The sequence below is a fragment of the Lonchura striata genome, chromosome 1 (assembly GCF_046129695.1).
Source record: "Lonchura striata isolate bLonStr1 chromosome 1, bLonStr1.mat, whole genome shotgun sequence".
Lineage (NCBI taxonomy): Eukaryota > Metazoa > Chordata > Aves > Passeriformes > Estrildidae > Lonchura > Lonchura striata.
In genome coordinates this window covers 12,489,810-12,542,013 of record NC_134603.1, presented here as the reverse complement: position 1 = coordinate 12,542,013, position 52,204 = coordinate 12,489,810, and the positions used below count along the sequence as shown (strand labels likewise).

General features: G+C 44.9%; 1 protein-coding gene across 1 annotated transcript; it reads right to left on the bottom strand.

Annotated features, from left to right (window-relative positions):
• Positions 1–1,577: 1,577 nt before the first annotated feature.
• FBXO32 (F-box protein 32) lies at positions 1,578–25,596 on the bottom strand. Its single transcript, XM_021546406.3, has 9 exons — positions 25,341–25,596; positions 22,078–22,190; positions 20,336–20,385; positions 19,586–19,678; positions 12,687–12,780; positions 11,707–11,891; positions 8,588–8,770; positions 7,244–7,387; positions 1,578–6,582 (listed from the first exon to the last, which is right to left on the bottom strand). The coding sequence occupies exons 1-9, from the start codon at positions 25,454–25,456 to the stop codon at positions 6,493–6,495; spliced, it is 1,068 nt and encodes a 355-aa protein (XP_021402081.1). The 5' UTR covers positions 25,457–25,596; the 3' UTR covers positions 1,578–6,492.
• Positions 25,597–52,204: the final 26,608 nt, after the last annotated feature.

Genomic DNA, 52,204 nt, shown 5'->3' with positions numbered 1-52,204 from the left:
GCAACTTTGAGAGCTCTGGAATGGACCTGGCACCTTAGCTGCAAACCTGTGTATGCTGCTGCCTGTATTAAAGGTCTGTTCTGACCAGAACTGAAATTATCCATGGAAAACATACTAAAAAGACATTTTTTTGTTTTCAACTAAAAAGTACAGTATATTATGCATCAAGAGTGATGATGATTGAACTGGTGTCCTTTCAGCTTAGGGAAAGGCCTTTGAACCCACATGAGTTATTTATAGAGCCTTTTGGAAAACAGCTCTTTCCAATTTCTGCAATTTTGATCACAGGAACAGCTTTGGTTTTGTCAAAAATAAAGCAATCCCCTACATGGTTCACTGGGGTTCACCCCTGTAAAGCAGAGGAGCAGAAATGATGATTAGGGAAAGGTGGGGCAAAGCTGAGTCATAATTTTAATATTCCTTGTGTAAGAGGTTTTCAAAATGCTTTTTGGCCAAACTGTACTTCGTAATTAGGCTCTAAGACAGACAGTGAGGGCACTCTAAGGAAGTATACAGGGTGACTTGTTACCATTGATCAAGGCAGACCTTCAATCATGTTTCAGGATGCCTCTCCCGCTATCCCTGACTTAACTTAAAAGGGTGGAGGAGGTAGCAGCAATAACATTAAAATGGGGCCTAACATACTCCTAAAAAGGTCTAGTATTCCCATTAAAGGATTTAGTCTTTGCACATTCAGTCTATTAAAATAGTAGAGCTTGCTATTTTTAAAAAAGTTTGAATAAGAAATGTCTTAACAACAGCTTTCTCTTGTTTAAAAGGCTTTGTGATCTTGTCCCATACTGTGTTTCCAGGGACTTGTGTCTTGGGGGCTGCAACCCTCTAACCACAGATCCGAGTCACAGCATAACTACAGAGACCTAGGAAACCTCTCAAACATACCTTATATGACAGTGCAAATGAGATTGAAAACAAAACATCTGCATTTTGTGCTTGTTTCCATAGCTGGCATAGCTTTCATGAGGCAAGTAATCCTGTTTTATCATGATCTGTTCCAACCAGAAGCACATTTTTTTGCCTTCTCAACTGCTTTTCCCCAATTTATTAGGAGTCACTTCAGTGGACTCTTACTCATTCCCTCTGAGCAGGAACCTGGGTCAGACTGTTTACAGTCCTGACACTAACAAGATGCAATTGTTCCCCACTCCCAAAAAAAAGATTAAAAAAAAAATCACTCAGATTAAAAGGATTTAAAAAGATTTCAAAATAATCACTCAGGCAATATGACCAGAAAAAACACAGTTTTTGTAAGCCATAAGTTGGAGCTGAAGGTCTCAGATCAGTGTGAGCACTGTTGTTCTCTTTTGGGGCAGCAATCACTCCTGTGCTGTGGGCACGTACAGATTCAAGAGCACAAGGGTCCCTGTGAGCACAGGTTCTGTTGGAAGCCAGGGCTCATTTCCTTTTGAGATACGATGAAGCAATAGCTCTATCTGGGATGTTCTACTGAGACAATGAGCCAAGTTCTGGATGTTCCTGCAGAACAGTCTTTGCTTACAGTCATCAGGAGCTCAAGGCTGATAAGGTCACCACCTTGGAAGCAATGAGACAACCAGCTCTGTGGTTCACATTGTTTGAACATTTATTGCAATTCAGTGTCAAAAATGTTTTACAAAAATACTGTCTGCACAGAACAGCTATAAAAATCAGTTGAACATGCAAGGAAAGAGGAAAAAAGTGTGCAAATTTATAATGGAAGGATTTTAACCACACAATAATATTAAACAGAAGTCTTATATAAGGGATGCCTTTCATTTAATATCTCTAGTTACAACTTCAAGGAAAAATAAAACAGGACACACGCTCTCTTCCATATGAAATTATAATTACTATAGATTAGTTCCTAAATATGAGCATATTTTCTATTTCAAATTAAAATGTTTGCTTGGTAGCTGACACGTTAGCATTCTGTGCAGCACAGGATGGCTAAGGAAAAGCAAATTCCACCCTCAGCTGCCCTCCCAGGAGGAGAAGCAGCAACACTTGGTCAATAAAGAAGGAATTTCTCTGGTGTCAAGACTATCTATATACTTGAGACTGCATGTGTCAAGGACAAGATGGATTTCTTCTCCTAGGGCCAGATCCTGCAAAGTTGATTTGCTACCAACAGAATCACTGGAGGAAGACACTGGATAGAAATTAGGTGCTGGTAAAGACTCAGAGCCCAGCAGCCACAGATTGAGAGCTGTGTGAATGGCTGACCATGGCTTCAGAGCTGAGAAAGCAGCACAAGCAGAACACCAGAGTCCCAAACCTTGAAGGATGGAGTGAGTCTATACCAGCCTGATCAGTCATCAGCTCCACAGGGCCTGTGCTTGTGCAAACAGGCCAGCTACAAAGAGGGGCATTTCAATTTAAAGCTTTAAAGTCTTTTTTGGCAAGGTGCTGATCTACAGGGAAGATGTGCAACATGTTTGTAAGACAACCGCAGAGGACAACGCTGGTTTGCTGTACCAAGCAGGAGATCAGTGTGAAAAGCACATCTGATTTGTTTGCTACACAATGGGATTGGAAATGTTCCTGCCCTAAATGAAATTCCAGCAACAAAGGGCCAAGGAATTTTCTGGGCAGGAAAAGCTGGTTTAGTACCTGTGTATGTTATAGAAGGTGACAGCTTCCCAAAACTAATTGAAGTCAAACAGAAATGGGAATACAAACGGTTTAAAACCTGGGCAAAGAAAAACAATATAAAATATATTCCCATATACAGAAAGTGGCAGGGTGCAATTAAATGTTTACATACAAAGCAATGTCTTCAGAGCAATACACATTTTCCTAATCACTTTACATAATTAAGGATCTAGCAATTCCCACAGTTAAAAAAAAACCCATTAAACATAAGAGGAGGTACACACACGTTATGATCAAACTTCAGCATACCATAGTTAATATAAATGGCTTAAGGTATGTACAGCTGAAATCGTGCCTCTTGAAATGGCTACTACATCAAAAAAACTGGCCTCTTCTAGAAAGCTGAAACAGAGATCTCCAGGATCTCTCCCTTCCTAAGCCTTCTCTCTTGCATGGATCTATGTTTCCTCTTCACAGCACCATGTTCTATGCTGCTGCACTAGTTAAAACATCCTCTAAAGACAGTGAGATTTCCCTGGATAGGCTGGCAAGAGAAAACCCCAAAGAGGAAAAACTCTCCTTTCCTGGTATAAGAACTGATGCATATCTAATGGAAATGCATCGACTAACTGGAAGGTGAAACATCCTTTGAAAAGAACATTCCATTTCCACAATACAAGCAAAAGTCTGCTTCCCCTTCACAACAGCTTTGCCACAATTGTCTTAAAATAAAGAGGTCCTTTTTGCCTGAGAGCAGCCTTAAACCATCCCACCTGGAAGCCCCTGATGTCACTGTCAGTTTTGTTGCTCTGCCATCCTCAGCCAAGCAGATGCCTTTACACCCCTAAAATACCAATTGTTTTGTTTGTAAATGAGTAAGGTATTTGGATGCAACAGCATTTTGTTTTAAATACAAACCAAGAGTATTGAATTTGCTGCAACATCTCCCTGTACCAGCCACTCAAGAAACAATGGGTCCCCAGAGAGACCATGGCCATCTTTAACAATTGCTGCAGCAGGAATGTAATGACTGAAGCAGTAACTGAGGCTTATTCTGTTTCTTTTTGTTTAGTCTGTTTTGTTTTGTACAGTTGTTTCTTGGTTTGCTGCTAGTTTGGACACTGACAGCAATATCCCAAGACCTCACATAAGCAACAGACAAGTGTCTATGTATAACAAATCATCTTCAGCACTTCAACCCTTACAGTGCTAAGAAATAAAATACACAGTAACTGAAGTTTTATAAATAGGAACCTCAGTTACACATTAAATCTTTTGTATGACCCATGGTCTCTGGGTTGATAGAAGCAACGGCTGGAGCCAAGACATTCCCAAATCTGAGCTCAACATTGACCATTTCCATCTTCTTACGCAAGGAATGCAGTAGGCCAGATTCAAATCTGAGCTTAAAATCACTCAGTGTCACAATCTCACAGAGGGTAAGTGCTAAGCACAGATGCAGAGTAGGCAGAGTGCTGCAGCATTTCATACCAAAATACAGCAATGTTGCCTCCCCATCACAACAGGTTGGCTCACCATGGGTGGCAGAGGCAAAACTACAAAACAAACCAACCCCAAGTCAGAGCTGGAAACAAAAGATGCCAAGGGGACAGGTCTGCTCACTGCTGGAAAAAGGAGATACAGGACTCTCCAAACTCAGTGGCAATGCTTCACTCACTTCACTTGCAAGTTTCACTTCTTAATGTCCTCACTCATGAAGCCAGATTTCAGCCTTGTCTACCCGCTGCCATCAACACAGGAAGGAAAACAGAAACTGGCCTCCTTTGCTCACAAACACCCCCAAACAAGCACAAGTGTATTTTTCCAAGGTAGCAGTTTTTAAATCACTTTCAGTTGACAAGAGTATGATCAGGAGGCTTATGCTTTCCACCAGCAGACAAACTGATGAATGGGGCATCAACACCAAGATAAAGCTTGTTATCCTGCATGTGTCTTCTCATCTCTGAAGAGTGACAAGCTCTGGGCCATGGCTAAGGGTGGTGCAGGCTCACAGAACTCTCTGGAAGAGCAAAAACTCAGGATTTGCTGTTAGGTGGCTGGAGAAGGGCAGCTCTTGTCAGCATTTTCCACGTTTTCTTGCCCTCTTTCCACTGCTCCATCTAGAGGCAGCTTTTTTCCCTTTTCACATCTCTTCCAAGAATATGCAAAGTGATTTAGTTTGCAAAAATGCAAATATTGTCATTTTAAAATACAAACAGCTGCAGAAAAGTGTTCAAAGTCAGTTATAAAAATGTAAAAAAAGGAACAGCATATTTAACAATAATTAACTCAAGTAGTTCTTCCTGAATTGTCCTGAGTACTCCTTTTCCTCAAAATTTTTGTACACAGTCACACACAACCCACTAAATATTTACCCTTACGAGGTATCCTGCTTACATCATACACAGAGAAAGTGCTATACAGGAAATCTACTAGCAAACAGCAAAAACTTTCCACTGCAGGTTTTCACATTGCTATCTATGAGCTGGATTCTTCAAGATCCACTGTAGAGAGAAAAGTGAAGCATTGCATGTAACAGAGGAGACAGTGAGCCAGATCACAGCCACGGTGAAGTGGCCACTTACTCTGTAGGACTGAAAATTTAGCTCTGGGTTAGGGTTGGAAGAGCCCATAAAACAGCTCAGCACTGGAAAGCAGAAGGGACTAGGGTCCTTGGATCTTTGCCCATGGAGAAAGAACCAAAGATGTTGGAAATTTCTTGCGTACCCAAGCCCTGGCTGCTAAATACTAATCACTCCCTAAGCTCCAGGGCTCTGAAACTCCACATTTGCTGCCAGTCTTCCAATGAATAAAAACCGCATCATTTAATGAGATTCAACAGCCCAGTTCTCCCTATATGTTACCAGCTCCAAGGTGACTCAATTCACTTGAAAGCAGTGGGAATACAGAGCAGTGCATATGTTGGAAAACATGGGCTTGAAAAAACAGATTCTAACATCACTTAGGATTTCAACTAGTGCAATTAACCTAAAGAAGCAGATAAGAATTTACCTTGTGAGATTAAATCCAGTCCTTTGTTTCCCTATCATAGAACTTCCTCCCTTATAGATAATACTCATCCTTTAGTCTTTTCACATTTGCATGCTCTTTCATAAAACCAACAAATTAAAAGAGGATGGAGTAGATTCTTAGGTATTCTAGGTATTCATATGGTGCCTATCATCTAGGCATTCAAGCACTGAGTGGAGCAAGAAAACTAATGTAAAGAGGTAAGCATTAATACAAGAAAAGATGCTTACTATCACAAACATTTCCCTTTAAATCATTGTACAAAATACAAAAGTTCACATTGTACACTGGATTTTTCTTTGAAAGGTACTCAATCTATTGGAGGTAGAAAGTGGTATGTTGCGATTCTGTCTCGCAAGTAGGCTAATTTCTATCCTAAGTATTTCAGAATGTGTCCTTCTAAAAGCACTGAAGTATTATTAAACTTGTCACAGGGATATTTTTCATAAATATTTCTAAAATGTCATACTTATAAATATGTATGCTAAATAAAACCAGATGGAGGAACAGTTCAACAGTCCTAGCCTCATATTGCTTTCTCTCTATTAGAAACAAACCAGAAGAGTTCTCAAATGGATGCGGGGCAAATTCATTTTTAACTTCTAAAAACAAAAAATGAAGGCCTTTTTGCCCTGTATCTTGTACTCTGATGATAAAAAAGGGACTCTGAACAACATGCTGTATTTATACACCAGTCCTATGGAAGTCTGTATTCTTTAAGTGCTGCATGTCAGTGAGCAACTGCACTTTTCTTCTCAGAGATCCTCTTGTTCCTTGACTCAAGAGCTTCAAACAAACATGAATATTTACACTATTTACAAATGGAGTGTCCAAGCGTCCTGTAGGAATTGCATAAGCTGCACAGACCCAAGTTCAGAACCTGAACAAGTTGATAAACTCTTGTGGTGAAAGAGAGGTGGAGCAAGTCTCTGGGTTGTTGGCTGTGCAGGGGTGATCAGTACCCTGGGAAAGGAGAAAACAATTCTATTTAGAGAGGCTGCAGAAAGGCTGCCAAAGCATCAGCCAACTTAGCACTGCCCCTCTGCCAAACATCCCGTGTGCAAATAGGTAGAGCAGAGCCCAAAATAGTAGACAGCTCAGAAGCAGGCTTAATATCTTAGGGGCAAGTCATCAAAAAAAGAAGCAGCAAGGATCCAATTAATTCTATTCCCCTCTTCTGAGGGAATAGAGGCTAGAGCCTACCATCAACTACTGGAGTTTAACTCCAGAGACATGCCTTGCATATCACCACAATGGTCAGCAGATTTTTGTCCTGAGCTGTTTTGCAGCCATCAGCTTTCATTCCAGCTAATCCTGTTGCCAAGATCTCCACTTGCATATGATGGGTAGAGGAAGCTGCTGGCAGTGCTAAAATGATTTCTTCCAGGCAGCCCTAAAACATGCCCATCTTCCAACCCTCTGGCCTCAATGGACAGTGCTCATATTCAAGATAAAGTTAGGATCTCTGAAGCACAGAGAAGAAAGGGTCTTAATAGATGAGGGAGAATTAAGATGTAGGAATTCACTAGGCTATGCAGGCAAATGAACTGCAACCCTAAGCCAGCTGCAGTGGATGCCCCATGGCTCCTGTCCCAGTCAAGTCTGTCCCACCAGCACCTCATACCTTCCAGGAAAGGATGTGGCAGTGCCTGCACAGTTGCAGTGTGTCACCATACTGCTCCTTCCGTGGGTAACATCTTATGAGCTTGAAGTACATCTTCTTCCAATCCAGCTGTCCTTTGTCAGATAAGATCAGACGTTTGCGAATCTTAAAGAAAAGATACAATACACAATTACAGCAGGTCAAAAAACTGATTTGTTCCGTTCAGCTCATGATGTTCTCTCCCTCACATGTCAACCTTGCCAGTGCCGTCATAGTTCCCTTGCAACACTGAGAAAGCCCTTATTTTGAAGACTTCTCAGCTTCTTTGAGCTAAGAAGCTCTTATTTTCTACTTATAGCTGAAAAAGCTATAAGCATTTTCCTGATGGGAACAGCTTCACTCAATACCATTATGACAGTCTATTCCCACTTCATCAACTTCACTGTAGGAAAGCCTGAAACCCTGGGAGCTATACCATACTACTTTGACCACCGTTTCTGGCAGGCAGCACAGCAGCTAGACTTGCATTTAACAGCTGTAAAAGTTGAGATATTTTTCTCTAAGAGTCAGTTATTTATCATGTTGGCTTGGGAGATACCCATTTCTCTTTTAGGGTTTATTAGTTGCAGAGATTGGATTTGAATTTACTTAATAAAAGAAATAACTCCTCCAGAGTCACTTCCAAAGTCAGATTCAGAGTGAGTAAATAAAGCCAAGTCAGCAGAGAAATCTGGTACATGGTTTCTGAAGTGCAGAGGTCTAGTATAAACACCCCACACATTCACCCATAAATAGAGAGATTTTTGTTTGCTTACTTTTAAGTTTAGGTGATCCTAGATGACTACCAGCCTGACAGAGATGTTTACACAGGTACCAAGTGGGCAGCAGCAGGGCTGTTTTCCACATATCATCCTATCACTCACAGAACAACTCAGAGGGGATTTCTTGCTTTAAAGGGCAAGGAAGTACAGCTCATGGACCACATCCACAGAGATTTTCTGCAAGGGTGTCAGTCCCTGGGACATCAGGGTGATTGCTGGAGCTCGCCTGCACGTTTTCCCTGCACACGTGGGGCAAGGAGCAACTGCAAGTCATGCAGTTGTTCCCACCTGGATTAGGATTGAAATTCAGTGTATGATTAATTCCTCAGGCTTCTATTTCAGGAATCATTGCTGTGGCATGTAAAACCCTCTATATAAATCATCTTCACAGCCATTCTCATGCCAGCCTATATTATCAGCTTGCTGCACAGTCCTGAGATCCAAGAGACAGCCAAGTAAGAGAACATGCAGGGCAGAAACTCTTTCTGGGGGGGGCGGGGGGGTTACACCAAGAACTGATAGCAATTTGCACTTCTACTCGTACCTGTCTGTCCGTGAAGTGGTACTGGCACAGTTTTTTCCACAGCAGCCTGTCTTCACTGAGCACTTGGAGGTCAGGAGCCACCTGACCCAGGCTAACCAGGTCCCTCCCATCACTCAGTCGCTGCATGATGTTCAATTGTAAACACAATGGCAGGTCGGTGAGAGTGGTTCCTTTAAAGGCAGGCTGGAAGAGACAGACAGAACTGAGCTCCCAGGAAGCTGAAAACCTCTGAAATCCTAGCTTACAGCACAGCTACTGCTTTTTTAAAACTTCTCCACACAGAGAACAAAGCAGCAGTTCCATCTTCTAAATAAAGGAGACATTTTACGTGGAAATATTTGACCTTCTGCCCCACAACTGTTTGAGACAACCTCAAGGAAGACGACATGTATCTGTAGTACAATAATTAGGAGAGTTGCAGTCCAAGCCTCCTTCTCTCCTTTTTGTCCACCCCACACCCATACTTGTGAGACACTGCTCCCTGAAGTATCACCATCAGCTTTCACTACAGCAGTACATTGGCTGTATCATGGTATCAGCTATTGTCCATCTAGCTCTCTCCACCACAAGGCACATGGGCATTACTTCTCAAGTTCAGCTGTGGTTAAACACACTGCTGGGAATCTCATGCTCTTCTGACATGTGATTTAGCTTATATCATCACAGGATCTTGCTGCAACCACAGTAGTGGCTAGTGAGTACTCACAGCATGGGTTCCCAGGTCACTGCTGGCAGGGCTAGCTTTTCCTCTGGGACACTTGAAGGACCTGCCCCTTTCCCACAGGCTGCAGCCTGGTTTTCCAGGCTGTTAAGCCACACAAAAGTAGATCCTAACCTAAAGAGATAAAAGTCACACCCATCCACCTTTGTTTAGCCTCCACAGGGTTCCAAGATTGTTTTGTAAGTCCACCTGGGGTACAGATCCAGGACAAATTGACCACATTAGATCTGCATGTCCTGCACTCAGGGGAAATCCAAGCTATACACAGGAGCAAGGCTTCAGCAAGTCCACAACCTGGGCACCAGCTGCAGCTTCAAAACCAGCCCCAGCCTTATTAAGGCAAACAGCAGTTTCTAGGATTGGGCTCCAACAAAGAAACAATGTTAGACAGATGTGCCAAGTTCATCCTTTACCCTGCACAGAGATGCTGCTATTTTAAGTTGCAGAGTCGCAGCACCCGCCTCATCTTTGGCAGAGCTATTAACTGTTTCAAACAAGCAGCACACAGCCCACCAGCAGCAGGGAAACACTGCAGGAGGCTGCTTTTAATCATGTGGTCCCATCTCCAGCCATCCCACGGCATGGGAGACTCCAGAGGAACAGTAAGTACCTCTGCACAGCAGCAGCTCCTACCTTCCCTCAGCACCTCCGTGCCAGCCTGCCCAGACCAGCAACACTGCCCAGTACCTGCAAGGACCTAAGCTCCTCAACCAAAACACCCATTTCTGCCTCACCACCCACCAGGCAGACCTGACACAATCACTCCAGGAGGAGTGAGCTGTCTCTACAGTGTCCAGAGGACAGTCCTTTCCGTAACAGCCTGGGGTATTCTTGGGGGTAGGACAAATGCACTGAATTCCAGGATCATGTCCCACTGCTCTTCCTTGCCAGGCTGTATTTCTCATTCTTCTAAACTATATCTACATACAAGTTTTGCCAGGACACAACAGACAAGAGTAAGCTCAGAGACTCTTGGGTAAAAAGAAAAGTCCCAAACAAAGCTCACACTTGTATCTCTTTCTGAAAAAAAAACTTGTGTGACTCAAACCCTTACAGGTTTTCTGAATCAGGCCAAAAGCTTATCTGCTACTAGTATTCCCCTCAGTATTATTTTCCAGAACTTCTCATACAGTATTTTTTTTTTTTTCAGAAAGAACACAGATTAGACCAGAACAGATCAGTAAGCTGTCATTTTCTGGACAGAAGTTTCTTTTTTTTTTTAAAGCAGCTATAGCACATACAACACTTTTCAAGGTTGTTTTTTTTTTTCTGGAGTTTTTGAAAATTATTTAGGTCTTGGGTGTTGCAAGACATTTCCCTCTTTAGAAACACCACAAGTTCACTGCACCATAAGTAACTGGCTGCACAGAGCTGAGCTTCTTCCTTTCTCTGAATTCATCTGGTTTTGTTCCAACTTGAACTGAAGTTGTCTTCAGTGGTATGAATTTTTTTGCACGCTCTACATGTATTTTATTTACTTCAGAAAGAGTATCTGCAAACCTACACAAGTATGTATAAAAGGCAGTTCCTTTCACAAACAATGTTTTGATGAACTTTTAACTGAATAGGAAGAGTTCAAGACAACAAGAACACCACCAACACATATCAGCATGGGGGAAAGCTTTAGCATTTCAGTGGAGTAAGTATCCATTTGAGGTAGAAAAAAAACATGTATATATAGTACTGGGCAACTAGTTGTTGGTATCCATGCTTGAGCAGAGGGTTTTGACCAGATGACCTCCAGATGTCTAGTCCAACATTAAACCTGCTGTGATTGTGTGAAATGGAACAAGTTCAGACTTGATTCCCATGTAAAGACAGCTTAGAAATTTATCATCTAACACATCCTTACCATCTCTACAGATGCTGTTAAAAAAAACAGATGTTGTACAAGCAGGACTCATCCAGCTGGAACAGGTAGCTCCAGACTACTGGAACAATCATGGTATTCTCAGCCATGAAGTATGAAGTTATGCATCTACTTAAAAATTTGCATTTAATTTAAAGATTAAACAAATCTAAAAACCTCAGCTGTCTGATAAAAAAAGTTTTGAAGGCAATTGCTTCAATTTGAGAAAGCCTCAGTTGACTTTTCACACTGAGGCCTGAAGAGGGGAAGATGGTTTTCTGTCCAGCACTGTTCACACAGCACTTCACAGCCATTATGGAGTCTGTGACCAGTAAGCTTAAGCATGATCCTGGGTTATGTATATTGAGTTTGAATTAAGGGAGTCAAGTAATGCTAGGAATGCATCCAATTATTCTGGCAACTCCAAGTCCTTCCAATCTGTGCTTGCACTGGAAGTAGAGTGGGAAGCAGTCTCCCAAATGAGAGCCATTGACAAAAAAAGGTTTCATGATGGAGACGATATTTTTAGCTTTTAGAATTTGTGCTTACCCTGGTGATCTGAATGTTGTTCAGTTGCTGCTGCCAGTGAAGAATGCTCTCCATCCTGTGCACCCACATGTTGATGTTTCCAACCAGGACAGATTTGCCAACCCGCTGGACTAATGTGCAGAGGGATGTGTAGAGGGTCTGCAGCAATTCCCTTATTAGCCTGATGTTCTGCTGATCTTCAAGGACTTTGGAAGAACAGGAAAGGTTAAAAATGGGAATTGCCAAATCCTTCTCTGAATCTACATGTTTGTCAGGCAAGTTATTAGCTGTAATTTCACAGGCCAAGAGAGCCAGCCTGTGCTTTTCTTTTTAGAGGAAAGCACTTAAACATTAGCCAGTCACAGCAGGTTAGACAGCAGATGGAAAGAGTCTCCCAAGATAAGCAGATCAGATCTGCCACACTTCCCATTTCCAGCCACTGGCAGCCTGCCAGTTTTCCCCTCTGATATGGTGCAAGAAGTCATCTATGTGCACCTCTTCCCCATCTAATGCACATTTCCCATTATGCATAAGACCAGGCTGCTGGCAATGCCCAGGCTTCAGCGACAGCTGAACAGCCATGAGGGAAGGGGCAAATCTCAACCACAATTCATTTCCCTGAGCAGGTGAAGATACCCCTCCAGAGCAGTGGGAGCAGCAGGTACAGCACAATGCCAACAAGGCAGCAGCAGGGACTGCAGATATGCCTGGCTGAGGGCAGGAGCAGCCACATCTTCTGCAGTCAGAAATAGCACTCAGTAGGATGCAGAAGGGGTGGTAGTGAGCAAAGCTGGGAAAGGAAGAGTCACCTCTCAGATACCTACTAGACTACAGAAATTTCTTCCCCTCCCCCCAAGTCCTTCATTGAGGGAAAAGAAAGCAGAACTGCACTCAGAAATAAACAGTGGAGCCCCTCCACCCATTTTACACTGCCTATTGTTAAGGATGTGGTTCACCAAAGTACATCAGATTAAATCAGACTCCCCCTCACCATTTCTTACCTTTCTGAACCACTTTTTCCAAAATGTTCATGTAGTTTTTCTGGGCAATGCCACTCAGTGACGTCAGCTGAGACTTTGCTATCAGCTCCAACAGCTGTGGATAAAAATAGAAGTTGCAAGCCTTAGAGCACAGAGATACCTTTCTAATCTTGACTCCTAGTCACATGACACAGCAAAACAGTCCAGAGACTTGTTTGCTGCTTGAAAATAAAAAGGAGACAGAGCAACAGAGCAAAGTAATACAAAAGGGAAGGAGTGCAGAGGCCAAATAATTAAACTTACATCAAAAGAGGTAGGGGGGAAAAAAAGGTATTTTAATTATCTTCAGTGGTGGGGGGGAGAGGGAACTTGATTTCATGGTTCAGAGATGCAGAGAAACCACAGTGGTGCTTGGCCTGACAGCCACTATTCACACCAAGGGAACAGTGAACAGCCAGCATCACCATCCTGCACTGGGGCATAAACAAGCAGTGTCATAAGGGAACACGAGCAAATGCCTGTTTGGATGGGGATGTTATTGACAGACCATTAATGAGACTCAGACTCCACAATTTACGTCAGCTCCTGGGTTGCATGGGTTTTGTCAGAGCACTGTTGCCACGACAGAAAGGTTAAGTACTGTAGGAAGAACAAAAATCCTCCACACAATAAACCCCTTCCCTCCCAAACTTCCCTGTTCAGCTTTAACAACTATAATAACAAACCACCTTTCCCTGTCTGCCCTGTTTACTTGTTAACCTCCCCTAACGAACATCTTGCTTTTACTTTCAATTAGAATTTACTTCCCATCATTGACCTCCTGACTCTTGAACAAGCTGAGCAGTGAATTTGGGCTGCAGTTGTTAATGGAAGCATTTTCCACAGCGAAGGATGCTCTCTTCCCCATCTCTGTGCCACAAGAATAGCTGGGGAAGTTTCCTATGGAACATGTGGCCTGTGATGTTACAAACCTTTCTCCCTTCCCCCAGCATTATATAAATGCACAGACTGCCCACGTGTCAGTCCATTTGTTTGGATGTACACAGACTTCTGTTTTAAATTAGAAAGGAAAGGAAAAACCTTTTATGCTACAAATCAATCAACACATTGCCACATGACCAGCTTATTATCCTTTATCATCTGCAGCTCCAGTATCCCATTGCTGGCACCACAGAGAATCCAGAGAAGGTGCAACTACTTGTGTCAAGTAACCAAGATGACTTTTGACTAGACTTGATAAGTCATGAGCTGAACTGCTTGCCCTGCTGTAAGAATGACAGGAATGTATCCAGAAAGTCACCGGCAGCTTGCCATGAAGCGGGAACTGAGGGAGAGGAATTACTGCAGCCTGCTCTGCTCATCTGGGGCACTGGCATGTGACTGCCACTTAGGAGCAGTGAAGTCTCCTCAAGTGACCAATCTCTTCTTCTGTTTAATATCCAGGCCAACACCACCATCAGATGGCTTTGAGTTTACATTCTATTAATATCTTGCACCTCACATGACTAAAAAAAAACCAAGATGAATAGACCTGCACTAACTCCTGTCAAGGGCAGGCTGCTTGTTTTCTTGGCTTGTTTGGAGGAAACAGGAGATGCAGGAGAGTTGGGTAATATGTGGTGCACAAGTATCAGTGGATTTTCTGGCTATATCAGCTAAATGATACCACAATAACTAAACAAGGCAGCTCGCAAAATGTTTGAAAAGCTAATAAAATATTTTTTCTTCATTTTTTAAATACTAGGTGAATACATAGGAAAAAACCCAACCAATGTCCTACAGTAGTTTGCAATACTCTGTTACCCTAAGCTGTTTAGCCTTCAGACCTTTGATTATAGTGATCAATTTGCCAGACTCCATCTGTACACTGGCCACACATGCACCCAGATCAGCTTGTCTGTGCACAAACAACTGCTGTCTCCAGATTGCACTGTTCTGGAGCTGGCACAGAGACAGTTTCCTCCAGGCTGGGTGTTAGCAATATTGTGCCCATTACTAAAAACACCAAAATGCATGTAGCAGTAAGCATTACATAATGTAATACCAGAGGAGCTGGACACCAGGGTCGTTCTTTTAGAAGAACAAGGATAAAAATCTCAGTTCCTTGAACACTAAATTGGTACAAAATTAATTTAGCCAAAGGAACAGATTAAAATTTGCCCTGTCTGTGTTTGCCAAGGTTCAATCTATGTTCAGTGAACCACCTTAGATATCATGTGTCACCTCCCTTCTCCTACAGCAATAAACACAGGATGAAATTCCATATGAAAACTATGTTGTGAATACTTCTAGGGCTACTCCACTCCCCAGGGACCCCACTGACTGAAACAACTAGCTAGCCCTCCAAATCGAAAGATTTTATTCTTCTGTGCTCATATAATACACAAAATCCAGGTAAGCAGTGCAGTTCATTTGTGCCCCACATGCTCCAGTGCATTGGGGATCTTTTAGTGTTTACAAGTATGGTCTCAGTTAATGGATCATCAAATTGGGGTCTATAGCAGTACAAAAAAGTAAATTAATGTTGCTACTTGCATAATACAGACCAAAGCAAACAGATGAATGTAGATTAATGCCGAGTAGGGTAAAAAGACCAGAGAGCTGCAAGCCTGTGTTACGATGTGGCTGCATTAAGTCCGGCCCACGCTCAACGGAGAGGGACAGATGGTAGGAGAGAGTGCACAGGGAAAGGTTAACAGCAATTTTAAAAGGTCTGCTTTTCAAATACACTAAGTAATTGCATTCCAACCAGTTTTAACTGAAGCTGGGAAGTCTGCAACACCTCTGGGAAACAGAGCATTGGATCCAAATTCACTCTTCCAGCTCCTCAGAATTTGAGGAAGTTGACCTGGTAGCTCCACTAAAAAAATCCTTCCCCATTTTATTTGCTATCTGAGGTTTGCCAAAGCTATAGAGAAAAGGCAAGAGATGCAGTAGGCTATCCCAGAACCTACTCAGCACAGCAGTAACCTGCTCACTTCCCCTGAGTGCAATGGGGCTCCTGCTCAAATCCCCAGCCATCCATCTGGAGGAACAGTACAACAAAGTCTCTCAGCTTCGGCAGCAGAGCAGATCCTTCTCCTCCCATAAGCACAGGATAAAAAAAGTAAACAGAACAGTGCCATGTGGCAGGGAACCAGGGTCCTTGTTTCAGGGCCATGAAAACACTCCTGTGCACCCATGAATCCTGTGTGCAGCATTGCTTAGACTTGCTACAGCCAGATGGCACTTTGGCCACAGTCTTGGCTCAACCCAGGGGTGTGCAGGCGATCCACACTTCAAATAACCACTGCTGGGGTTTCCAGCACAAAGAGCCAAAAAATCCTTAGCAGTCCTGCTGTGCTGAGCAGGACACTACAACCTTGACTCAAAAAGGGAAATGCTCTGTAGTGATTAAAATCACAAGTCTCAAACCACTGAAGTATAAATTTCCCACTGAATATCTCAAGCCAACTATATGAAAGCTGGACTGCACCATGTGGGGATCCGTAAGTTCCTGATGATCAGGGATGTAACTCTTCACATCTGGACTTCTTACAAAAAATGAAAAATTCCTCCTCTAGCCCCACCTTGCTCTCACAGCCTTTCACTTTCAGTGGCTGAAATATCACATTGTCAGCTGACAGGTGGAGCAAGGGCAAGGCGAGTTATCATGATGTACAGTGCAGGTGCTGACAGATCTCCATGAGATAGCATCCAGCTGATATTCTTTCAGGACAGCATAAATCCAGGATTTCTGGAGCTAACCTCTATTAACACTTAAGAAGCAAATTTAAGAGACTACTTTAGAAGGCTGCACACAAACTAGATCATGTTATTTTAGAAGAGTTTTACCCAGGCAGCTTAACATGACCTAAGCTTTTATGATCAGAAACAGCACCTTCCCTTGAGACTACACAGCCAATCATATGAGAAATCCCTTTCTGAAGAAGCAGCCTGCAAAACCTGTCACTTGAACACAGTGTTCCTGAAGGAAAACCGACTTCTGGGCTGCAGGCACCTTCGTCTCTGCTCCCATTAATTATACTCACAGAATGCTTCCAGTCTTTTCATTAAATTTCCAAGACTAGAGAAACCAGGGCTACTTCAGACCAACAACAGTTTGGGTCCTCTGGGTCAATCACATACTTCCTTATTAGTCCCAAAAAGGAAACACTCATTTTTCTGTAACATGTAAGCAGATGCAATAATTTGAAGGATCATCAAGGACCAAGTCATGACACCAACACCTGTAACTTGGCACTTCCAGAGCTCTACCAGCAGACCATCAAGATAAGATTGATGTTAGAGGAAAATTTCTTCTGCTTCACTTACATAGATTTACTGGCTCCAGATGATGGTATCTGCCCATGAAAAATACCTGCCAAACTTCTTGCAGCTCATACCTCCACCCCACTTGAAGGAGGTGCCCATTTCATCTGTGCACCGTTAGAAACTCCAAGAACTTAGTTTGGGTGTATCTAAAACAGAAATTTCTGTGACAAGAAAGCAAGCACTGAAGATACTTAAGGACTATTCACTTAATTTCAGAGAAATTCAGAAAGGTAAGTTCATGTTAAGCCTGAAAGCCCATTTTCCTACCAGCAAGTGATGCAGCTTATGTTCTATAAGGCAAGCTTGGGTATAGCCAGCAGAACCTCAAACACACAGCTGTTTCTCTCCTTTCTTGCCCTACAGACATGGTCATATTCTTTCCCAGCCTCCATTTCCAAACTCCCCTCCTTGAAAAGCATTTGCTTGATTAATTAAATAGCATGACATTAGTATCAGGTACCATGAGCAAGGAGTGGAACTAGAGAGAACAAGGAGAGGGAAGGAAGGGAAAAATGTTTTGCCTGCCAATATTCAAGGCATTTTCCATGTGACAGATTGCCCATTCATGTGCTTTAGGAGGCCTGCAACTTGCAAAGGACCATAAACATAATCCACATCTAGGCAGAGCTTTTCATGAGTAAATCTGGCATATAAGGCATTTTATGAACTACTGTCCACTGGAGACTTGGCTGATACAAGCCTTTCATTTTAAGAAGTCAATTTTACAGTTTGATCCATGGTACCAGATTTAATATCTTCTTCAAACTGCCAAACCACAATTTTCAATTAGAAACCTTCATACTTCTCAGTAGTACTAGATCTGTAAAATTACTGGGGGAAAGCTACTCTTAAAAGCTCAGAAGAGAGATTTGTAGAAACAAGGACACATGTCAGCTTCCATAGCTTTCAAAACTGTTGTTTTTCATAAAAACATCCCAAATGTACTGTTCTTCTCTTTTTCTCATGTGCTCATGAGAAAAAGAGAGAAGATCAGCCTGAGCTCCCCCACCAGGCCACACTGACTTCACTGAAATTTAAGTTTGCTCTTACTGGGACTTTTGTTCAACCATTGCAGTTCCATATGAGACATCTACCCCATTGGGCCAAGCAGCAGAAGCCCATCATGTGGTACAGCATGACCTGAGGCCATGCTTAGCAGAGGTCTTTGGAGTTCTTCACTGTCATAAGGAAGTCTGCCAAAGGGATATCTGCAGCACTAAACAAGTTTTATTTTACATTCCTCCTTTATATTTGACTAAAGGGTTATGGCCTTGGCACGAACTGTTCCTTCTCCAGTAATCCCCCTGAAGATGGCATGGCTGTGTGTGTATATATATCTCCAATATTAAGAAACACGGGCTACCTCAACACTGGTGATCACTTTTGCACAGGCAGGAAAACAAGTTGTCCCAAGATCAGCATAGCTAGGACAGCCTGAGTTTACATGGCTTGGATCCTGCTTTGCCTCCCCCAGAATTCCCACTCCCTGCCACCACTCCTGTTGTGGGACATCCAAGTGATTGCCCTTCCTACACAGCCAGTGGGTCATCATCCCCAGTGCCTGTACCCTTCCCCAGGTGACAGAAGTTCCCACCTAGACAACCTAGGTGAAGCTGCTCAGATAATTTCTTCCTTAGACACTTTTCATGACACTTGACTCAAAGTGAAAGCAATACCACTGCTGCTTGCTCCAGAACCTCACACCTGAACAGCTGTTGCCTCACCAGTGATCAGCTGCTCACAAGGCAGGAAGAACTGTTCACAAACAGTCTCAAGTTAATAACTTTTTTTCAAACCTTACTGAATTCCAAATCTTGCTAAGCATTCTGAAACTCAAGATCAATTTGCAGATCACATGCAGATAAACATACAAGTATCCACAGCCCTCAGAACAGTAGGTCCCCCAAACACTACCATCTCCTTGGCCATGCCAAGCCCTGACCTATTATGCAAAGCCAGAGCATGGGAAGCTTGAAGCTGATGACTCCTCCTCTATGAACTAATGTTATCAGGACTAAGCAAATGTCTCGCCCACTGAAACCATTGCCAGACACAAAGGATTAAGAGCAATGTGATCCTTAACAAAGAAGTCAAGATCAGTGCCACCAAGAGGTTCAGCCCATCCCCTCATTCCCAAAATGCTCAGCTCCCCTGAGTCTCTCCTGTACCACCTCAACAGAGACAAAGCTCCACAGACCTCAGACTGGAGCTTCTGGAGCAAAGAGGCCTCTAGTGCCCTGTGGCATCTGCAGAGCCCATGATCTTTTTCAGAAGCTGAACTGAAAACTCAGGAATTAGAAGCCAGGCTTTCAGGATTTCAAAAGTGAATGACAATTGAAAAGTAGTAGGAATGCTAGGCTACAGACAGCTCATCTTCCACATTATCACCATTTTTCTCTCTTCCCATTTTAATAAACTGAAGACAAGATTTGGGCATCTATCCACTCACAAAACTTCCATGAATTTTTGTGAGTGTGTTAGGCTTTTCACGCAGAAAAGCATGCTTAGACATCTCTTCTTTGCCAGTGCTTCCCATTACCCAGCTGGTGCTCAGTTCAGAGCCCCCACCACCATCACATCAAAATTAACCCTGGATTTTGACTCACCCTCACAACGTAGTTGAATCGCCTGGAATCCAGGATAGCACTGGAGAAGTCAAGCCGGTTGAAGGCTTCTCCCAAGGTGCAGTAACCATGGCGCTGAGAAGAAAAAACTCTGGGTCATGTTTTGGCAGACTTGAGTAGCACCAGATAGACCTGACCCAGAGCAACTCCATTTAGCAAGCTGATGGGTACAAACCATGGGATCAGCTCATACCAGAGGAGGCAGGCCTGGCTCCTGCTGAGCTGCACTTATTGACATCAAGAGTGGGCATGGCCCAATGTAGGCTATGGTACTTTCCCAAGAGAGACCCATGCTCTGCTCGTGACCAATGAATTTCCATGTGAGAATGATCCACACATTCCTGGGGGTCAATATACAATGTGAGTTCAGAGCAGTCTCCTACAGCCACTTCTCTCCATGAGTGCAAGCGAGCCGTTGTGATAAATTCCAATGATTTTCCATGTTAGGACTGTACTGGGTGAAAGCCAAGAACAGTATTATGGCTTGGCCTGCAAAAGGCTGGGGTTTTTTTAAATGAGGGAAGCAAACAAGTCATATTTTAAACACATGTACAAAGCCTTGTACATCAAGCCCTGGACCCCTGATAGGGGCTTAAAATCATTACTGAAATTCCACAAGCCAGATCTTCCACTTATCTCTTAAGAGCTTCTGCTGATTTATATCAGCACAGGATCTTCCACTACTTGTAAAAATCAGTAGAAAAGAGAACAAAAAACCTGTGAGGCACTCACCTCTTTTGTGCTTCCCTTGTGAACATAGATCCACTTCTCCTGGTGGAAATCTGTTTGGACAAAGACATTTCACTCAGTTAGTCTTCCACCTCAGAGAGCTGTATGTCTGTTCTGCTCATAACATTCACTTTCACTATAAATTATTTTATTTACATCACCACATTTGAAACCAAATCTAGCAACTTGCTGAGCTGCTTTGTTTCAATACAGCTTCATTTGAGACTGTAGTCCTAAGCCTCAAAAAAGGCTTCTGTTTCATTGACAAGCTCAAGACTGTAAATGTTTAATCTGCCAGCCACAGATATACCATAGCACCTCCTCTTCTTTGGTCCCAGACAGTAAACATGGCTGACAGCCAGGTTTTGTTGTTATTGATTTTATTAACTATTTATTACCTTGGTTACAGGCTTGGGATTGTATGTCAAATTTGAAGTTGAGCAAAAATGTCATGAGACACCAGGCATGTAAGAGAGAGCTTTTAGCAGTGAGGTCAGCTTTTAGCAGTGAGGAGCATGCTTATGCTTGCAGCTAACTTGCTAAAAAAGAAAAAACTATGTGGGACCAAAATTTCCCTATTTCTAATTGCCCCTCCCTTCCCTCAGAATGGGAGTTGTCCCATCCATTTCCCAAAATAACTTCCCAATACCCAGTGCACACTGCTGTTTGCAGAAGAGCCTGTACTATAAGCAGTTATGCTGCTCAGTCCTTCTCCCACTCCATTTTCACATGGGCATTTGACCCTACTTCCACCACACACTGGCAATTTAGGTGCTAGTATAAAAAAAGTTCTCCTCCCCACCCTGCTGGACTCCTTTCCATAAAGAAAATTGAACTCTTAGAGCAACCTGTAAATTAATTAACTCAAGCTATGGAATGTACTCCTGCCTGATACTGTAAGTCCAAGGACAGACCCAGTCTCAGTTACAGGCATGCTGACCCTGCATCAAACCCTTTTCAGTGGTAGGTCACAGCATAATCCAGCCAAAAACTGTCATGGCAACATTTGTTTGTTCAGTACACTGAGGGGCCAACTTTTGGCAACAGTTTCCAAAATCCTGGGGGATGCACAATGAATTAATAGCAGTGTGGGAATTGTAAATCATTTCCTCTGGGTATGTTTACATTTGTAGCCTTCACATGTAACTCCAGTACCTATCTTGCAATCAGCCCAATGCAGACCTTACTGTCCCTGCAGGCTCCCCCGGGTGCTCTCCCAGGGCCCCATCTGAGACCCCGGCTGCTTGCTGGGCACACAAAGACTTCAAGCCTTCTATTGTTTTGAGTGAGCTGAAATCTTATTTCATTTTTCATGCACTCTGCACACAGAGATAGGATCAAAGCTTACATTCAGGCTTGTAGCCTCCAGTAATGTAGATTAGTGCTCAACATGCATATGGAAGGAAGAATAAATTTAGCCTGTTGTGCACAAGGAAGTCTACAGGGGGAAAATACTGGAACTGGTTCATTTGAATGTACCATAGGAAAAAATTACCCTCCTGACAAACAAATGACAAAAATCTGAACACAACAAGCACAACTCCTCAGAACAGAGATTACTAACAGGGGCATAAATCTTCATGCTAAACTGTATCCAAGTTATCTCCTGAGGTCAAACACGGGTGTAAAGCCCTTCAAGACTCTAGAAGGCTCTTCATGCACTGTGCAAAAAACATAGATATGACGCATTTTCCACTCTTCTGCAGCAACTTTTGTGTAAAAAGAAGTCCAAAAAGATGTCTTACATTGAGTCTTGGCTTTGTTATTCAGCAGATCCTTTTTTCTCTTCTTGGCAGCGACATCATAGTTTATGCTGTTGAAGAGATTCTCTTTGTTGTGATCATCTTTTTTACAAAAGCTGTGAATGACACAAAGCAAGGATTCTGTTTATTTCTGCATTCTGTTGAACACTATGTTTCCTGCAAGGAGAAAAAACAGGTTTAATTGTGGCCTCCAAAGCTGCCTTCTTGAAGGCTAACCCAAGAAGTAGCAGTTTTAGCATCCAGTATTGGTATTTTTAAAGGAACCTCTGGTGCCTCAATTCTGGGCTAGCCAAGATACCCATGATAGGAGCAAGTAACAGAGATTACACAGTTCATGCTGGGACACAGCTGAGCAATGTTCTTTTCCACTCTTTAACCTATTTCTATCCTTAAGTAACACCATATCCTCCTAGTGAAGGTAGCAGTCTGACTGGCTCAGTGCAATCTGCTACGGAAGGACATATTTAGGCATCCCTGAAGACATACATATGTATTCAAAATATTTATTAACAAAAGAGTTCCCACAAAATACTATTTCAAGCTTACAGGAAAAGCTTAGTTGAGGTTCAGACTTATCAGATGTTTTTCCAGGCCCTGCATAGTAGTGACTACACAAGTTAACAGCTAGGATCTCTTGTCCAAGACTGCCCATTGCCTGCTTCTGCTGGAGCTCTGCTGTAACTGCACCATTAGTGAAGGGAGCTATAACACCTTATTTCCTTCAAGGGCAATGAAAGGCTAGCTATAAAGAGGCTGTGCATCAACATCCCCACATACTGCAGACCTGTAAATCAGCAGATCCAAGCCACAACTCGAAACTAAGAAGCCCCTGGGCAGCCACAGCACTGCTGCAGAGATCCCCGGGGGTGGCAGGGCAGCACCACCAGGGGCTCTCAGCAGAGGCCCAGCACACAGCCTGCTGCCCAGAGCTGCAGGGTGCCTCACGGGTGCCAAGGAGAAGACAGGCCATGCATCCAGGATAACAAAACAGAGTCATCCCCACTGCTCTAGTAGCTTGCAAGGGAGGAAGCATGGCTGTTTACAGGCCTAAACCCGAGGAAGGGTCCCAGGCACCTCACTGCACTTCTCAGCTACTGTGGCTCACACGGCCCTGGAGCTATGGCAGATGCCAAAATACGCTGCTGCTGCTTGCAGCCCGGGCAAGCTTCCTCTGAGACAGCCACGAGGACCCTTACACAGCCAGCAAGCTTCCTGTATACACCATGTGTTTACACTGCTTAGTCTCAAACAAAACCCAAACACAAGCACTATACCAAACACACCTCTGACAGCTATTCACCACAATCTCCTGCAATGGAATGAAACCTGTGGGACAAGACTTCTTGTTTCCTGTGTTCACCGGCTGTCTGCATGGCCACATCACCAGCATACACAAAAGTCAAGTGACCAAGTCAGAGTTTCAGCCCCAGGAGGGACACAGATCCCCCGTGGCACGATCCAGATGGATGTTCTGGTTTGGCACCTGCACGTGACCCCAGAAGGAGAAGAAGCCTCTCCCGGTTTCAGAACACTATGACTCTCAGCTCCTCCTTTGTACTCCACCTCCCCCTTGCAGGGCATCTGAGCTGTGGAGAAGGCACCAGAAGGGTGCAGAAGAGGAAGAGCAGCAGCACTGAAGGTGAACAATAGTCACAGAAACAACAATGTGAGGAACCAGACACTTCTGCCAGCTGCAGCTTGCTCAGAACCGCTAAACCTTAGAGCAGAACATCTCAACTGCTCATGTACCCCATCCATGCTGCTTCCTACTGGGGGTACCAAAACCTGAAAACAGAATATGGCAGCAAGGAAGAAGCTATTTTGGAATATCCAAGCTCATGTTTTATCATAGTTGCACAAAATCAATAGGGGTCAAGTTAACACGCCCCATGCAGTGGCAGCATCTGAGTCCAAGAGCACAAGATGGATCTGCTTTAAATCTCACATGTCAACAGCACACGCTTGCCTGTTGACTTCCTACTGAATGACTCTGTAATTTGAAACCACCATAACAGCAGCAGTGGACGAGCTCCAGCATGGGAGGCAGATTATTACCCTGTTTATGTACTGCCAGGTTTCCAGACAGTTTTCCATGTCATCTTGACAGGTTGAGCAGTTGGGCACCTGGACCTGGCACTGCAAGGACCTCAACCTGGAGTCAACATGTCACCTCCTTGCTTTTATATGAGGAAAGGGATGTATAAACCCATGCTAAACTCAGTATTCCCAACATTACCATCAGCCAGACATTTTTCTACCTATTTACAAATTACAAACCAAACCTAACAAAACCTAACCTAAAATTGATTTTTACTTACAGCTTACATGAAAGAGCAGGAGATACCTGCTACATAAGCCTTCTTCCACGATAACATCTCAGGAGTGGCTCACAGCAAATCCCTTCTTACTCCAAGTCCCTTTGTCATGGGCATTTATGACCCATCCCTAGGCCCGGTGGCAGCAGCCCCAACCCTGGCAGCACACAGCTGAGAAGATGCAGCTCTGTGAGAAAAGTTTGGTTTTTACAGGAGCGATCTTGCCGGAGCCCAGGACACCCACGCGCTGCAAAGCTTCCTGCCCGCTCCATCTTGGGGGCTTGTTGATGTTTTGCAGCCAGATTAGTCAAGCAGCACGTAAGGTACATTACTCATGGCCTGGGGAAGATTTATGGCTTCAGACACATCATCCTTCCCAGCCCGAGAGCGGGAAGCCCCAAGTAAGGTTGTTTTTGGTGGGGGAGGGTGGGCAGCCACCTCCAGGGCCCCCATGAGACGCTCGGCGATGCTCCCCGGGGGCACAGCGCTCTGCCCGCGGGGCACGCCAGTGTTTCGTCTGCTCGGCTTTTCGCCACGCTCCACAGCCGTAAGGACGGCCCGGCCGCCTGGGGAGGAACAGCCCCCACAGGGATGCGGGGACCCTGCCGGGGGCTGAGTGACCCCGTTCGGAGCTGCCTTTAGGCCCGGAGGGGCCGCCGAGCCCTTCCGCCCCCGGGGCCGGGGTCACCCCACAGCGACCCCGCTCCGCCCCCAGGGCCGGGGTCACCCCACAGCGACCCCGCTCCGCCCCCGGGGCCGGGGTCACCCCACAGCGACCCCGCTCCGCCGACACCGGGGCGCCCCCGGGGCCGGGGTCACCCCACAGCGACCCCGCTCCGCCGACACCGGGGCGCCCCCGGGGCCCGGCCGCCCCTCAGAGCTCCGCCGCCCCCGCCCGGCACCGCGCCCCCTGCCGGCACCGCCCGCTACCTGCTGATGTCGCCCACGAAGCCGCCGCTCTTCTCGTCCAGGAAGCGCGTCCAGCCGTCGGCCGTCTTCACCCAGCTCTGGCCGGGGGAGCGCCAGTCCTGCCCCAGGAACGGCATGGCGACGGCACGGAGAAGAGACCAACACCAGGACTGGGAGCGGCGACTGGAGCGGTGCGGGGCAGAGGCGGGCAGCACCCGGAGCGGTGCGGGGCAGAGGCGGGCAGCACGCGGAGCGGCGGCTGGGGCGGCGCGGCGGCCGCGGGCGCGCTCCGCGCTATTTATGTGTCGGCGGCGGGCGCGTGTTGCCGGAAGCGCGAGCAGGCCCCGCCCCCCCGCACGTGGCCGTGTTTATCGGGGCAGGCCCGGCCCGCGCGGGGGGGCGGGGCCAGCGGCGCTGCGCGTGCCCGGCTGAGCGCGCCCCCGAGCCCCGCGCGCGTGCGCGGTGTCGGGGCCGCGCGCGCCAGCGTTGTGTGTGGGGAGAACGTTGACTGCGTAATACAAAACAAACGTAAAAACAACGTTTTGTGCGTACCTCAGTGCCATATATGGCTCCCGTATTCGAGTTATGGGTACAAAATATATAAATATTTATGCAGGCATGTTTTCATAGGTTTATCAATATGCTTTAGGTATTTACGTGTTGCAATATTGTACCATATAATAGTGTATATTAATGTAATATATGTACTGCAAAGTTATCTTTATAGAAGCACGGAATGGAAATCCTGCTCTGCAAAGGGGGTTAAGCCAGGCAGATCCGTGTCACTGAAAATCCCGTCATCCTTTTAATGAGGATCGCTCGCAGCTCTGCAGCGCAGTTGGGTTCGATCTGCAGAAGCAGATAAAGAGAGCAAGAAGTGCTAGGGAAGGCAGACAGAATTTCTCCTGTCTCTTTTAAAAGACATTAATTTAGAACCTTGTGAAAACAAACAGAATAAATATAAGGTTACATATCGGTTCTATATAGAGAACACTATATAAAAATTATATTAGGGAATGTTTTATATGTCTTTCTATTATACTTGTAATGGTTCATGTATATATAATATTTTATGTATCTGTTTTATATATTCATGTGGGCTTATATGTACTATGGTTTTACATTCAGTGCTATTTAAGTTCATACTTTATAGATAAATACGTATGACTGAAAGCTATATAAATATATATGACAGTATTATGTATGAAATATACATGCTGTTCTCACACAGTTTATTTGGTGCATGTGCCAGCACTTTTTAGTAAAACTGTTATTTACTGAATGTTAAAAACACAGGGTTTTTTGCATCCAAGCCCAGGCTGAGGGAGTACATTCCCAGCTGAGGATGAGCTATGGCAAACCCCGGCATGGCCTGGCCCGTGCGTGGGGCGATGAGCTGCCCTAATCCTGTCCTGTTCCTGTTCCGTCTGTGTCTGTTCTGCCGCTGCCTTGGGCAACATCTGCTGCTCAAAGTGACAGTGTTACGTGTTTACCCCCAAAAAAACCCAGAAAAACCCTAATAAAAACAAGTCCTGGAGGTGTGGGGAAGGCTGCAGGTGCAGATGCAGCACTGCTGGGGCTGAGGGCAGCGAGTGGGAGCTCTGCAGGCAGCAGAACTCCCTGGGGCATCTCCTGCTGCTGGGAGCTTCACCCCAGGAGTGTTGGCTGCCCTGGCTGCCCCATCTCCCTGTCCTGCTGTGGCTCACCTGAGTGCGTGTTAAAGAGGGTCAGTGGAGGAAGAGTGAAAACCCAGCAGCTAAAATCAGCCATGTCTGAAGGGTTCTTGCAGCCCCATGGTACAGAGAGTGTGAGAGCAGTGATGAGCCACCGTGCATGTGGAAGTTAAAATCCAGGTATGAGAGCCCTGGGGCTGAGGTCTCTTCCTTCTGCCCAGCTAATCTATTCCTACAGAGAAGTGGTCTCACCTTCTCTTTCAGGCAGTGCCATCTATTTCTTGAGCATCAGGAGATACTGTTTGAGCTGCAAGAGCACTTTGAGCTGCAAAATCATCTCTTGCTTTTTTTTCCTGCAATTTAAATGCCCTAAGCATCTTTCAATGGCATCTCTGCAGGTGACACCACCCTCCACACATCAGGAGACTCCAGAGGAGACCAGCTCTTCAACAGTGGAGATGCCTGGGGGGAGACCACCTCTTGTGTCCCTGAATGTCCGTGGTCACCTGTCACCATGTCCTGCCCTGCGGAGTGGGTATGCTGGTTTTGGCTGGGGTAGAGTTAATTTGCTTCGCAGTAGCTGGTCTGGGGCTGTGTTGTGGATTTGTGCTGAACACAGGGTTGATAATGTAGTGATGTTTTTGTTACAGCTGAGCAGGACTTGCATAGAGCTGAGGGGATTCCTGCTTCTCCTACAGCCATGCTGATGAGGAAGCTGGAAGTATGGGGGAGGATGGGAGGAAACACAGCCAGGACAGATGACCCAAACTGGCCAAAGGGATAGTCCAAACCATATGCTGATGCTCAATAAATAAAGTGGAGGGAAAGAAGAGGAAGGGAGAGATGTTTAGAGTGATGGTGTTTGTTTTCCCAAGTAACTGTTTCAAGTGATGGAACCACATTTGTGGAGATGGCTGAACACTAGGATGCCTATTGGAAACAGTGAATTAATTTTTGGTTTTACTTTGCTTGTCTAATTGGCTTTTGCTTTCCTTATTAAATTGTTTATATCTCAACCCACAAATTTTCTGGCTTTTATCCTTCTAATCCTCTCCCTGATGCTGCTAGTGGGGGAGTAGTGAGTAGCTGCCTGGGGCTTGATTGCTGTCTGGGGTGAAACCATGACAGTGGGTTCAGCCAGGCAGATTCATGTTGCTGAAAATATTGTCACATGTCACCGCCACTGAAAATACACATCATAAAAAATGTGGATCACTTGGCAACACAGAAGTGCAGTTGGGACTGGTCTGCAGAAGGGGATGAAGAGAGAAATGAGTGCTAGGGAAGGCAGATGCAAGGTTTAATTTCTCCTTGTCTCTTTTAAAAGCCATTGTGATCTGTCATGATAACTCACAATCACCATCAGCTCTTGTGAGCAGCCAGGGAGCTGCCAGTGGGCTGCAACAGGCTGACTGAAAACATCGTGTCAGACCATGATCACAGGTTCAACAGAGCAGGTGGTGTGTTAAAACCTTTAGAGATTTTAACATGCTGTGGCAGGAGAGCTGCCACCACTGGCACTGTAGTGCAGCCTGACTCAATGGTAAAAAATTTTATGACTGAAAAAACCCAACAAACCCAGAGTGAAGCTCACTGTGCAGACGTACAAGTGCAGAGCCAGGGCTGGCCAGGCTGGACCCACTGCAGGTACCACCATTGTAGAACTGGTGGCATAGAAAGAAATTTGAGATACTGTTCCAGAGCACAGACTCTTTTCCTGCAGACCAGAATAAATCCTCTCATGGCTGAGCTACTCTGCTCCTCCTCCTCCTGCTGGGCACAGTAGCAATGGTCTGCAAGGAGCAGGCCATGGAGGGGTGGCTTTCTTGAGGGCCTCACTGACAGCATGCTTCCACACTGATGTGTTGCAGGGCAGCAACTTCCTTTATTTACTTCAGCCTTTACTTAGCAGGCACCAGAGGTGCTCAAACTCTGCCCTCAGTCCTCCACAGACTGCTGGTATGCAGGGATTAGTGAGCAATGTCAAACCCATGTGCTTGCCTGGGGAGGTGCAGGGATTTGTAAAGGAGCTGGTGGAGGTATCACCCTCAGTTTTTGCCCAAAGCTGGTACACCTGTATCCAATCATGGCTCTGTGTTTACAGACCTGGGAATTGGAAGCAGAGGGATTAAAAGCAGCATGTTCAGCTGTGATAGAACATCCCCACCCCACACCACTGTGGTGGTTTGTGTGGGTCCCTTGCTGCAGCATGTCTGTCACAGCTGGCAACTGTGGAAGCCAGCTGCATGAGCTGCCTGCTGTGCATGTGTGTGTGCAGACACCAAGTGTTGCACAGGCATCAAAGCAGCCCTTTACATGCTCTCCTGGAGTCTAGCACACAACCCACCTCCCCCACCTTGAACCACTTCAAGGCTGGGCTCCTCTTGCCAAGGAATGAGTTTTATCATAGGACACATGGAATGGGCCAGGGTGGCTCTGACATTGCCCAGTGCTGGTTGGAGCCAGGGGGAATTCACCACACCACAGTTTAAAAAAAAAAAAAAAACAAAACAAACCCAAACCCCTGTTTTTTGGGACAAGCTGGTGCAGAGTGACATTGCAAAGTGGCCACAGGTTGCAGATGTGTGGTTCACACAGTCCTGATGCTGTCACTCTGCATGGGAGGGTGGTGAGGACTTTATTCCAGCAGTATCTCAGGACCAACCTTTGGTCAACTCATCAGCTCATGGTCAGCACATACAGATACCACTATCTGTATCTAACAGTGCAAATCAGCTCTGGTTGCAAAAATGGGCACTGAGGCCGGGGGTGAAGGGTGCTGCACTGGGCAGTGCAGAACAAAACCTGGCAGCACTGGTTTGCAGAACGGCCATGGGTGATGTGGTGACCCATGTGGGTTCCCACAGATAAGTGGACATAGGGAAAATTATTGATGTATTGATGTGGTCATCACATTATCAATGTATGCATGAAAGGATGCATTTCCCATATGAGAATAAAGACAGAAGCACTCTTTCAGAGCAAACTCTGGGCAGAAAACCCTCATTTGTCACATCTTACAGGATTATGCCCATGCAGGACTGCGGCCATCCCAGATGTGCTCCCACCATCTGATGCAGAGAGGTAGGGAACCCATGTTTGGCTGTGGCAGCCTGTGCTCTCAAACCTCAGAAACATACACATTTCTCTTACCTAAAAAGTGATCCAGCTGACAGATACTTCCTTAGAGAGGCAGATCTGGTAGCCCCCATGCTCCTGTCATTCCCAGCTAGGCATGCTGGCAGCTGAGTTAGTGTGCTGTGGTTCACACTGCTGCGGGAGATTTTGCCATCTGGGAAAGCCATGCAGTGATGATGAATGGCATCTCACCTTGAGGTCAGTGAGTCATGGCCCAAGCTTTATTTTACTGTACCTCTTGTCCCTGAAAGTAGCAACTCATTGACTGAGAGCAAATACCAGAAATAAGCTTGGCTCACTGGCCTGTGTGCTCCAGGGATGATTTAGGGGAGCTGGTTTTACCCTGAGACTCTCTGGGTGCTCAGAGGTAACCTGTGGAGTCTTATCTTTCAAAAATTTCAGTAGCTCTACCCTAGATCAGGCCTTCCTTTGTCCTTAGGCATGGGAGGGGAACCCAGTGGCCTCCTGGAGACTTCCTGGTGGATCTGGGTTCTTTGAGGCACCCACCTGTGAATTCCTTTTGGATCCCTTAATGAGAGAGATGTCACACAGACACCAATAGCATAAATGCCTCTCACCATGGAATCTCAATCTGAGCATTACCCAGGCCTGGGCTAAGCACTGGTCTAACAGCAACAGCAGCACCCAGCGATGTCTGCTCTTCTCCTCATTTTCAAAGCATTAGCCGGTGGGAATTAATCCTCATACCAAGCAGGCAAGTCTCATGACTCTCAGTCCACAGAGAGGCAGAGTAAATGATGTGATGAAGGGTGAATCAGGTCACAGCTGCGATGAAATCACAGCAGTTCCTGCCTGCTTGTCCCGTGACCATTAGAGCTTATGTACTCATCAAGGAGGTAGCTGGCATGCAAGGATGTGCAGAAGCCAGCCTCTCCTCTCCAGGCAAGTTGCACAGCCTGCAGGGAGGTGCTGGGCCGTGACTTACCTTGGAAAGCAGGTTCCAGTGTTAGATGAGGTCACTGGGTGCATCCACCAGTGACTCACTCCAAGGGTCTGGCAGTACAAGGGCACTCAGTTAAGGATGCTGAAGGGCTGAGGGAGGCATTTCTGGGCAAGGTCAGAATGCCAAACATTTTCTTTGTTGCCTTTGAAAGCCTGAGCTTAAAATTTTAACTCTCTGGGTGGGATCAAGGCTGCTGACATTGAGGTGAGAGGGCCATTTGTGTTAGTCACTAGTGGGAACTTAAGCCAGGACCTGGCCCAAGGGCAGCCAGCTGCTGCTGTACCTTGAATGAGTTACCTGATCTCAGAGGGATAAGCCTGCTCCACACTGAAATGGGAGCAGTGCTGAGCAGCAGCACCTTGGGAACCAGAGGGAGAGTAATACAGTTTCCTGGGCAAATGCCTGTAAGAGGGTTTGGTGTGAAAATAAAAAAAAACATTTAGGAGAAGTAAAATGAAGTAAATGCTTCTCTGAACCTCGTCTCACAGAAATGTACCCCTAAACACAAGGTGATGTGCTTAGGACAGACAACAGAGAGGAGAAAGCCACAATAGTACTGGCAGTTCCCCATGCACAAAAGATGAACAGTGGGGTGTTGTCTGAGAGCCAACTTCTCTGTTTGTTGTATGCAACGGGCCAGCCCATCCTCCCTCTTCCTCATGCTGTAGGTAGATCTGAAGGAGGCAGGAGGCTGGCAGCAAATTAATGTCAGCAAACCAACTGAGAAGAGGAGCAGACCGAGGGACTTGTAGCTTGTAAAACTGGAAGTATATCTGGGAATTATTCCTTATATTAAAGGAATATTAATTATACCTTATATTATAGTAAACCATGCATGATGTAGCTGACAACAGGCTTTGGGATATGATTTCATAGAAAATATATATTTTTCCATGTAAAAGAGTGTCTCCACCCCTGCTCACTGCATTAAGCCCAGAATTTTGCAGTCAGGAGCTGCTAGTACTGGACATTCAGTTCCACAGTGCAGAGGATATGGAGTACAGAGCTCCAGTGGGCAAGAGGCCAGCAGTGTCTGAACTGGCTGTGGCAACAGTCCTGTAGGATGCAGGTTTCTCCGTGGGACAGCAACAAACCAAGCCAGGAGCTGGATCAGCATCAGGGCCTCCCCAAGATCCACAGCAGTGTGTGTGCTGCACTGCCAGTGCTGGGGAAAGCAGAAGGCACAGAAAGGCACTAAGCTTGAGGGTATCACACCTGCAAAGATCAAGTCAGCAGGGGGGTTGGATTGGCCTGGCTTTGTAGTGCAGGTGAGGGTTGATCTCCTAGAATAAACAAATCCTGGGGACATCAGACAGTGGCCATGCCGTTCATCTTTTCTGTCCTCTCCGTGGCAGATCAGGGCTGTGGCTCTTACAGTAAGTCTGAAGTTTGTTCTTGGTGCTGCAGTATTTTCTGTGGCTTTTGTGGCAGCATTTCTGCCTAGTTGCCCACAGCCTCAGTGCACCCAATTTGGTGACCCAAATTCTCAATTTTTTACCCCAACTGCTTCTATTCTCTGGATGCCTGTTGCAGAGAGATGGTTATTTTCAAGTACTCCCTTTTGCAGCCTTGTTGCATCTTCATTTTCCTGTTTCTCAATGTGATTCAGAGCCTTCTGAGGTGGAAAGATGGTGTAAACCAAGGGCAAGCCTACTACAGAGGACAGATGTCCCTGGAAGGGAAGGTAGGAACACAGATGGAGGGAATGGAGTGTGAAATTTCCACCCTTCTGTCCCTCCAGCAGCCTGCAGAAAGCAGCTGTTTCCATCGTGTGAAGAGGCATCCCTGGGCAGGGCAGTTTCTGAAGGTGAGAGGTGGCCCCAGGCGAGGTCTGGGAAGGTGCCAGGGCATTACAGCCCTGCCCATCAGGCATGCTGCCTGCTCCAGGCCTCCATTCAACATGATGAGGGAGAAAATCCAAAGGTAAACACTTGCTGTTAGACCACACAGCACAGGCTTACCCTCCCTCACAGGCTCTGAAAAGAGCTGTTTCTCTCACTGTGCAAGTGCACATTTCATGGTCATGCTACAGAAAACGGTGTGGGGGAAGCAGCCTAAGAAGTTGTTCCTGGCTGGCTTTGAAGGTGCCCCTTAGCTGACCCTCTTGTCCTGTAGATGTTTCCTACCTAGAACTACCTGTTTTACAGAACAGCTCATTTTCCATGTGTGAGAAAAGCCCTCTACTACACCAGCAGGTGCTTTCCATGAAAGCCAGAGCCTAACTGCTCAGTCTCAATGAAGACCCCACAGGAGTTTCTCTGGATGCTCACCTCTATTTCTGCAGAAAGTTCCAGCCTGGGTTGCTCCACATTTTGTTTGCCTCAATACCACCTGGGCAGTGTCAGTGGGACACAGTGAGCATCCCTGCCTGAGAGGGGAGCTCTGTGTAAAGCTGCTCTGGGGTAGCTGTGTCTCATGGGTGGCCAGTGCCCAGTGCAGCCTCAGGAGCTGGTTGCAAGGGGCAGCAGGGTGATTTGTTGTGTAAAAACCCCTGTGGAGAGAGGAGTGTGGTTATTAGAGAGTTCCGATCCTCCACCCTGTTGGTAGGATACACAACTTTTCCTAAACACAGCCTGTCCAGCCACATTCCTGAAGCACACATTCCTTGCCAGCGAAGCTCACCCAGAGTGTGTCCAGGAATAGCACTGCAGCTTCATGTGGGACCTCTCCCAAATACATCTTTAATTGAATGGGGCCACTTGGCCCATGTGCTTTAACTCAGACCAGGACCAGGATTGTAATTACTGGTATTCTTGCTGTTTCCTACCCAAAGCCATCTATTCCTTATCTCTCACATCTATGACTTACAAACACCACTATTTCAGCTTTGTTTTCTGTATCACTGCCCTCTTTTGCACTGCCCCTTGGGCAGCATGGGTGGCAGTGACCAGGGACACTGGTGGAGTCACCTTCTTGAGTTAGGATAACGAAGGCTTGTTGTGCAGCCAGAGGTACTAATTTCTGTCTCTGAAGCCACATAGCTGAGATTCAGCTGGCTGTTCGTAGCCACAAAGAATGCTTTGCTGGAAGGAGAGTTACTGGCTTTCTGATTTTTATAGTAAGCCTTGTGATAGCTGGCTTTCTCTTGACAGCACCAATATCTGGAGCATAGTTTTGGGGTGAGGAGCTCAGTCTTCAGTTTAAATCCAGAATGCACATTTGGAGCCCTGACAATTGCAGAGAAGATACGAAGTAACTTCCAAGCATGCTCCCATGACTCAAAATGCAAATTACCCTATATTTTGGTTAAGAAGACAGTCAAGAAGGAATATTATGTTTTTTAAGGCTGCACAGTGGTCCTACAGTATTTGGCACTAGCAATCTCAGGGAAAGATGCCAGTGTATCAGGCCTTTTTGTTGTTGAGAAGTTCTGGCATAATTTTGAGAACCAGGACTGCAGGGATTTAGGTGTCCTGGAACAGGTGACAAACTTCCTTTCACTACTAGGCCATGATTAGAAGGACACAGCTGCTCAGGACCTTTCAGAGGAGCAGGTCAGCACTCTTAATCTGAATACATAAAAGTAAGATATTTTTGTAATACTTTTTTTTTAATGAACAATTGCATGAAAACTGAGCTTTTTCTTACCAGACCTCCTGCTGAAGGCCCACTGCACATCTGAGTTTTCCCCTTCCAGTAGGTACTGAAGACATAACTTATGGGCTTTGGCTTCATCTCTCTCAGACTTGGTATTGCTCCAGTAGAGGCAAAGACATTAAGGCTCAGCAGCAACACTTTTAAATACTTATTTTGTGCTTCTCTGTGCCGTGTGCAGACATAACCACAGTGGTCAATCCCTGCTTTCAACTTCCCCTTTGGTGCCTTGTGATGTTTACATGGTGTGTAGTGTTCTGCAAGCATCAGACAAACAGAAATAAAAATCAGTGTTGGTTTGCTTTTTAGGAGTAAGCCTGGAGTCAACAGCCATTCACTCCTTGTAACCTTTAACTCTCACAACATGAAGGGGCTTTACAGAAGAAATAAACAGAGTATCAACTTAGGGTTCCCATGTGTTTTCATATGAAAGCATTACAAAATCTAAAAGCAGCATGAGAATGAAGCAATAAAGCATCTGGACTTTCTTGGCTAGGCATGGAGCTGACCATGCCTGATTTTTCCACGAAGCAAGTAGGTTTGCAGAGAAAGTGCCAAGTAGTCACAGCAGCATCACTGTTATTACAAGGATGGATTTTCCAGCACACATTATGCTGAAATGATGATGGGCGGCTACTGCATTTTTGACAGATCTTTGATTTTCTTCATGCAATGGTAACTAGAAGACACTGGAAAGGGGAGGCAGTCCAGAGATAACCCAAGAGAGATATTCTGCAAGATGTTTTTCATCAGTCCAGACCTGGTAGCTGCAAAGAGAGGGCACAATACTGATACCTGGAAAAGGAAGAATGAATTCAGAGTAAGTATTTCTTTGGCTGCAAAATCTTTTCCAAGACTTAGCTGAGAAAGAGGCAGTCTTCTCCTTGTAAAATTGAAGGAAGAGCTAAGTAGTGCCAGATCTATCTTTATAAATATGTATCTAGTGACTTGTTTTGTAAATTTGAAAGTATCACTAAAACTGCAGGAAATAAAAAAAACCCTGCTGCTTTGAGGGTCTTCCCAGAAGACAAGTTCTGTCTCTTACTAGAATTATACAGCCTTGTGCAGAGTTGCTCATCTCAACACTTGAGTGATGGGCAGAAGCTTTTTTAGAGAGTATCACAGGTTCCTTTCACACAGGTTGAGAAACAAGTCATGATAATATCTCAAGGTCACAAAAAGGCCTCTTTATATTCTGCAGGAGTTCAGATGGTTGGAATTGATGGCAAAAATTAATCTGGGCCATAAGAAAATTGTAATTCAGGACTGCAGGACTCTGAATAACTCAGCAAACTCAGTGGGTTCATAACTCAGATGTCCAAACAGGCCACCTGCATAGCTGGAACATCAATTTTGGTTTTTCTTTTTTTGGCAAGAGCTGCTGCACACTAAGAGCCTCTGAGCTCTGCAGAAGCAGTTAGGTGCTTTATCCAGCCATTGCAAACCAATCCTAAAGGGGAAAAAAAGTTACTTGTCATTCTTTGTTGGCTCATGGTAAGATATGTGAGCTGCCACATTACAATTAAAGGCTAGTTGAGAAGAAGATTTTGTTCCTCTGATGCAAAATGCATCACCTGGCCCAGGAGAGGACTTTTCTTCTGTTTAATGGTAGTCAGGATGCAAAATGGCTTGGGTTTAACCAATCCCAGGGCACAAGCAGAGCTGGAGGAATGCTGTGGCTCCATGCTTCTTGTGTGCACCAGCTGTAGAGTGATGGAATTGGCCTCCCACTCAGTCAGAGTATCTTGGTTCCACTGGAGTCAGAAGTCTGCTCTTAGGACACTTATCCTGAATCAGCTCACAGGATGGAAATTCTTACATTTCAGTAACTAACTTCAAGAACAAAATTATCAGCTGGGTCTGTCCCAGCCTGCTCTTTAGGTTGGAGCAGGAGCAGGAGTTGCTTTTTTTTCAGAGTTATATTCTATAATTGGATTTCCCATTCATAAAAAGGTGAGTTTCCCACACCATAAAAAGGTGAATTCTCATAAGTTTGCATTTAATTTTATGGCTCTCCTGCTCTAAGTCATCAGGCATTTGCTCAGGCTAGGTGGGACACAGTATCTGTACCCATCTGAGAGTTCAAACACTCCTCTTCAGCTGCCAGAACAGCTAATGTGGCATCTGCAGCTGCTGTTGGCAGCTTTCCCACTGATATCAGTGCATCAGATTTTGATCTTAAATTTGCTCTGTGTGTCCCTAAAGAATACTCTAACTTGAAACTCTGTGATGGTTCAAATGAGGCTTTTTGCTGATGGCTGTGGTCCCCTTCCTCCAACCCTGCTGCCTGGAGGCAGAGCTGGTGGTCAAGAAAAAAGATTTCCCAGAAGATATTGTGCTATATATTAGAGGGTGATGAACACTGTGCAGTGTATACTGACTTTTAAAGTGTGATCACTCTAAGTTCACCAGCTGGAGGATAGTGATCAGCTATTCCATTGAACATTAAACTCCTGTAAGTGCTTACAGCATTCATCTTTTGGTTGAATATCTGGTAAGAATTGTAGCAAAATTAATTTCAGAGAATACAACTAAGGCTAACTTAATGGAGAAAAAGCCTGGAAAACTTTTCTGGAAGGGGATGTGTTGCATGTATCAATATATCTGTACCCACTATGGGAAGGACATCAGCTCTGGTGTGGGAGGGTAATGACAGACACACGGGCCCTGATGGAGGTCCTGTCATGTGTCTGTGGAAAATATGTATCATCCAAGGCAGCACGTATGTAGGAGAATTAGGAAACCTTGAAGAGGTGACAGCTGATTAAACAGCTGAAGTTTTAGATCCCTCTGAGCCATTTGATATGCAAAGATACATAAGACAGCTACCTTAAGCTGCCTGATAGCAGTCTCCCCCCCCCTCCCCGTTCCCAGGCACTGCTGTTTACCTTGTACAAAGCTGTGACTGTTTAGTCTGTGCAGAAACAGCCTTTGTCATTATATTGGAGTCTAACTGCTCCAGCTAAATTAGATCATTGTAGCAGTGTAGACAATATACAAGCCTGCAAGCCAGCATGTAAATTTATTAATTTTCCCATAAAACGAATTTCACACTGTCTTTGGAGCAAGCGTCCTTGCTGTCTTTGATACAGAGCATTTAAGCTGAAGAAAGAAAGGGAAGGTAAATTCAACTTAAAATCTTCAGACTCAAGATTAGTCACAAGGCATTCATGTCATCAGAGTAGGAAGCCACCTTATCTTCTGGGGTGGTTTCACTATAGCTGAAAGCTCAAAGAGTGGCTGATACCATGAGAACATTTGATCCCTTTTCAGCCTTCCCCAGTGCTGGGATTTGTGGAAGATTACAGCCAAATGTATTTCTCAAGAAAAGTCAGCTGGGGATACCACTCAACTCCCTTATCTTGATGGACCTTCAAAGTCATTCTCCATCCCAATACTCAGCCTTATCTGGATATAAACAGATATGCTCAGTGCATCTCTGGGCCATCTTCCCCACATGGTCACACTGTACAATCATCAGCTGTTTCAGCAGAAGTCAGTGTAAAACCAAAATGGCTGAAACATTTATAGGCTATAAAGAAGGGACGAAATGCAATGCAAAGATGGATGCTATTCCCAGAGAGGAGGGGAACGCATCCCCTCCTCTCTAGGTGGTAATAGTGGGGTAATTTGTGCTCCGTGTTGATCCTTCTTTACTGAGGTGATGGGGTCTGGATGGACCTTCCTGAGGGAGCCTTGAGTAACGACTTGAGGATTTAGATGATGTCAGTTGTGCTGTGAATTTGAGAGCCACTGCACACTGTTCAGAAAACCATGGTCCCTCTAGAAAGGGAAGCCCATTTTCTGTCCTGGCGAGCACCAAGATATGGAGAGCAGAGGATCCTGCACTGATGTGTCTGACTAAACCCGTATAGTAGGCTTCACATCACTAAGTCTGAGGCAGACAGTAATTGCAGTAGCATGGTCTTAGTGGTGAAAGCATGGATAGCCACAGGTACACCCTAGCTGTGGAGAAGGGCATTGTCTTTTTTTTGCTCCTCAACACATAGGACTTCATTTTATAATTTAAAATTGTAGCAATTGTGATTGGCACCACAGATCAGAGCCAACAGATTAAATGAAACCTGATAGCCTCTCCCTGCTTTTTAAAATGATATTCCAAAAATATCCTCCTGTTTCCCAGGCACGGGTTTCACAAAGGTCAGAAGAGGACATCGTCTCCCAGATTTTCTCTTTTGACCATCTGTAGCCTATGTGTTACCTAAATATTTATATCATTAACAACAGAAAGTAAAAAGAAAAAGAGGCGTTCTCTCAGCAGGCAAAATGTCTGGCTGCAATATTTCCACCAGGAAAAAGTTAAATTCAACTGTATGGCATTTTTCATGAGGTTCTGCTTTCCAGGGAAACTCTGGGGTCAGAAACACTAAGAGGTTGCGACAATTGTGATGTTACCTGAGTGTGCCCCTTTTCTATGGGTTGTCCTTATGAGCCACTTAAGGTCTTCTGTGGTGCACCAGCATCAATGACATAACATACCATTTTTCTTCTCTGGGAGGACAACTACAGTGCATCCTGGGGATTTTGTTCCTAACCAGTGAAATGGCTCATACAATTGGCAGCATAAAATGCATTAACAACAGGTTCCATAATGTTTTATGGGGATTACTAAAAGGTAGTCCTGGAATTATGCGTCTTCACATGTAAATCTAATTTTCTGACCAACCATGTTCATGGTTTTAATTTATTTTTTCATCCTGTACATGCTATCTGCAGCAGTCAGTCTGGTAGCAAGTTGTAGGCTTTTTCCCTAAAAACAGTCACACAGAGATTACATAAAGGACTGGGACAAACTAACCTGATGCAAAGGACGTTCAAAACAACAATAAAATGAGCCTGCACATAAACGTTTTAAAGGATGCAACTGATTCCTGAAAATAAACTTTATCAGTCAGACCATTGTTTTGGTTTGCTGGACTGACGTTCCCCCACTCGCACAGCCCCCTGAATATCAGGCTAGCCCAGAGGTCCGAGGCTGTGAGGGGAGGAATATCAGGAGATGGCAAAGATTTCCAAAAGAGGCTCTTACCCCAGATATGTTGGTTCAGCTCTCTTTATTCTGTAGTGTCCAAGGGGAGAGCAGGGCAAAAGAGGGTGAATGGGAAATGTCAGGGGTCTGTACAGACTTTGGACAGGGTGGGCTTCCCTGGCTCTCCGCCAACCCCGTTGGGGCGGGAAGGAGGGATCCAGGGTTATCTTGATCAGAGTCACAGGGTCCCGGGGAAGGGGGAACAGAGTGCCCATGAGCTCACTGTAACACCGGACTAACAGAGTGAGATAAAAATTCAAGTGGCAGATATCACGTTTTTGTCATAGCATGTACTTCTTGGACTAAATTCCAAGACTAAAGTACAGTTCCAAGGGCAGGAGCTTATCCAGTAACAGGTAGATTTGTTCTGGAAAGACATTGCTTTTACCAGTGAACCAGAAGGACATCTTTTCTCAGAAAACACTGCTGTGAACTTCAGAGACATTGTGTTATATCCAGTACTCATCTCTCTAACATATTGGACAAAAATAGTCTGTCCAGAATAATAAGATAATTGTCTGCAACTCAGCATATTAAGCAATCTGATCTTAAAAGCCTTCAGACAGTTCATAGGAGGACTTAGCCCCTATTGCAGGCCAACATTTTAAGTGTTTTAGTGGTGCAGGTAGCACTAGAACTGCCCCCTCTCAAAGAAGATATAACATTATGTCCAATACAAAATTGGCATCAATCTACTGAGACCAGTATTTGGAGGAGAATCCTGCTGGTCCTCCATTATATGTTTCAGACATTTTTAATTCCCTCCCAGATAAAATGCCCTGCTGATCTAATGGTAGAATTTGGCTCTCAAAGCTAGAAAGCTCCAACTGTAGCCAAAATAATATCCTAAAATAGAAAGAAAAATGAGAAAGCAGAAATGTTATTTTCCTCTTTCAAAAGTTTTAGCAGGAAGTTAGCAGTGAGAAACCACTAAAATGGCTCTCTCCCAGCTACCGCTCCCAGTCTGGTCATTGCCTAAAACACTGAAAATATTCCTCATCCTAAGGTCCAAAGGCACCTTGGTTTCATGCCTGTGTCTCTGGTATCACTGGAAACCACCTTAAGTTAATAGAGCTCAGGATTTGGTCTTTCTGTATGAATCAGTTCTAGGGAAGCTGACAGCTACAAATCCCTGTGTTTTTGTTCTGATGAAAACAGCCTGAAGATCTAAATTTAACATTTAGTTTCACAATGCTCATTTTTGACTGTAAGTAAAATCACCCTGGAAAAATAGCTTAGAATAGGAAGAGATATGTTTTCCGGATGCTGGAAAAGTGAATAAAAAAAAAAGCAAGCATGACAAATTTATCCTCATTCACAATTTAGATTGCTTTCTGCTCTCTGCTTGGTATCTTTGGATAAATACTGTCAAAAAAAATTGTACTAGTTACAGAAGAGATTCATAATTTCTGACCCCATTTCAGAGGAAGATGTAGCACATATCTGTGGTGTTCAGGTCACAGGAAACAATGCCTGCAGATTAAATCTGTGTTGTGAATGGCTTTTTTCACATGAGGAAACCAGGCAGAATATTTTCTAAGATGAAAAACATTCTTCTTCATGCACACATTTATTCTGATTATTTTCTTCTTGTAGACAAATTATCCCTTTCACTTACCCTACAGTAACATTACTACACTTTAGCAATATAAAGAGACCATGGAGTGGGTGTAAATATAATTTATAGTTGAAGAATGGCATAAATCACCTACACATTATGAGGCAATCTAGTGTAAATAAGACTGGGGCCTCTACAATGAAAATCTGCTCCCAAGACTGACAAATGGCACTTTTTACTCACCTTTTTGTATCTGAAACAATGTCTGCTTCCAAAGAAGCCCGGATGGATTCCAGAGGATGACCTGATCCTGCTCCACCTAGTGCATTGTCAGCAGTTCCCCAGGCTCTAGTCATGCAAATTCATGGAAGATGTTCATATGCCCTTGGAAACATGATTTTTATTTGGGAACATCCTGAACCTCTGATGCCAGCAGCATTTTTTCAGTCTATCAATTAGGGGAAAAGGCATTGCACCTATAAACTGAGAGCAGCAGGGACCTCAAGCTACTTGAGAAATTACACACAGGCTTTCATAACACAGTGCCACAGCCCCCCAAAACAGGAGACGTGGAGACTGAACCCTCTATGGCTCAGGGCCTGCCTTTGGCCATGTCCTGGTGCTCTAGGGGGTGACAAGTGTCCCCTCTGCCTGTGCAGGTGCACATCTGCATGGACACCTCTGAGGAACTGGTTGGGAAGTGGGTGCCAAGGGCACAGATACAGGCCAGGCTGCTGTCCTGGGCTGAGTCCTGGGCCTCCCCTGTCCTGGGTTTTTCGGGGTGTCTTCCAGGCCGGTAGACGCTCAAGCATGAGCCATCCTCAGCTTGCAATTCCTTGGAAGTAGTTGTCCCCAAACCGTGTGCCCACAGATGCGCACCACCTCTGTGAGCAGCTCTCTCCGGGAAGAGCTCGTCCCGCACTCCAGCGGAGCTGCTGGCGCGGGCTGGCTCTGGACACGGGCGGCCGGCAGGAGCCGGGCGCGGCCGGACGAGCCGCTCACGGCAGAGGAATGCGAGAATGCGAGGCGCCTCCCTGGGCTGCCCTGCCCGCGGGCAGGCCCGGCACTGCTGCTGCACGGCCAGTGCATGGCTCTGCCTGCATGTGCCAGGTGAGCAGGCAGCTGGCATGAGGCTGCTCTCTGCCGCTGCTGCGGCCCGAGGGGCAGCGACGGGCTGCTGCCGAGCGGGGTGTCCGCACGGACGGCCCAGCGGTCAGGGCTTTGTAGCAGTCCCACCAGCTGTCCCACCGCCTGCTGCTCGGCTCTGACCTGCCCTCTTACATCACATTTCTGCTTTAGTTAAGTGTTTGGTGCTCAAGACAAATACAGCAATAAAAATAACTCTTTTTTCTTTGCTTCTTTACCACAATTGCGCCAATTGCTTGGACTTTTAGATCAGAGCAGACTGCAGTTTGTCTGGTCAGTCTCGTGGCTGCCTTGAGTGCCAGCCTCCTAATCCTGCCTGGCTCAATCCTGGCCCTGTTCTTTGGGCTTCATTCTGCTCTAGAAAGACCTAAAAAGAGAAGGTCTTTCTCTGTTGGACCTTGGCTTTTTCCCTGGAGGACAAATTCTTCCCACTCTAAAGATTTGGTTTCTGCCTTGGAGAACCCACAGGCATAGGTTGCTGCTCCACTGGCAGCCCCAGTGTGCCAAGGACTGCGGATTTATAGGGCCAGGAATTCTGGAGGCACTCAGCAGTGGATCTGTGTCTTGGGTATTTCTCAGCCCATGTTGTCTACTTCCTGTGCTAGAGCTAGAGTTTGTTTCTTCTGAACAATCTTAAAGTAAGGCTGTTAATGAAAATTTTAAAGTATAATATCCCATGAGGGACTCCTTACAGTACAAGAACCGGTTTTGATGACAAAGGCCAGCTCATCAGCAGAATTAATCAGTGCAGTGTCATTTTAGCATGGGTGAAGCTTTGTTGATTTCCAGATGCAGAGGATTTGGCCTCAGTGCCTGGTCTATATTATTTTACAGCAGATAATGAATGCAGCATGTCATACTTGCTTTTCTTACTCTTCTTGGAAATTGCAATTTTACTGACCCAAAAGTATTTTCCCACTATTAAACTTTCAGTCAGGACATAAGTCCTTTTTAAGATGCTGAACACCACAGGATGCCTTCTCCTTGTGTGGGAACAGCTCTGATGTACCAAGAGGAGGTGTGATCTTGACTTAAGGGATAGAGATTCCTTGTGGCACTGACTCAGACACTGTAAATGTGTGCTCATTTTCACATCTTCCTCCTGATCCTGTTTTAGGCTGCATTTCCATTACTCCTCCACCCTGGGGGAGGAATCCTCAGCCAACACAGCTCTAACCCGGAAACCACAGGGGATGAAAAGACCTTTCATAGCAATAATGATGCCATGTTCCTCTCCTCTGCAGCTGCATTTTGAAAACAAAAGATCAGGAGGCAAAGTCACCATCCACAAGCAGAATTTGCAGCTCTGCAGCCATCGGGGACTGGTGCAAATGGGCCTGATGCAGATGCCAGAGAACATACTGCCAAGTGACACCAGGGAACAACAAGAACTGAAAGTATAACCTAATCTAGGGTGAGAACAATATCTACTTTTGCATATTTAGCAGAGATAGCCTTGGGCCATGAACTGAGGCTTAACTTTGCCCACACCATAATACAGCTTTCATATTTTTGTGATCAGCAGTTTGGGTCAATCTATTGTAAAAACCATGTAATGTCTGCAAAATAAGGTGGTGGATGCACCTCCAGTTTGATGCCCCTCAGTAGACACCCATGCCTGCAGTAGATGCCCATGCCTGTGCACATTCCAGCTCTAGTGTCCATGAAAGATTTCCCATAAAACAGATAGGAAGACACTTGGAAGTACCACCAGTCGTTTGGCAAGTCTGTTGTTTAACACCAAGTGTTGAACAGGTTGAAGGCTGTGGATTATGACTTCTTTCTACTACAGCATATTGCTAGACTAGGTTTAGCTGCATGCTCTGGGCTGAAACACTCCTTGGGACTTGCCTTTCCAGCACTTTTGAACTGGCAAAGGGTAGGTGATTGACATCAGACAGAAGGCCTGATTTCATCAAGGCTTTGGCATGCCACTTGCTGGAAAATGTATTCCAATAAGTGCCACTCAGTGTTATTAAATGTGGCACTGAAAGGTGAATAAAGTTCCTGCCAAGGAACTGCCACTCTGGACTGGTTTGGTCTCTACTCCTACAGGCAGGCCTGACATTAGTCATCAATGGGAAAAGGTCACTGGGACTAGGGAGGGTCTGGCTGCACCTTTTGAAAGCCCTGGGCACATGGCAGCAGTGTAATCTTGTAAGCTTAGTATGTTAAAATACAGCTCTTCCTTCTCAGCCTTCAGGACATGAATTGGAGGTAAATGACGACTGTAGTATTTTGCGGTTACTTTACGTGCCAGTGCTCACATGAGGGGTAGAATGGTGAAAAACCCAGTTCAGTGTCCATATGAGACACTGAAATGCCTATGGGAAGTCTTTCTGAGCTTCCCCAGAGACTGTTTCAAACCTTGTGCTAATTGTTTTCTTCTTGACTGCTCTGAGTTCACTCCCATAGCTGCCAGGGATTGATAATCTCTGGATCACAGTTCTCTTCTTGGATTTCTGTCACAGTCTCTGTGTGACCTGTTCTCTGCTGGGCAGAAACTTGCAGGGTCACATGAGGTGCCTATGCTGGGCTGGAAATGGTTATTTCTTCTGAGTTGAATGGACCCCTAAAATACAAACCTCATTTCAAATAGCATTTGACACAGTTGAGTGCATTTGTCTTCTCCAGCATGCAAACTAGAGACCAGCTATTTTCTGTTCAGCATGGAAAGGAAACAGGAGAACTGAGACAGCAACACCCACTTCTGTGAAGGTATTTAAGCACTTGCTGGGATCCACGCACTGTGACCAAGCTGTTTGTTGATAGTAAGACACAATTTGAGCAGCAGGTGCCTAAACCATGTTTTTCCAAAGTCCTAAGCTACAGTCTTTATCGCTGGGTTGGATTTCTCCCAAGTTCCTTGCAGGACCAATTATAGGAAAAGGCTGATGCTACATGTGCAGGTTCCTCTGTTTATTTTCCATGGTGCCCCATCCCTGCAGACACTTTTCCACCCCGTGTTGTGCAGGCATCAACCTCGGCAGAGGTTGTTCTCAGCACCCTGCACCAATCGTTCCTTGTGGATGCCACAGAGGAACCACCTGTTACTCTAAATCTGGCAGTGTTTCCTCATCTTCCCTGCATCCCCATTTCAACTTCTGTAACTACATCTATGTGACCTGTTTTCTCCTGCTATGTAGAAACTTGGGCAGTCACATGGGGATATATGGGGTCACTCGTACTCCCCTGACCCTGTAAATGTAGAAGGGTTAGTTTATTTCCAGAAAATATGGTTTACATATGGTTTTCCTTTCATTATTTTAGATGTCAACTAGAAGGGCTCTGCTTGCTCCCTTCAGTAACAGCAAGTAAATAGCCGACCTGTCTAGAAAAACTTAACACTAGAGACCTGGAGATATCTTTGGATGCAAGATGCATGCTGAACTGTGTGTGACCCTCTGTAGAGAAACATTAGCTTAATATATTAGTAAATGTTTTTTAGTGAAGATAAAAGAATATTAGAGAAAATATACAAGGCTTGAGGTCCAAGTTCCCTGTGCAGTCCATTTCCCATTGAAATCAAATGGCCAAAATGAAGAGGTCAGCAAAAGTTTGCTTGAATTCTGACTGAGGAAAACAAGGAAAGCTCTTTGCTCACCCCAGGCAGTGCTGTTTCAAGAGGATCTGGCCAGAAAGACTAAGGCTAGAGTTTTCAAAGGCAGTTGCTTAATTTGCTAGCCCCGCTTGAAGCACACTGACTGGAGCTGCTTTTGGGAACTTGTGAAAAACAGGGAGATCGAGGGACCTCCATGCTAGTCCTGGGAGACTTAGCCAATGCCACAAGGCTGCGTTGAAGCCTTTGACCTATCTACTGTCAGGTCAAGCTGCAGGGCATAAAGTAGGAATTCTGAATTGCACAAGTGCTGATGAAGTTTATGTTGTTGAGCCTCCTGGGTTGCCAGCTTGGGCATCTTCACACTGTGTCCCCTTTTGTACTGAGACACACATACAGTGGCCAAAGAATGAAGATGTCTCATGTTAACTGTAAGATTTCAGGCTGAGTTGAGCTTACCAAGACAGGTGGTGAGTGCAGGCACCCAAGGAATCATACTTGGAAGACAAGATTGAAGGACTCCTGCAGTTCACAAATGCTACTTGGGAACCGGATAGTCTAGTACTGCCAGTTCCTAGGATCAGCTTAAAGTTAATAGAGTGATGGCAGGTGCCCAAACATCTTTGCAATCCTACATTTGCAGAGATGTTTTCATCACAGAGCAGACAAAATAAAATGGTTTTTAAAACAACACACCCTGCAGGTCTCTGTCCTTACCACTGAGTATATGAAATCTAAATTTAAAAAAAAATCTTAACAAAAAAGGGAATGAATTCCTATAAATAATGTAATTAGAGAAGCTTGAAAGCAGCAAGAATGTGTGAGACTTCAATGCAGTTTTATCCTTTTAAAATAAAACAGATGCTGAGGGGATGTTACAAGAAGGCGTCTCAGAAAGGCTGGTGTAAAAACATTGAAAGAACAGAAAAACTTGCTTTTTCCAGGAAGGCAAACAAGGACCTGGTTCTACAGACTTGGGATGTAGAAATGCATGTTCTGGAAATGCTATGTTTTGTCATGATCTGAAATTTCAGACTTGGGAATTGAGTGCATGGAGTGCTCTTCCATACATCCATACAAATGTACATACATCCATTATGCCGAATTTGGAAAAAAGTTTCAGATTACCTCAAAAGCATGATTTTCAAATCTTCAAATTTACTTGGAGATTGCCTCCAAGCAAGACAGCCTTTGCTTAAGTGAAAGCATCACTAGACCATGGGCCTAATCCACCTGCAAATCCTGCTAGTGTTTGTGTCCTTTTGATAAGGTACTCTTTTCCCCATGGGTCTGTAAGTCCATAGTTAATACATCCTTGATTTCTATGGAAAGCAGTGTTAAAACCCCTACAAAACTACCTAAAAGGAGATAGGGGCTAACTTCAGCACTTCAGCCCTGCTATCTTTCATAATTTTTTTTTTTCCTGGGGAGGAGGTGCCTCAGTCAAAATTAGTCAAAATTATTCTTGTTGTAAGTCTTTATGCATCCAGATGAATTAATTTAAGATCATAATTATATTAATTAAGAGCACTGTTTCTACAGGTGTGGATAGTTCCTAAGGAGCAAGTAGCTGCAGTAGGATTGTACAAAAGCAATCTTTGGCAATTCACAAAAGGCAGAGTTTTTTTAGGCTTTAGCAGATTCATTTGAAATGCCCTTATGGGGTTGGTATCATTGTTATTTTAATGATGTGGCATTGGAGACATGGAAGAACCAATGCTTTACCCACAATCACTCAGCAAGTCACATCCTTCTCACGGGTGATGCCAATAACTGCACTGCTGATACCCACTAGCAAACTAACTCTCATTTCACCATTAGTGACAACCAAGAAGGTTTCTTTGAGTTAGACTCTAGGCCAAATTTGAAGTAGGCTTTGAGCTGGCTCTGCTGTGAGACAAAATCCACAGGTAAATGACATGACCACAATGAGAAGGGGTGTGATCTACCACAGGACTGTCAGGCTAATAGTTCACAATTTGTCTGTTCAAGAATGTTTGCTCAATTTCATGTCACTGAAAGAGAAAAATGCTGTCCCCTTTTAATAATAAACATTGTATTTGACGAAAGAAGATGTAAGACAAGAAGTGATAACAGAAATTCCTCTGCAAATAAGCTATTTGTTTCCAAATCCATTCTGTCTCTCCCTTTTTCCCTCTTAAAATGCACTTGTGTGGATCCCACCTATGCACCAAGCAGGGAGATCAAGATCTGGCTCCACAGGGGTGCTTTGTACTGTCTTGAAAGCAAAATTTAATCCAGGGAGAGGATAATGCACTCTTGAGTTACTGGCTCCTTCATCCTTGTCTTGGACAAACTTCCTCTCATCTCCAAAGAGTTATCTGAGTACAGATCATAATATTCTCTTCCTTAGAGTTTATTATTAATTTATTGAAAAAAACACAATCCCTTCAGCTATGAAAATTACCCTCATTTATCTCTAAATAGGCTTAACCTCTTAAACTGTGTCAGATGCTGCAGATTCACCAATTTGATCTAGATCTTCAGATCTTCTCTGCTCCCACAGCTCCAGGGCAAATGACTCACGCTGTTTGCAAGTGCCTATCCCACTGAGCCTGGCAGTATCAGTGTGGCTGAAGGTTTCTACTAAAACCTGAGCAGGGATTTTCTCCTGATCAAGCTGAGCTCACCAACATACTGCAGCCACAAATCAATATGTTATACTTACATGAAAATCCATGCATTTGCAGTAGTCCAGCCACAGATCAGTAGAGGAAAATGTGTTCTAGAGTCAAACAAATATGATAAAGGCAAAATCCTATTGATCCATGTCATCATTTTCCCAGCTGTATTTTCCTTCACTGGTGGCAGTCCTAGGAAGATTGGTCTGCACTACCTATTACCTTACCTTTGAAATGGCTTTGGAAATATGAAACGGAAATGTCAAAGTATTTTCAGACAATCTAAATGGCTTTTATAGCTTGTTCCTGGAAATCAGAGTTCCCTGAGCTGTCTGAATGTTTGATCCTTACTCTATAAATCACTTGTTTTAAAAGCAGAAGGGATCAAATTTCCCAGGTGTGTGCCTATTCCTAGAGCTGTCCCACCCCTTCTGCTACTTTTCCCGGGGAAGAGGAAAATCTTGACATGGAAAACCAGGGGAAAAATCTCTTCTAGGTGAAGGGTAATGGTTCCCTTCTGGCTATGTGGCACCTGGGGATAGAAATGTTGGTGCAGCCAGTTTTGCCCAAGTTTCCACAAAGTCCTGTGCCTTGGCACTTACTTGGTCATATTTATGTGCTCATCTGTGGACCGGGAAGCCACATGGAAGAGTTGAATTCTATTTTATTTTATTTTATTTTATTTTATTTTATTTTATTTTATTTTATTTTACTTCAGTTATCCAGATTATGTTGCTCTTGCCTAATGAATGAGCTGGATGCTTTGAAAGTCCATGTTGGTGCTCTGAGAGCCATCTGTGTCCTCAGCTCCTAGTTTCTCATAAGCTCTTTGGAGTGAGGGCCTGTGTATTTTATGCTGCCATCACAAATAATAGAATCTCAGTTTGATATCCGTGATCGACTGTGCATGTCACATTTCATGCCATAAAAAACATATGCACAAGGTTGGAAGGGCAAACATGCTTTTGGCTTCCCTGCCATTTGTAATTCAGTTTGCCTGCAACCCTTCTTTCATTGTGTGTTGCTACTTTTATCTTGAAAAAATTTCCAGAGTCCCCTGGAAGAAGAAACAGGCTCTATTTACTGACATTTGTTCCAAGTTATTATGAGCAGACAACTCGTGTAGGCTATAAACAAGATCTCTTAGCCAGAAGCCTTCAGTCAGAACCTACCAAGCCGAACGACTTCCTTCATTTAAAAAGGTCTGAATTAGCCATCAAATATCACAGCATCCTGAAGAACATCCATAGGACCTCCTTGCTTTCCTCCTTGGTCAAGGTTTGGGCTGGCACTCAGTTAAGTTGCAGGGAGTCTTCTCCATTGGATCCCATGGCTCTATGTGCACACACATGGGTTAATCCACACCGTGAATTAATCAATTAATTAATTAATTCAGCTGCAAGTTCCACTGCAAGGGAGTGCCAGGGCTGAAATGAGCCCTGAAGCACATTGAGGCATTGCTCACACAGCTTTTCCATGTTTCTGCACAGGATGAACCCAGGGTCAGTGCGATGGGGAGGAATCATTCTGTGCCATCTGCTTCCTCTCTGGCAAACCTCAGTGCGTGGCAGGGGAGTGTCCTCCCGTGGCTCACCCCTCTGTGTGTCTCAAGGGACACAGCCCTGACAGGCAGCTGTGGCACAGGGTCATGTATGCCCTGACGCACTGGCTTCCCTTTCACATTTGCTGATGGTCCCCATGCCAGAGGCCAAGCTTACTTCACAGAGGCTATGTTCTGCAGTGCTCAGGCTGTCTCTAAGATCCTACCCAGGGAATAGATAAACAGAACAATGTTTGGGCCTCTGGTACATTTTAATGTCATTTTCAGGGAAATATATGTGTCATAACAACACAAAGCAGGCATAGTTCCCTTGCTTTCGATCCGCCTGGTGCCAGGGTCCACGTCATTTCAGCATTGAAACAGATCCAGCAAGTTCGTGGTAACTTTACTCTCTGAAGAAGTGCCTCTTTTGCCCCTTGGTCTGTATTTGTCTCTTGTCTTCCAGCAGTGTTCCTTACTCCTGTCAGGGAATGTCACGTACTGTTATGTTAACATCTGATTTTCACTGGAAACCCTAGGGAGTTGGGCCCTTATCTCCACATACCATACACATCAAAATAGCTTAATCAAGCCTATTAATTCCAGGGCTTGCTGCTGATCTGGATAAAACACTGCCCTTTCCCAGCACTGAAGCTTTGTAGCCAAGTTTCACATTGCAGCACTCTCCATTAAGTTTGTTCTCTGCTCCTTGGGGCTGAACACATTCCCCTAGAGTCTCTCAGGTCTTACAGAGAGGTGCCGGGTTCTGCTCTAAGGCTCAGATTGATTTGGGCTGATTTTCCAGACCAGAAGCATCCCATCACTTTGAAAATTTCGACTTGAGAGTCCTTGGTGTCACTTCCTGGTGTTCTGGGCAGTAATTGCCACATCCAAACGTTGGTTCAGGGCAACTGCAGAGCCTAGGAAGGTATCCAAGAGCAGAGAGAAAACTCAACAATGTGCCAAGACCAGGACAAAACTCAGGGAATATCATTACAGATGTGGCAGTGGGGGATCTGAGGAAGCAGACATGCCTTTGTCCTTGTCCCTGCATGCCTGATTTAGGGAGGGGTGGTGGGACATGGCTTATTCATCAGAAGGAACAGCCTGATCAAGAAACAAACTTTAGAGAACTAGACATGGGAAAATTAGATATAGGAGGATGGTTGCAAGCATCTTCCTGACCAAATGAAGAAGTGGACCAGATTCTTCTGCCTTTTCCCACCTTCAGCAGCATTTTACCCCATGGCTCACCCCTGACTCTTAAGGCAAATGTGTCCAGCAGCCATGGGGATGCCTGGTGTTTAAAGCAGCCACGAGACATGTGCCTGTTGGTCCAGGGCTGCTCAAGATGTTCTGCTGCTTGCTTTTCTGGGAAAGGTGCAACATGAAAGAAGTGAAGGCAAACAAAGAGCTCTGGGGAGAGAAATGACAGGCAGCAGCTGGAGCCAGTGGGTGAGTTGCCGAGTGACAGAGCAGTTGGGCTCCTCGCTACTCTGCTACTATTTTGGAAACATTAATAAACAGAAGAGGCCAGATCAATCTCTCAGGGCTCCAGCACAAGCCCTGAGGAGCCCTGTGGACATTGGTGGCACCAGCAGCCTGAGACATCAGTTTGTTCATAAGAACTCTTCTTCATTTGGACTGTGGGCAAACTCATCGAATTTAGCCACTGAAAACATCATTAGCAGTCCACTAATTAGCAGATCTCAACTCCTTGGCAGGTGCAACCTTGCACTGAGGAATTTATGCTCATTGTGCCATGGAGAATATGACTTCAACTTCTGCAGGGGGAGTTTTCAAGCAGCTGGAAAAAAGTATGGATGTTTATATTTTTAAAAAGGGATTGTTTTTACTTCTGTCAATTATTAATGGCTCTCAGGTCAGGCTAAGGAACAATGCCAGGGATAAATTACCCTGTATGCTATTCATATATGCTCTACCCAATTGTCTCCTTCTCAAATAGAGGATTCACCTCACAATGAACTCCTTGGCATTTGGAAAAAGAGGACTGACAAAGC

Excerpts from the sequence above, each read along its gene's own strand:
- FBXO32 (XM_021546406.3), bottom strand. The coding sequence starts at position 25,456 with ATGCCGTTCCTGGGGCAGGACTGGCGCTCCCCCGGCCAGAGCTGGGTG. Across the intron at positions 12,781-19,585 it reads GATTCAACTACGTTGTGAGG|CTGTTGGAGCTGATAGCAAA; the intron begins GTGAGTCAAAAT and ends TTTTATCCACAG. Across the intron at positions 7,388-8,587 it reads ACCACTTCACGGACAGACAG|ATTCGCAAACGTCTGATCTT; the intron begins GTACGAGTAGAA and ends CTTTTCTTTAAG.